Raw genomic sequence first — 71,849 nt, forward strand, 5'->3', positions numbered from 1 at the left:
GAGCGAAGATGCGAATCATCCATGATGCCTCGCCGTACTGAGCCAACTCTCGCCAGGCGGTCCATTTTTAAACCTTCACAACTTCTAAACAGTGTTTGAGCCTGCGAATCATCAAGACTCCTCGCAGAAAGCACACCAGAATACTTCGTCATTAAAGGCCCCAACTTGACTGAAGACGGAGAAGAAGGACCTGACTTGTCTAAAGTTGACGAAGAAAAATGAGTGCCAAAATACTCACCCAACCAACCATACACATAGTGGTAAGGGAGCACCGCAGCACGATCTTCAGTGCTTGCCAAGTTCGAAATAACATTCAAGCCGTCGTAAATATTGGCTAAAACTGGAATAGCAAGACTAAAAGATTCGCCTACAGCCATCTTGCTAGCAACTTTGAAGACTCCGGGACGAATGAAGTTGACATCATCCTTGGGGAAAACAAACTTACAGAGCCAACAAGCTAAGAGAGCGGCTAAGTAAGATTCTTCTAAGTGCTCTGACGCCACGCCACAATCCTCGAATGCCTTCAACTCAGCAGAAGTACGACGAACAGCTGGACCAATGACACCCGACGGGTCCGAGTCCCCCTTAGGCCTGGTTGTCTTGTTACGACCGCTTTTCTTCGAAGGCCTCTTGTACTTCATGGCATCCCAATACCAAAATTGGATCCATGAAGAGATCTTCACGCCTGACTTACCTGGGGCCTCTTGGAAAAGCTTATGGTATGCCCCAAACAAATAACGGCAGCTTGCAGGTAATCCTCGGTTGTTGCGATAAGAAAACTCTTCCACACTAGGAACAACCTCATCGTAAAATTGTCCCTGGATTGGCAAGCCTCCTATCTTATGGAAATCCCAAAGCGAGATCGACATCTCCCCTCGAGCCGTATGAAGTGTGTTGGTCGCTGAACACCAATGCTCGAAGAATGCACGAATGACGGAAGGATGTCGGTCATAACTGAACAGAGATGCATATACAGCATGATAAAGGCCCGTGTTGGTAAGCATATCTTTAGAACGGCTCAAGACATCTTCAAGCCATTCCCAATAAAACTCAACAAAGGCGGCTCCTCCAGTAGTCGACAAGGTGCTACTCCAAGCCATAGCTCCGCTACGGATACGATCGCCAAGAAGCTCAAACGAAACTGAATGATTGTCACGAACATGGTGCGAATGGTTCAAGATAAGACTCATCGATGTGCATGCCTTTTTCTTTGCATTCAGTCGAACAGAGTCTACCACATCCCAAGGTACTTCAGAAGACCACGACTTAATATGCATGGAATTGTCTTTTGCGGGAAGGGCAAGCGCCTTGGGGCCGGTAAGTGGCGCATAAAGCTTTAACGTCGTTCCACTATCCTGTGAATCGCCTTCCTTTGCAAGAATGGTGATAGTGTTGTTTTTAAAACACTTGAGAAACACCATGACTGCAACAAAAAAGTCAGCCACAAAACTTGAGCAGGGCGGCAAAGAAGGCAGCTACAGGGCGGTCCTTCAAAGCACGCTGCAGTGGCAGAGGAAACCAAAATGCTACGCAAACTCGCGGCGGAGCCCCGCTGCAGTCTCTTGCACAGCTCCACACGGCAGCACACCACCGAGGGAAAACTGTGATCAAAAGGCACTACACGGCAAAACTTCGTTGCAGTCTCTTGCACAGCCTCACACGGCAGCGCACCACCGAGGGAAAACTGTGATCAAAAGGCACTACACGGCAAAACTTCGTTGCAGCCTCTTGCACAGCCCCACACGGCAGCGCACCACCGAGGGAAAACTGTAATCAAAAGACACTACACGGCAAAACTTCGTTGCAGTCTCTTGTACAAGAACACCCACGTCCTGCTCACCCCGCCACTAACTGCAACCACGGGCAAAAGAACCTTTGTCAAAACAACAAGTACACCCATATTATATATATATATGGACACATTACATATATACGTATGTGTGTACGTGTGCACGGCTGGTGTGATGAGACAAATCAGCAATCTTCATATATGTGCGCGTGCGGTGATGGAACAAAAGCAAGGTCAGTGTGTGAACGTGTGTGTGTATATATACACATGACAAAGCCATGCAAACAAAGTCTGTGTGTATGTATGTATGTGAAATGAAAGTCAAAGTTTCTGTGTGTGTGTATAAGGCACAGCAACGAAATCCCATATATAAAACATATATGCGTACACAGTGATAATGACGGGACAAATCAACTTCCACACATGTACATATGCATGCAGAACGAAGGGACAACAACCTGCAATATATATATATATATCAAATCGTACATGCGCATGCAGAACGAAGAGACAACCACCTGTTATATATATGTACGCAAACCGTGATGGATAACCAGGTTCCATATATATATACATATATACACGAATGCGTGCACGACCCAGAAACATCAAAGTCAAGGAATATATATATATATATATATATATATATGAAGGCATGCAGCCCAGAGAATCAAAGCCATCCTCAGCTTAAAAAAGGCTCACCACAGAAAGGCTTCACCAGGGGATTTGCAGGCGACTACCCTCTTCTCTTCTCCTTCTTCTTCGTGCAGTCCCAGAGCGTGGTCGACAAGTACTCGGGAGCCGATGGGGGATGTCGAGGCCATGGATGAGCAAGACCTTGATCTGCTTTATTCCTTCAAAAGAACAGCTGCAGCAACATGTCTGAGTTCAACGGGCACAAAAAAAAAAAAAAAAAAAAAAAAAAAAAAAATGCAGTGCAGCGAGGGTGATGAAACGACTAGATGGAACATCCAACTTCCATGTATAAATATAAACAATATGCGCCCAGTGATGGTGACAGGACAATCAACGCCTATATATGTATACATATGAACGTGTACATGTCAAAATCGTGCTCGGTTTAAAATAAATACCTCACAAAGTAAAGGCTGCGTGAAGGAACTTACTGGATGACTGCTTTCTCTTCTCCCCGTCCAAAGCAACTCACCCTTGCGGTTTTGTCTAGCACCAAATTTAGAAGGCAACAAACACGGAGAACGCAGTGCGGCGAGGAAGCAGTGTGTGTAATCAACAGTAGCGCAGGATTACAAAACAAGGCAATCGGGATGCAAGATAGCAAGCAAATACAGTGGTTGTGCAATGGTTGTGCAGTGACGGTGCGATCCCATGTATAAGTATACATATGTATATATATGCAGAAGAGACTCAGAGGAGTAAAAGAAGTGCGGTGATTGTGCAAATAATGGTGACTGTCGCGAACAATGATCCGCGTGAAGAGAGGGGTACAGAGAAGAATGCAGTACAGTGACTGTCGCAAACAGTGATCCGCGTGAAGAGGAGTGCAGAGAATAATGCAGCACGGTGACTGTCGCAAACAGTGATCTGCGTGAAGATGAGTGCAGAGAATAATGCAGCACGGTGACTGTCGCAAACAGTGATCTGCGTGAAGATGAGTGTAGAGAATAATGCAGTACAGTAGCTGTGCAAACAGTGATCCGCGTGAAGAGAAGAGTGCAGAGCAGAATGTAGTATAGCAGCTGTTCAAACAGTGATCCGTGTGCAGAGAAGAACACATAGAAAAATGTTGCGGTGACTGTGCAAATAAAAAAATGGTACGGAGAAGAATACGATGCAACAAGGAAGACCCATGCTCTCCACTTCGCTTCCCCTTTGAAGAATCATGTTCCTAGTATCTTAAGTATATATAATAAAAAATAAAAAAATAAAAAGAAAAAATGATGAAAGGTGTTTGGTGCGTCAGGCAACACCCATCAAAACATATGTATACAAATAGTGAAATCTTGGTGCATGGCGCCATTTTGAAAAAAAAAAAAAAAAAAAAAAAAAAAAAAAAAAAAAAAAGGGAATTATATATCAGCATCATGCGGAGGGCAAAGAAAATAAAGGTTTCAAAATGGGCATCATTACTTGAAAAAAATAATTGTTGTGTGGGTGTATATACGTGCCATGCACATTATAAGTCCCAACACTCTAACTCCCACACGTTCGTCCGAGTAGATGCACGGAATAAAATAAGGCATGTCCATTAATATCTCCGAGAAATTACAAACAAAAAAAAAAAAAAAAAAAAAAAAAAAAAAAAGAGAAAGAAAGTAGAAAAAGCCTTCACGAATGTCACTTGTGTGAAGCCTCAGTACTTGGAGCCTTGGTACTCGGTGGAACCCTAAAGGAGGGAGGCACTGAAGATAGCTTATTCGGAGCCTCAATACTTGGTCGAATTCCAGATGACGAAGGCAAAAAGTGCCTCCGGAATACATCCACAAACTTCCGATGGTCACTTTGAATTCGACCTTCGGAGTCCGTCAGCTGATCAAGCTTCCTCTTCATGCTCGTCGAATAACTATTTGCAAGCACATGCAACTCTCTATTCTCACGCTTGAGCTGCCTAATCTCTTGACTAAGAGCCGCCACCTCGGCTGTCAATGATTCAACCTGGCGAGTTCGAGCAAGTAAGCGTTGGCCCATGTTGGAAACAGAGTTCGCACACTGGACACTGAGAGCCTGGGACTCTTGAACAGCTAACTCATCGGACCGTCGTGAAAGTATCCTATTATCTTTAGGAGTGATGAGGTTTCTAGCTACAACCGTAGCCGTGGTTGCATCCCTCATCACAGAGTCCTCAACTGTAAGAGGGCCATTAGAAGAAAAAAAAGACGGGCGCCATACATTACCCTGACGCGGTGCACCTGTGTCACTGCTAAGACTCAAATCTAAGCAAATGTTAAAAGGGGAAGCCATTTTCAAAAAAATACTAAAAGAAAAAGGTTGGATGAAGCAAAGAGTAGCAGAGATAATTTTTCACGGGCAGGCAATCTTCAAATTGTGCGTGTTGAATACAATTGACACCTCTTAAAAATGAGAGGCAGCACAACCATTCGTTCGTAAATCGAAGAGACACCACTCTCCGAATTTCAAAACCCGGATTTTCCTGCGTAAAGTCCGTCGACACTTTTCAGACACAATCTCAGCTTTCGGCTATCACGTGCAACTTTGTCAGATATCACTGACAAAGTTGAAAACGCGTGAGGTCCATTATGCCAACTACCGCACTTCTGCCGACAAGCGTGGGTGACAAGGCCACGCTCACCCTACCACTTGATGTTGAGAGCTCACCATATAATTCGACCCCATCCTATACCAAAACTCAGTTTTCCTCCTCCCTGAAAACACATCCAGCCTGACCCCTCTTCCTTGCCGAAGGCATCTGCAACCAAAACTCAGTTTTCTTCCTTCCTGAAAACACATCCAGCCTGACTCCTCTTCCTTGCCGAAGGCATTTTCAACCAAAACTCAGTCTTCTTCCTTCCTGAAAACACATCCAGCCTGACTCCTCTTCCTTACCGAAGGCATTTTCAACCAAAACTCAGTTTTCTTCCTCCCTGGAAGCGCCTCTTCAACCAAGCCACGCTAGAGCAAAGGTATCTCATATCACTAGGGTTGAGAGCAAGAGTATCTCATAGCATGCTTTCTCCCTATCCTTTTCTTTGTCCTCCCTCTTCACTGCGAAGACAAGGATAAAGAAAGCAATATGTCGGAACCTCCACTCAAGCTCCTGGTAAGGAACCGACTGATTGGAACCTTCCCTGATTGCTCACCTAGCCGTGCTCTCGAATACTCATCTTCGACATCTTCTGCTTCCTCTTCGTCTACCACGTCTGCCTGGAAAACAGATGATGCAGGTGAAGATGATGCAGATGAAGATGATGCATCGAAGCATATGGAGACAAGCGCGACGAATGCATGTGCTGATCGTCCACTACTTCTTCAAAAGCAAAAGTATCTCATATCACTGGGGTCGAAAGCAAAGGTATCTCATATCATGTTTTCCCCCCATCATTTCCCATGCCCTTGCTCTTGCCTGCAGAACAAGGAGAAGGGAAGCAATCAGTCGGAACCTGAAATTAAACGTCCGATCAAGAACTGATTGCCTGCAACCTTTGCCTGGTTACCTACATGGCGTTGCTCTCGAGTGCTCATCTTCAACTGCTGATATGTTTCGAATTCCTTCAGCAAATGCTTCAGGAGTGTGGATCTGTTGACATCGGCTCTTTGCACTGAAGCTGCCAAGCGTGAGTGAGTCGCTGAGAGGTGGTGCTCCGAAGAACCATTTAAAGGCAAATAGGTTGCACACAACTTCAGCTATGCAAGAGAAACAAGCAGAGAAGAATGCAACATAACAAGCTGGAACAAATCATGAAGCACGAAGCCCTTCCCTGCATAGCTGCATAATCCAGACGGACGAGTTCAAGTAAAGATCCAAACTGGACACCGTTGCTCTAACCAAAAGGCTCGAGAAGCTTTAACAACCTTTCGTTGGCACCGTCACCAAAGAGCAAAGTCTCGATAATCCTTAAAGATCAAGTCACCAACTGGAAGAAGAGCCCATCAATCTTGAAGATCATACTGTTGACCAAACTGCTCAGGGTTCATATGAAAAGGCTGCGAACTTCCTTGATCTTTCAAAGCATGCATGTCCTGAAACTGCTCGTGGTCACGTTTAAGTTCGAGATCAAGCTTTAACAACCCTGACTCAAGATCAAGTGTCCACCACCCTTGAGTCAAATCCAGTTCAAAATGAAGTATGTGGAAAGTCCTTTGGAGGAAACCAGAAAACTCCTTCAGCCTAGTTCAAGATCAAAGCTGTGGAAAGTCAACAAGCACAACAAAATACGTGTCGATTCATCCATCATCAAAGCCAAGGATCGTCTTCTACACGAAGCTCCTTGTAGTCCAATTTTATCCAAGATCAAGCCTCAACGGCCCTTGAAGAAACTTCAAACAAAATTCAAGAACAAGCCTTAACGGCACTTGAAGAAACTCCCAGACCGGTTCAAGATCAAGCCTCAGCGGCCCTTGGATCGACAACTGCATTAAGGGACTTCAAAACGCATCTTCTACATGTAACAAGCACATGTATACAACGCGTCTTGAAGTGGGGGCATTTGTAGACATTGAAATTTTGGTGGCATAAATGTTAGCGCTTGCATTAAGATTACATTTGTAAACATTGAAATTTTAGTGAAATAAATGTTGACCATTGTGTTAAAACTACAACCTTCATCCAAATTCACCTACAACCTCCATCCAAATTCACCTACAACCTCCACCCAAATTCACCTACAACAATCCATCCAAATTCACCTACAACCTCCACCCAAATTCACCTACAACAATCCATCCAAATTCACCTACAACCTCAACCCAAATTCACCTACAACAATCCACCAATTCACCTACAACATCCACCAAAACAAATGGATGGTGGTGGTTCATTCTCAAAGCCTATAAATAGGCTCCTCCATCAAAGAATCAGGTGAGGATTTTAGATACACTTTCTCTACTCCCAAATTGGAAGAGAAATCACACCACACCAAAGCCTTGAAGCCTCGAAACTCTGAAGCTCTCAAGCAAATCCCGAAGGATCAAGAAAGCCCTATCTGTTCTTCGTGAAATCCTCCTTCAAGATCAAGCTCCAACGCCCCTTGAAGAACTTCCACCCATTCAAGATCAAGCCCCGACGGCCCTTGAAGAAGGTGTTCATCATTCATCAACTGTTCGTCCAAGATCAAGCCTCGACGGCCCTTGGATCAACAACACTACATCTACACGTTTCAAAGATAGAATCAGAGGATAAATTTGTAGAAGAGATTGTAACCCCTAAATCATTAATACAAATATTATTTTGTACACGTGTTCTTGTCTCTTTCGTTTCAGGAATTTCCGTGTTTACAGTGATATAAAGAAATTCAGATGATGGGTTTCAATATGATATTGATTATCTCAAATATCTCTAAACTCAGCAACGTTCTTCTGGAACGTGAAGAATATAGGGCCTCTTTAATGGTTAAGATAGTACAAACCAAAATCATTCAATCATATTGGATGAGCCTGAGAGAGTTGTCAGATGTGTTTTCGTCCAAGAATAAAACTTATTCGTCTATATGAGTTGATGCCTTTTGAAAATCAGATATCTTCATGGATGTAATAGCATCTTCGGGATGTTCCACATTGGCAAAGTTAGACTCACGAAGGGAACGATGCCTGGCAATAGCCTTAAGGGTAGCTCTACATATGCATGACTAATGATCCGTTGATCCATAGCGGTAGCACATGTCCATTTTAGTGAAAGCCGATTGAACTGTAACTTTTCCCTTGTTCTTGAAGTTTAGGGCCTTAAGGGTAAGAGGTTGGCGCTTTTGGTTCAAATTTCCTCCCTTATGCTTGGCTCTGTTGAACTTGGTCCCATGGTTGGGCTTGCCGCCAATTGCCTTGGCTCTGCTAGAATTGGCATGCGCTTCAAGGGCAATGTTCAAGCCAGTGGGTCGCACTTGATGACTTTTCATCCATAGCTGGTTCTACTTTTTAGTGAGAAGTAAAACAGAGATCAAATCCAAAAATTTGGTGAACTTCTATGCCCTATATTGTTGCTGCAGGACAATATTAGTGGCATGGAAGGTCGAATGGGTCTTCTCCAGAAGATCTGATTTTGTTAAATCCAGTTTACAAAACTTAAGCAATTATCAGACTCTACAAACTTCAGAGTTGCATTTAATTACGGACTTAAAGTTTTGGAAACGTAGATGTTGCTAGTCGTGTCTTGCTTCAAGTAAGTAAATGTCTTTCTGGTGATTAAAACGGTCGGCTAAAGCAAACTAGAGGGTGTGTGGGTCCTCCTCAGTGAGGTACTCGATCTGCAGAGTATCATGGATGTTTCTTCGAATGAAGATTGCAATAGTTTTCTGAGCTTCATCAACGGGTTTGTCGTCGGTAGGTGCCTTGATGGTGACTCTAATACCTTTTGCAGTAAGATGGAGCTTCACGTCTTGAACCTACTTCAAGTAGTTTCTTCCAGAGACTTCCAAAGCGGTGAAATCGAGTTTGTTCAAGTTCCACATGTCCCAAAAAGCGGAGGCTACAACAAAACGTAGTTAGTTATATGGTAATCCATAGACATACATCGTAGAACATTCGAGTTCTATAGACATGTATTGGTTTAATTTAAGCATGAAAGCTACAGGTTTCATGTGATAAGTTTTGAATGAAAACTTCGGGTTTGAAAGGCACTAAATATGAAACTACAGGTTTAATTTAATTTTATGAACGATTAGTTCATAAAGGAGAGGTTCATGTAAGAACACAGAATGCAATATGCTGATTTAAGTGTAGTAGATTTGAGTTGCTTCGAGAACTCAAGTCAGAAAGCTTTGGGACTACGAAAGGATGTCAACGGTTCAAAGTATAAAAATAAATTATTGAATCGTTAATGTCTAAAAGTGATCTTCAGGTCAATAATTTTGGATTAATTATCATATTAATGGACTGCATGTCACTTTTAATTAATTCAAAAAATAGGGACCAAACGGGGTCGATCATGGAAGCAAAATAATGACAGACGGGTCATATTAGCTTCAGTTGGTGATAAACCAAGTGATAATTAAATTAGAATTAATTAGCATAAAACAAAGTACCTCAAAAAAATTTGGGCATGATTTATAACGTGGGTATGCCAAAAATTGGCATTCGGTTGAAAAAATGATGCCGCCCAGCAAAAAGTGGGCTGGCAACAAAGCGGGGATAGGCCGTGCAATTCAGCTGTTAGCTATTGGGCCTAGGGAAGGGCTGCAAGCCTCGGGCCGTGTGGTCTGGGTGAGCCCAGAAGCAAAAGCTGCTGGTTGGGCCTAAAGACCATGCACGGGGCAAGCCCAACCCAAGGCTAGCTTAAGGGTTGGTGCAGGGAAGCCTAGCCGAAGCTAGATTTCGGGTCTTTAGGTCGAGGCATGTCAAGCCCAGCATCAAAAGTTGCGAGTGAGTGGGCTAAAGGCTTGGCGCTTCTGTGCATGAGCAGCAAAGTCCAAATGGTTGCTGTCGTGTGTTTCAAGGTGTCAAAATGACACCATTCCATGATTTGCTCCATGCGGCTGGGCTGCTGGCCAGCGCAATGGTTCGGTGGTGATGCCAAGATGGTGCGACTGCCGTGTCGCATAATCCCAGATTTTTTGTTTCGATATCTTTAAGGTTTGAAAAATCCTAAATTGCTTCTAATTTATTTATATCCTCACCAATTCCACATAGCAAAATAATTGCGTAATGCTTGAAACATATATATATCGGAAGGAAAATATAAATATATAGGGCTCATGCATCATGGGGAATGTTTTCATGCTTCATGATCGTTTAAAATATCTTACTTTATTTTAAGTGTACCTGATTGGCACAAAACAAATAAAAGCCTTTGAATTTTGTAGAATAAAGCCTCCTTCTACGATCCTTCAGTTCCTTATCTTTTGGCAAGAGCATGCTGATAATGTGTTGTAGGCTTATTTGATTGAATTATTCTAAGGGAATAGAGAGGGGAAGGCCGGCAGCAATAAGAGAGAAAAGGAAGAGATTTAATTGTGAGGTGTGTGTTGTATCATCCCATTATGCCTTTATTTATAGTAGTATGATAGGTTAAATCCTTACCTTTATAGGATTACAACTCTAATAGGATTTTAACTACTAAAGGGAATATTCAAAGATATCCCTAGATATACTAGGGTTTACACAATCTCATTCCTATTCTAAATATGACTGCTACGAGTTTTAGTTTCTTACATATTTTGTGTTTTTTGTTTTATTTGCATTCTATTTATAAAAATTAAAAATTAAAAAAAAGAAAAAAAAACACATGAAACATCATCAATTTATTGTTTTATAAAACTTAGCTTAATATTGTATTTTTTGTTTTTCAATTTTCAAGTTTGTTCTAGAAACAACTTACGAAATGTATTTTATACTCGTTTTTATATAACAATAAACTGGTTTGTATCAACGGGACCTTACAACTGCCAAAAACAAATTAAAAAATTTGGGTGAATGGAAGTGAAATGAAAATGAAAGAAAAAAAACAGTTTTGGTGTGCGAGAAATAAGATTGTTTATCTAAACTACCTATTAATAGAACTCATTTTATCAACAAAAAAAAGGTAAAAAGACTATTTGGTCTTTTACCACACAAAAAAATAATGGACAATAATGTAATTTCACAAAATCAAATTTTATTATTTTTTATTTAAGAATGAGTATGATATTCATTGAAGATTGAAATACATACAGCTTGAGGATAAGGTGCTTACAATAGGCCTCAATAAAAACCTTGTTGGGGCTTTCAACCCGATCGAAAGGAAAAAGAGTGTCCCGCACCAAATTAACTACTAGTACTATCCTCTAATAATAAATCAGAAATTACATCAGGAAGTTTTTCAAACCAAGAAATCGGGTAATCAATAGTGAGACCAAACCTCGCAAGGCGATGGGCCACCTTATTCGTCTTTCTTCGACCAAAGGTGATTTTCCATTGCTTGAAGTCTTGCAGGAGCCACCTAGTATCGTCGAACATATGTCTATAATGACCACTATACGCTGCACCTGCATTTTGAATTGCAAAAATCACCAACAATGCATCCCCTTCCACCTGAACCTGCTCCGTGACCCATATGTGCAAGAATAAAGTTGCTGCTCTAGTAGTAGCTGCCTCTGCATAAAGCGCCAATCTCACATCTTCCTCCTTGTTCACCTATGCCGCCAGAAACCCTCTCTCCGAGTCACTTAATATTAGCCCACAGCCTCCAATCGACCCATGCCCATCCCATGATGTATCAAAATTACATTTTATCTAACCAGAAGCCGGAGACTGCCATTTATTTGTTCTTGCCAAGGAGTTATGTGGTTCCCCATTATTCTATTTTTTAAATTTAGCTAACCATGTTTGTGCTTTGATTTAGGTATCCAACGGATAAACCTCAACACCATTATGAAATCATTACGAACCTTCCACGTACTCCAAACAAGGACGAGCAACAACTCAAAGCTTTCCTTTGACACATTTTGCGCCATATACTCCAACCAACGTCCAAATCTCTCCTTACTTTGATGAAATAAACGGATTCCCTACAGACTTCCAAACTACACCGCTGGTGCTTTAGGACACATTAGTAGTGCATGTTCTACTGTCTCTGCCTCTTTATCACAAAAGCCACAAGTATCCTCCATAATCGCCCGTCTTTTCTTCATTTTCACTTTGGAAGGCAACGCATTCATATACCCACACCAGACACAAATTTTCACTTTCCCCGAGACTTTAGCTCGCCACAATGTTTTCCATAGGAATTTTGTGTCGACATTAATAACTGATCCCATAGGATTGTCACCACTCATTCCCGAACACGATTGAGCCACAAAGTACTCACTCTTAGTAGTAAACAAACCCTCAGGTTCCTTTGCCCAAATCAAAGAATCAGTGAGGTAAAATAAACTCAAGGGTATGCTTAATATCAAATATGCTTCCTCCTCTAAGAACCAACTACGAACTAAATTAGAGTTCCACCAAACCCCATCATCCTCCATCATCAATGATTTCACCGTAAGCTCTGGGTGCACCCCCACTGGTCTGGGGCTAAGAGCTTTGTAGAAATGTTCTTGTGGCAACCAACTATTCCCCCCCTTCCCCCCACACCTACCAAATATGAATTCGTAAACCATCCCCCACCCTTCATCGTGAACCTCAACAAATAATAGACTTAGATGCCGCCACATTACGCCAACAGTATGAGGAATTAGGTTTAACTGGAGCCTGTAAGAACTTAGAGGTAGGGTAATACAAGGCTTTAAAAATTCTTGCCATAAGAGAATTAGGTTGTTGTAATAATCTCTACCTTTGCTTCGCAAGCAAAGCAAGGTTGAACGCATATAAGTCTTTAAACCCCAATCCACCTTCACTTTTCGGCTTACACAACCGTTGTCATTTTACCCAATGTATTCTTCGTTTTCCTCCTTCTCTTCCCCACCAAAACTGCACCACCATTTGGTTTAGCTCATCATAAAAGGATTTCGGTAGCATGAATGTCTGCATCGTATACAATGGCACTGCCTGAGCAACTGCTTTTATCAAGATTTCTTTACCTGCGCTGCTCAACAACGAACCTCGCCAACCGTGCAATTTTTTCCATAACCAATCTTTAATATAAGCAAATGCATCTTTCTTGGACCTACAAATGAACATCGATAGGCCAAGATATATGTCGTGATACTCCACCTGTTCCATCCCTAGGTAGTCAGCCAACAATTGTGCATCCATCTCCATAAGATTCCTTCTAAACACAACACTACTTTTAGAAAGGTTGACCGTTTGCCCATACGCCCTTTCATATGTACGCAATAACTCATTCACCTACAAACACTCCTGCAAAGAACTCCTGGCAAAGATAAAGCTATCATCCGCAAATAGCAAATGATGAACACTTGGAGCTCCTTTACATACCTAAACCCCTTGAATTCGGCCTTGTGCTTCCCATGAATCAAATAAAGCTGATAAACCCTCCGCACGTAAGACAAATAGAAATGGTGATAACGGATCTCCTTGACGAATTCCCCGTTTCGTATATACTAACCCCACAGGCTCCCATTCAACTTGAACGAATAAGATACCATACACACACACACATCATTATCCATTGTATCCATTACTCCGCAAAACCCAACCTTCTCATAATTTGCTCCAAGAAACTCCATTCAATACGATCATAGGCTTTACTGATATCTAACTTCAACGCTGTAACCCCATTCCATCCATTATTCTTTCTATGCATATAATGTGCAATCTTCGAGGCTACCAAACAATTATCAAAGATTAGCCTTCCCAGTATAAAGGCACTTTGTGACGGTGAAATAATTTGTGGAAGAATGACCTTTAGTCGGTTAGTAAGAACCTTTGAGCACATCTTATAAATCACATTACAAAGACTAATCAGCCTATTATTTTTTATTAAAGTCTTACTTACAGGTGATGTTAAGATATTTATTATTAAAAAAAATATAAACAAAAATCTCCCACTCCCACCCACATTTTTTCTCTCCCTCTCTCATTCCCATTTAAAAATAAAAATAAAAAATGTTCATACACACAAAGAGTGTAGGCATGTGCTAGTATTCATTAAAATATGATATGTTGTTTAAGCCCAAAATGTCTTCAGCAAAGGGAACAAGATCACCCAAAATTTATGGAGTTGGGTTTGGGACAACGTTGCCCAAAACCTTGAAAATCATTGAGCTTCAAATGGCCATGTCCTGCATAGTTTCTTTAGCCTAAAATCTCACAAGTGATAGTCACTCAGTACTACGATCTAGTCTGGTTTGGTGGTATTCTTTTTCATTTGTAAGTGAGAGATATTAGGTTCAAATCTCATGAATGGCAAATTCGATACCAAATTAAGTTGCACATTGTGTGGCTTAGTTGAACTCTCCCTCCTTTTAGTATAAAATATACTGTTGTACTAAGAAAAAAATCTCAAAAGTTATAGAAAATTGAATTTCTTTCTATGTACAAAGATGCGAAGAGAATATAATTAGTTTCAGACTCATTATTCAAGATATACAAATTGAAGACATTTAACTTAGAAGGGGAAGGAAAAAAAACTCTTAAATTATAGTATTATGTGGCAATAGACTCACAATTAATAAAGATTTTCCATAAAATAATAACAGGTATTTGGGATGACTAAGAACGAACATGATCCTCTCCAAATTTTTTGGTGAGAATTTTGAGGATTCGTAAATCATGTATGTTCATCATACATCGTGCGATCAATTTTTGTCAGGTACTGTTTGTATTTAATTTTAAATAAAAATATTTAAAATAATTTATGACCACACGATGTACGATGAACGAATATGGTTCATAGATCCCCAGAATCCTCACAAAGAAGATTCGGCGAGGATCCAGATTCGGCTAAGGAGTAGAAAATACATAAACTGATGCCACGTAGCAATCGCAACTTAAAATAGCGGTTTGCATGTGGCTGTCTCATGTCTGTCTCCCGCTTTAAAGTCACCGTCCCACAATCCTGGTCAACCTTAACTCATTTTCTCCCTTCTTATACACGTCCTGTGTGACGTCATTTCTGATGCACTTCCAACACCTGCCACCCAGATTTACTAATATACCCCCTTCTCCCATGTTGTTATACAACCGACAGATATATGTAGGATGTTTCTTTGTTTTCATATGTTGTTTTCATATGCATAGAATTTGTTTTAGTTATAAGGAACACTTTGAATGCAGTCTCTAATTATCAATATTCTTTTACTGAAATCTTGTTGGTTTTAAAAGTTTGATCGAAATTCCTGAAATTAATGTGATAATGTATTTCTATGTAGGTTACTATATTTTTTAAATTAAAAATTGAAATTTATAGTTGTTTGTATTAATGAGATTTTAAATAAAAAAAACCCATAATTTGTGGATTAAAATTATTAATGTCACATCTCAGTCTTGACTCCGTCATAGCACGATATTGTTCGTTTTGGGCATCGGCCACACTCTCACGATTTTGTTTCTGAAACTTCCCAGTAGGTCACCCATCCTAGGATTGCTCTCGCCCGAACTCACTTAGCTTCGGAGTTCCGATGGAATCCGAAGCTAGTGAGTTCCCTAAAAACCTTGTGCTATAGGAGGTAGGCATGTACATATAAGGCACATCACCCCCTCTCTATTGGTCGATGTGGGATGTAACAATCCACCCCCCCTTAGGGGCCTGACGTCCTCATCAACATACTCGCACCGAACGGCAAAGTGGCTCTAATCCCATTCTGTCACATCCCAGTCTCGACTCCACTTCAGCACGATATTGTCCGCTTTAGGCCCCAGCCACGCCCTCAGGGTTTTGTTTTTGAGAACTCACACGAAAACTTCCCAGTGGGTCACCCATCCTAGGGTTGCTCTCACCCAAACTCGCTTAATTTCGGAGTTCCGATGGAATCCGAAACTAGTGAGTTCCTAAAAGGCCTCGTGCTATAAGAGGTGGGTATGTACATATAAAGCACATCACCCCCTCTCTGTTTGTCGATCTGGGATGTAACAATAAAAATATAAATTATACTCTCCAATATATTGTGTGTGTATAGATATATATATATATATGTATGTGTATAAACATGGGTACATTCATCTAAATTAACAAAAAAATTATTGTACCAAAATATGGGTACATTCTCCAAAACCACACAAAAAATAATAGATATTAGGCTTAATAACATTAGTAATTTTTTTTTATTAAACTTGGCATGTATACATTCTCAAATTAAGAAAAAGAATGTACTCATATAAGTTTAAAAGGTACATTTTACATACAACAAATTGGTATATTTAAGAATTGGCACATTTTAAGATTAAAAAAATGAAAAATTACATAAATGGGTACATATAAGATTAAAAAACTTGGAAACCTTTTTATAAAAAATTAAGGGGTACAAACTTATTCTAATATTTTTTTTTTTTTTTGGAAATGTTTTGAATTGAAGATTAGTTAGGAGTTCAATAAAGGTGTGAGATTAAAATCCTAAATCAATTATTAATTTTTATTTTAAAAATTAAGTAACTGATATGTAAATTCAGTATTGCATTAATGTTAGGGACTTTGATCAAAATCTGAAAACTTATGAGGTTTCAGTCAATGAACATTAGTAACTAGAGACCGGATACTAATTTTTCCTAGTTCTAATATTGACAATTAGAGATTTATATTTTTTTTTTTTTGAACAATCGATATTATCTATACTATGGGGAGGTGGGTTCAACCACACAATGGGCTAGCAATAATGTGGTTCAAATTTGCCTTTGGCGAGAATTGAACCTAAAACCTCTCACTTACTAGTGAAGAGGAATACCATTAGACTGTAGTACTAAATGGCTAAAGATTTATATTCTTATAATGCTTATTTTTAGCTACACTTATTGGAATTTGATTTTAATTATATTTTGCTTTCTGTTACTCAAAAGTTGCCACTTTATTCCTTGATACTCAAAGTTCGCTCCACTTTGCTATTTGGAACTCAATTTTGATTTCATTTTGCCCCCTCAAACTAAAAAGTCGTCTTTATAAAACTCAAATTTCGCTCTACATTGACTTAGATCTGTTAATTTCTTATGTGAGTTTGATTTGGATGCGCTAGGCTAATCAATTTCTTTTTTCTTCATCTCTTCAACTTCTTTTAAACTAAATATTCTCTGAGTATTGCATAATGAAGATTTATAGCCAAAATTATTGCACATGTGACATAGTCTTATTGGGTGTTGAGTCCCACATGTTTTAAGAGGTGGCCTATAAGTTTCAGGAAGAAGAGAGAGTTCACAAGTCAAAGCGAGACAATTTTGAGTTTCATAGAATCAAGTGGTATCTTTTGAGTTACACGTAGCAAATTTAAATAAAAATGGATAGCCTTCTATAATTTAGGGATTGTTTGATAACATTTCGTTTTCTATTTTTCACTTTTTTTTTTCAAATCTGAAAACTAAAATCTAATTTGGTAACCATTACTCTTTCTTGAGTTTTCACCTTTTTGTTTTCATTTTTTTAAATAATAACCAAAGAAGATTGTAGTTTTCAAAAAATACAAGCTGAAAAAGCAAAAATTAAAAACTAAAAATTGAAAACAAAAACCAAAAACATGCAAGCAACTCAAATTGGATTTAGGCGTTTCTTCTATAGTTTGGTGCTTGAAGTATTTTTCATTAACATAGCAAATGCCCACACATATTGTGTGTGAACAATTTTATTCCATTTTGATTTTTATTACGTAGTGTGATTAGTTTTTAAAATTCTAAAACAAATCAATTATGAAAGTTGGGACAGTGATGGCCAGTTTCTTTTAATGTGGGTATGTTCTTTATTTTTTTTATCTTATTTTATTTTAATTTTTAAATATGGCATGATATGCTCATTTGACTGTAGATTGGTGTAAAAATAACAAATTTATATTCATGTAATATTACTAAATTGCCCATGTTTTTATTTTTGTTCAGTTTTGGTGAGGGAGTTAGAATGGTAATTTTATAGAATTTTGATTAACTACTTTAGATTTTTTTATTTTTTATTTTTTATTTTTTTTTATAGAAACGATATGAAGTTGGATTTTATTAATAAAGTAGTTTAGATTAATACCTAGAAGCCTCTTGTAAATTGTTGTATTAGGGGCGGGTGGAATTTGATTCGCATTTTCCAAGTCAACCTAGTCGAATCACTATCCCCCCACGCCAACCTAAGGCTCACCTATTATCAACTAGGTATAAAATATCGATCATATTGGAAATATCGGTAGTCTAAAAACACGGAAATTTCGATGGAAATATTGGGATATTATCAATATCGATAAAAATTGAATAAAAACCACGGAAATTGTAAGAAAAACTTGGAAATTTTTATTAAAACTTTGTAGGATGTTTATTTAGTCAACTATTTATTAGTTTATCATAAAAAATTGGAAGGAAATGCATTGTATGATGGATTTAACTGATTTAAGTTGATTATATAGCGAGCTGACAAACATTGTGAGTGGAAAATATGTAGTAATTAATAAAAGAAGTTTAAACACACTATAATCATTTATATATAATGAATTAGTATAATATTTTACACTTTATACATTGCATGGTAAGATATATGAGTGACTTAGTACTACATAGAATTCCTATCAAGGTCTAAAATATCGATGATATCGGAAATATCGGTAGTCCAAAAACTCAAAATTTTCGATGAAAATATCGGGATAATATCAATATTTTATATTTTGATCTCAACCCAAACTTACCGGCAACCTCCTCCTCCAATCACGTGGCCGGTCACCCATCTGCCCGTTGCCCGCCTTTCACTCCTTTCCGGCTTTCCCTCACTCAAATAGTCAACTTCCCACCTGCCCCATCTGCCCCAAATACTGCAACTTCCAAATATATATACACTACCAACCGCTTGTTTTCTTCCATTCACACAACATTTTCCAAAATGGCCAAGCTCCTCCTCAGCCTCGCCGCTCTCTTCTTCCTCTTCGCCTTCTCCCGCGCTCACACCTCCTCCGATCTACCCGCCAACGAAATCAAAGCCCGCGATCCAGCCGACGTCAAGTTACCCGAATCCAATCCCAAGCGCAAAACCCCCACCACCACCACCATCCTCTTGCCTAGCGAGAAACCCGACACCGAGTCCGCAACCGGCGCCACCATCTTACCAAAGGAAGAGTCGACCATCGAGACCGTCCCGTTGACCGTCTTCAGCTTCCGCCCCGTCAACCGCCATTTCCCCAGGCGCCCCTTCCCGTTGTCTTTCCGTCACGGCCGCCCATGCGGCCACGGCCGCCGCCCCTGGACCCCGCGCTTTCACGGAGGCGAGCGCGAACATCGCGAGGGCGAGTCTGTTTCGTACGGCAACGATATGATCATGGCGTCCGGGGACAACATGGGATTCGATCCGGCGTTTCGCGGTGGAGAGCGACAGATCCCCGCTAGGTGGGTCAATTTCCGCCACGGTGGGCCTAGGTTCCCGTTCAGGCATGAGGAAGAAATGGAATTGGAGAGGCCGCATCACCACCACCGCCACCACCATGACCACGACCAAGACCGCCGCGAAGGATTCGAAGGAATGGAGAAGCCGTTTAGAGAGCACAAGCATGAGCATGAGGGCGGTTTGATGAGGAAGTTCCGCAAGTTCTTGAGCCACTTTTGAGCTTTGAAACCATTGATTGATCCCACATATCAATCTAATCTATCTTTTTATGCTTACTTCTAGTTTATGTAAAGAACTTTGCATCCATGAGAGATGTTGAATCGTGTTTATGTTCGTAAACTCATAATCGTATGTATGTATGTATGTATGTATTTGTTTGTGTTTGTGTTTGTATTTGTATTGAGTATGAGTAGATTGTGTTTATGTATTTGTACTTGATGAATTTGAATTTTGTTTGAGATTATTGGTTCTCTAAGTATATCGGAATTTTGCTTGAAACGATCGTCTTGCAAATAAAATAACAGGTGAGACAATGGGGGATAAGCTTCATCGTCGAGAGGGAAACAGCCCGGATCACCAGCTAAGGCCCCTAAATGACTGCTCGGTGATAAAGGAGGTAGTTCAAAATCAAATCCTGATGACACAACGACTAAATACTGAAAAGTGATCATTTTAGCGAGCGAATGATTTGTTTTCTTTCGGATTTGGATCCTCTTCGAGCCAACTGGTCAGGATTCTCCTGACCAGTATTCGTGAACCGTTGGATTTTTATCCAACGGCTATAATTATTATAGCTTTTAGAAGCTTCTTGTTTGTAGTCGTTGAATTTTTGTGGACATTCAACGGTCCACGAGAGGATCCAAATCCTCCCAAATATAAGCAATAGAATTGTCCTTTCTCTGTATAGTGCGAAAAAGAAAAAAAATTACGGAGCTGAGTAGTAGCTTTGGGAGAACAGAGAGGACGAGTTTACATTTAACCCTTTAGGAGTAGTTAGAACATGAAGCTGTTTTCTGGGCACCGCTCAATTCCGAGCATTGCAAGGGGGTTACAAGATGTGCAGCCCCGCTAACCATAAGGCATTTCTTGATCCCGTCACACCGTGGAGGTTGATCTTGCAGAGGCAGATTCCGGTAAAATTCAGGCCCAGGAGTAAACCGGCCTGCTGAACCTGCACGCTCCAGATGTCCTTCAACGTGATGCCCGTCACGATTGGGAAAGCGTTTTGGTTGCATTTTTCATCCGGATGGTCTCCAACATCTCCTGCTATCTTTACTCCCTTTCGTACTTTTTCCATGTACATGTCTGACACGGTGATGCTTCTTATAAACCCTCCACGACCGATGTTTGTTTTTATATTGATGCCAACTCCCATGTTGTAACGGTTTATGTGTTCTGCCAGGACATTCTCCACTCCACCAGAGGTTTCACTTCCGACTGCAATTCCAGCAAACTGGGATGATCCTCTAATCCGGCGGATGGTAATGTCAAAACTTGGGCGACCGTAAGCGATCCCATACTCATCCCATCCACTCTTTACAGCCACGAGATCCTCTCCAGTGGATATGTAGGAGTCCTCTATGCAGACATTAGAGCTTGAATCTGCACAAATGAATACAAACATATATATCATGAACACAAAGGCTTCCCACTTTAAATAGAGGAAGATAGACCGTTTGTGATTTCCACAACTAATCCTGTCATGGCATTATCTACAGAATTTATAGATAATTCGAATAGAGAAGTAATGACGCATGCCAATTCATGCAAGTTAATATACTAAATTTTCAACATTATGCGACCTCTCTTTAATCTAGCAGCAGTTATCTTTTTCCCAGAGAACAAGATGTGGCTTGCTTAGAAAATTCGCATGTACCAGGATCTACTCCATCGGTGTTGGGAGAGTCCGATGGAGCCAATATTGTGACATACCGGACAACAACGTTGCTGCAGAGGAGAAAGAATGCATCAGCCTAAAGTTAGAGCTCAACAACTTTACAATCCTTGCAGAAGGTGCATTAGGTCAGTACCAAGCGGCACTATACGGGAAGTTAAGGAAAACAGGATGCAGAAGAGTTGAGCTTGAATTAAGACTTAGCTAGTTGGCCATCAATCGTTCCATTCTTACCTGAAAAAGGAATAATGCAGTAGATATAAGGTATCTATAAAACGAGAACTAGAAGCTGAGTCAACTCCCACGAACTCCATCTCCATGGATAAAGCTTATATACCTTCCTCCAGGGAGCTCCCTCCCTCTTCCATAAGATGGCAACGGAGCAATCAACGGCCAATTCCTAGTATCCTAAAGCATCTATTCATGAAGAGAGTTAGATAGGACTAAATAACAGCTGCCTCACTAAGACTGTTCTCATGCCAGATAGGACCAACGTGGGTCAGATAGGACCAAATACATTAGTCATTCTATGTTTTTTTAAGAGGTGCATTGCGAATGTCATGGTCCGTCATTGAATTATACCCTAAATTCCAATCTAAAAATAAAAACCCCGAATTTTCTCGGTTTACAAGATCCATAGGCTAAAAAAAAATGTCGCTGAATCTTGTAAAATTTGGACAGTGGATCGACTTCACTACGAAGAAGTTCCGGGGGTTACAAAGGAAACTTGGAGCGGACTTTTGGGCTTATATAAATTTTGGACTTCTGGGGCTATAAATTTAGGTGCACAGGACTACGTGCTCGTTTGTCTTCTTTCCCGCCAAGTATCCCCTATAACCTTTTTCCCCGCCTAAGTTTCCCCTTCCCCTAGGGCCACTTTCTCTCTCTTCCCTCCCCTTCCCGTCATCCCTCACTTGGCTCTCTCCAAGGTATGAGCAGCTTTCATTTAATTTCAATTTTGTTTTTAATTCGACTTTTTGTTTGGTTGCCGAGAAAGCTCGAGGAAAATTCAGTCTCGACGAACATCTTTGTGATGCTTACTGTCAACTATAATGTGAATTTTGTTTCTTTATGATCCTGGGTTTTTAAATTTGAGCCCTTTTTTCGTTCTTGTTGAAATGTTAATTTTGTATAATTTCATTGTTGGGGTTAGGGAATTAGGGGAATCGATTATTTCACCGGCTTATTTTTGAATTGTAGTTTCTCTGAATTTTGAGAAATCGTCCCTTGACATTTTCTCGACAACCAAACAGAGAATTAGGGTTTCCATCTAATAGCTTTGAAGCAATTACGTGTTGTTAGAATTTCGATCCAATTAACCTAGAAATGCAGAAATTTCAACTCATCCAATACGTGACACTTAAATTTATGATTTTATATAGATACTTCGATTTATGCTTTATGGGTGTGTCACTAAAATGCTATAAATTTGTACAATTTTCCAGTGCTATCAGGTTAGGGTTTAGTAGTTACATGTTAATCTATGAATTTGGGACAATTGACAATGTTAATTGGGCATGGAACGCAGGTAAATCTACTCAAACATGATCGGAGACCAAGTTTCCAAAGGCAGCGACGGCATAATGATTGTAGAATATGAACAGAAGCAAGGCAATGTTGTTCCTGATGGATTTAATTCTCATTATCTCAAAGTTTACTATGGTAAACCCTTTTTTAATTTTATTATTCTATTCAAATGTTATTAGGATTACCACTTCAGCTTGTTGAATCAGTTTGATTGATAGTTATAAAGTAACCAATGAGTTAGAACTTAGAACTAGATATTAGCAACTGATTTCTTTAATCTGTGTAACAAGATATCAGTAATCTTCCCCTCAAAGAAAGTGTTATTTGTGGCAGGAAAACTCTTTCCATATGCAGATATTTTTAAATGGATGTCCTATGGAAATGGTAAGCCATATATCTTAATCAACCAGGTCCCTGATCTGCACACTGAACATTGTCCCTACTGTGAATGTGTAATCTGACTGCTGATTTGCAGATGGGAAGCATCCTGCGTGTGACCAGTCTTACTTTAGCCGGAGAGAGTTCTCTTTCACACAGGAAAATGATGTCTATCTGCGGTTCCAGTCCTTCAACTCTGTGCCTGAGCTTGAAAGTTCTGTCAAAGAAAAGTGTCCAGTCAAAATAGATATTGGGCCTGTGTACAGTGTTGATGTAAGTTTTCTTGTTTCTAAACCAAATGTGATGTGGCTTGAACTTTTTCAGTGTATGTACAATAATGCCGCTCTTCCCACCCAACTATTTCGTAATGGCAATATTGACTAAAATTATTCATTGAATCATGCAAATAAAAAAAAGGAAAAACTTTAGAAATGTAATTAAACAGTGCATAATTATAGATCGGAGACAATTTCAATCCATGGTTTCTTTGTTGATTTTAATTTACCTATGATTGGGTGTGTGATTACCTTTTACCACCATATCTCTCATTTCAGTTCTAACCTTTTGTATTTGCAGCCTGCAAAGAGGCACGCATATGCTCAGAGTGGCGATAATGTTTTCACCCCAGTGGAGAGGGAACTGATTTTCGATATAGTAAGCTAATCAACCACTTAAACTTTGAAAATTGTCAATATCATAATCTAACTGAACTTTATACTGTTACTGTTGTATAACATGTTTGACTGGGTTTTCTCCAACAGGATATGTCTGACTACAATGATGTGAGGTACTGCTGTTCAGGAGCTGACGTTTGCTTGGAGTGCTGGCCACTTATGACAATTGCTATTAAAGTGATTGATACAGCCCTTAGAGGTAGGAACTTTGTTAATTGTCATCTGATGTATGTGTGGTTGCAATTTTGTAAATCTATTTTCTGCAGATGACTTTGGTTTCAGTCACATTCTCTGGGTATATAGTGGTAGACGTGGAGTTCATTGCTGGGTTTGTGATGGGAAAGCAAGAAGGTAATTCTCTGAACAGCTGTAATCTATACTTCCATTTCTTAGGTTCTTAAGATATGTCATGAAACTCCAATTATGATCATTTTTCTGCAGGCTCACAAATGAACAGAGAGCAGCTATTGCTGACTATTTTTGTGTCTATAAGGTGGATCACTGTTTAAAGTACATTTGGGTTTTGAGAGATCTTATATGGTATACATTTTTGTGAAGGGTTTTGATTCTATATTATTGTTCAGTGAAATGAAAACAGTCAGAAAAAGGTTTCTTTTCCCGGTCTTGCTCTCCATCTGTTCCTTGCGTAAGTTGTCGCATGCATTATTGACTTTCTAATACTGAACCATTTGTTGCTTCCACTAAGACCTAGTCATTCCTGCAGGAGATCTTATACTGGAGTTCTTACAGAGTTCTTTAAGAAATTGCTTTTGAGTCAAAAGATATTTTCAACTGAGGAGAGATATGAAAAGATCTTAGATATGATTCCCGATCCTGATCAATGTATTCGATGTTTCTTTTCATCGCCTATGCATCTCTATGCCCTATCCTGGAATCTCTATGCCCTATCCTGGAATGATGGTCGAGTTATAGTACTTTATTTATCCTTCCAGCTATTACTTCTGAGCTTCATGGAAGGTGGCAAGAGAAGAGACAAACCCCCGGTTCAAAAGAAGACATTAATGTTGTTCGATGGGAGCAGCTAAATACTATGTTGCAATCTGGAAAATCTAAGGTACAAAGTAGCAGATGTTTGTGAGTCTAAGTCCTAAAGTACATTGTCCTGTGGCAATAGTTCTAGTCTTTTTTTATAGGATTTTGATGTTTTAAATTGTAGTTTAACCTCTTCTGTACTTAATTTCTCTTGATATCATTTATTGTTTAAGGTGCAAGGTCTGCGTAGGTGGGTTGAAGAGATTGTGTTCTCTTTTACCTACCCTAGTCTTGACATGGAGGTTTGCACAACATCCCCACTTTCTTTTACTGCCTCCTTTTATTCAATAACTAGTGACTAGTTTTTAGTATATACATCCTTCTCTGATCCTACACTGGATACTATGTAATGAGTATAAACGATCTACTTCAGAAATATATGCTGAAATATTCTCTCTTGCAATGTATCTGTATATGGCAGGTTTCGAAACACATGAACCATTTGTTAAAGGCACCTTTCTGTGTACACCCAAAAACAGGTTAGTCCCCGGGGCACTCTTTCATTTTTTGGGTGGTATCGGATATGGTTAGTTGTATTTCTTGAATTTTTTCAGGCATTCAACCACTTTTTATGCTTCCCCCAATTAATAATTACTATGCATCTGGATATTCTTAATGATGCTCTATTTTATTATTTTGTTTCAGGTCGTGTTTGTATTCCAATTGATCCAAATCATTGTGAGGACTTTGATCCTGCTGCAGTACCAACCTTTCCACTGTAAGTATCTGCTACATGTACACTTTCCTTCTCTGCTTGCATATTTTCTTGTGGCCATATGTTCTTGTGGGAGATTCTGTTCTGTTTTTTTTGTCAAACTTTTCACAAATTCAACATGTAACATAGTAGATTTGAAATAATGTTATACTTTCAAACATCTGCATTTCTAGGTTGTTGTACGTGTTCAAAACCTCTTTAAACAATTTTCCCCTATTAATATGTTCAATTGATTCCACTTCTCCGTTTTATGAATGCATATATTTCTAATTGTATCTTTTGTTTGTATTATCACTTAAGTATCTTTACATCTGCAATCCAGCTATTTTCATCCTATGGACATGTTGCAACCTAGGTGCCTAGCACCACGTGCATATAACATTGTTGGTCTAATCATTTCGGCAACACCCTCCTTGCTATTTCAATCTTCATGAATGATTGATCCAGATATTGAAAAATAGCCTGGTTTAGGGTGTTGGGAAATATGAGTTCTAGTTCAATTTTAATCTTAATTGAGCAACGAATTTTTGGCTATATAACATTCCATACTCATAAAATTATGATTTCTGTTCTACTGCACGATTCATTAGCTAGCTGCCTTCTTTATGCATACTTGCTAAGGCTGTCAAGTTAATGTGCAACATTTCCAAGCATCCAAAAGGATGTTGTACATGCCTTTTATTTTGTAAATGCCATATGAGCTGCTTTTTTATTGCTATGCAATTCATTGTCTTTTAGTTTTTGGATTCTTACATGATTATTTTGAATGCAGCTTTTAGAACAACTCAGCATTGGCGGTTTGAGAGCAGAAGGTGATAATGGTGCGTCAAGTAACACCGCTTATCTTTCATTTTATTTGACATCGCATCTGATTTAGCATAGGGGTTCATACCTCTCAGAAACATTGGGCAGTTGGGTGATTGCATCATGTATGATTAGTGAGTAGGAAAATGTTCACTGCAGGTGAACCTGCACTAAAATGGAAAATGTTTTCTTTTATGATTGATGGTATCATGTATCTTTTCCTGAATCACAGAATGGGACAGAACGTCACTCGGGAAATCAATCAGGTTTTTCAGATCGTCGTTTTTGCTGCCTCTGCTAAAATCTTGCAAGGTACATAACATTCTATTAGAGTTCTCCTTTTATTGAAAAAAAAATGACCTATAAATCAGAATCACCTTATAATGCTGCCATTCTCTTTGCTTTCTTGAGAATTAGTCTGAACTGTACCTCTGTCAAGCGAAACTGGTGTTATCCCCATTTCTTTACTTGAATGAGCTACTTCTTTAGAGTAGAATACAGCATTCAACTAAGTCGTAAAGTTTAATTTTTCGGCATTAGTTCTAATGTGTGTGTATGAATATGCTTTTTTTATTGCAGGAGGAGATGGAAAGTTCCTATAACGCTAAACTGCAGCAGTCGAAGAACTCCTTTAATTGGTAAAACTGTTTGCTGCTATCAATTTATGTTGTGAATGTCCAACTTTCATGGATCTAGTTGATGTTGAAATTATAATTTCAAAAGACAATTAGGATTTTAACAAAGAAGAGCGCTACTCAGTGTAAATTTCGTGTTTATAAGCCGTCAATAACATTTCATTTTAATCAATATAGATATCCGCGTTATCAATGCAAGATCTGTTCTATGACATAATTATTTATGATTTCAACTTCCATTTGTATAATTTTGAAGTAAACAGTATTGGTACTGGAATTGGTAAAATGGATTATGACGCCGCAGGGAAGTGGTATGTGTTGTCTCGTTCTTGAAAGGATGATGAGTGAATGGAAGACATAACGTTCGCATGGTTTCTTTTAATCTTCAATAGCAAGCAATAGGCACAAGCGCACAAGGAGGAGGACGACTAGGACCACAACCAAAACGAAGGAATTAGAGATAAGGCTTTGCTCCTTCTTTCACCTACGTGGCTCACCATCCATCACCTCTTACATAAGAATTTTGACTACGAAAGTAAATAATATCTCCATCTAACAGTTATATGCTTATTGGATATCATTACAACATAGATGATCGTCAAATGATATAATAGTACTCAATACTTGTAAGTACTGTAATAAATTGTGCAAGAAACTTTGAAATCCAAATATTTTGACGGGTCCAAAATTTGACATGTATATAGAATTTTGAAGAGTCGTTATAATTTAGGTGTCAAATTGTTATTTGTGGGAATGATTGTTTTTAGGTAATAAGGAGCCAAGCAGTGATCCTTTTGTTTATGCATGGAGAGTTACACTAGTAGGAAATGATCTTTAAAATTCATTAATCGTCTAATTGATAGGTAAACGTACATAATTAACAACTCAAGGTCCCTTAGGCCCGTTCGCCATCTCTCATCCCGATCCTCTATGACACCCGGACCCCAATTACATAACAAAACCTCTCCAAATATAGCCACCAAAAGAACCCATAAGGATAACCACCCATAGTTTAAAACAAGAAAAACATATTCAGATAGCTCATCTTGTAATAAACTACCAATTTACACTTAAAAACTCTAAATACTAAAGCTACACAAAAACAAGACATATAAGTAGTACTGCTTAGATACCATCAAATGTATTAAAAGTTTACCTTTGTTTTTTAAGATAATTTTTCACTGTTTTTAATTTGATTTACATGCCACCATAAGACCATCTCCAACCCTGGGCTAAAAGCCAAATTACCCCCCAAATTACCCCCCCCCCCAAACACTCTCCAATCCATGCTAAAATTTTAGGCTAAATGCCAAATGCTATTTCTGGGCCAAATACCCCCCCAGCTTTCCCCCAGGGCTAAATGCGAAATGTTTATCGGAATTTAAATTTTTTTAGATTAAAATGTTCATAAAATTAATTTACAATAATCTACATATTTTTTTTTTTTTTTTAAATTGATTTAAGAAAAAAATTTAGGCTAATTTCATTCTTTAATAATTCCGGGCTAAAATTTTAGGGTAGAAGGGTTGGAGCAGAAAAGATGTTTCTGGGCTAAAAGCTAAATTTTCCGGGCTAAAAAATTTGGCTTTTAGCCCAAGAGTTGGAGATGGTCTAAGAGTGGTTGGAAGGGGGCCATACATGTGACATGTAGGCAAACTAACAGAGTATTTAATGAAAAATAATGACACCACATTGATGAGCGAATTTATTGATAGAGGATGAACTGATGAGCTTTAAACATGAAGGACCAAACTGATGACTCGATAAAACATAAGACACGGGTTGTGACAAAAATCCGTTGATAAAATTAAGGGAAAATTAATCTAAAAACCAGATTTCCCAAATCAAAATCCTCTTTCTAAATAGCAAGAACTTCCCAAATCAACTCTGGATCAAATGAAGGCATTTTGGCAAGTGAACACCCCTCAAATTCCGACTTCTCTCCCATACCCAACTCCGCCATCCCCATTTGAAACTCTGTTGACACAGACGGCGGCGGGTTCTCAATCCTCCAAACCCCGTCCTCAGACACGGAGGGCGTGGGCGTTAATGACACCATTTCGTGACCAAAACCTTCGCCATCGACCAAAGGCGACGATGAGGACGACGGCGAGGATACCATCTTCACAACCTTCCCGTTCTCAGGGAAACTCCCATCACCACCAACTGAAGAGCTGCTCTTCTTCACGTTCTTCTTTGCTCTTTCTCTCTTCACCTTCTGACAAATAGCTTGGATTTTCGCATCCACGGAGTTTTTCACAGCGTTCAGTCTAGACCAGTCGCCAAAACCCAAATTGTTCGGGTCCTTGAGATTGGGGAAATTCAACTTCGCGTACTCACCGCGGAGCTTGTAGGCCGCCCGGTCGTAAGCGTAGGCGGCGGCTTCCGCGGTGTCGTAGGTGCCGAGCCAGACTCTCATTCTGTTCTGAGGGAGTCTGATCTCGGCGACCCATTTGCCCCAATGCCTCTGCCGTACTCCCCTGTAGAGCTTCTTCTTGCATGGAGCCATGTAAGTAGTCGAAGAACAAACCGAACTCTGAAATGGGTTCGTCGCAAAAGAGCGCGAGGCCGTGGTGTTTACTTTTGCTCGGCCTTCGTCGCAGAACTTCTGGAGGAGGTCTCTCTGGCGGAGGTAAACTGATGAGCCCAGCGGCTCAGATACAGAACTGCCGCTGGTGGTGGTTGTTACGGCGGCGGCGAGTGTTTGAGGGCAGTGAGAGAAAATCGAGTCCAGGGTGTTTGTGGAGCTTGTTAGTATGAGATTTGAGAGAGAAGATCGGATGTCAATGGCGTCTGTGAACCCAAAAGCAAGGTTGTTTTCATGCATTATGTCCATGACTTTCTGGGAAAATAAACAAAATTGAAACAGAGTGTTCTGAAATATTATCAATGTGTAGGAAACAGGGCACTGCAAATAAGTCCCTTTCCTAAAAGTTCAGAACAAAAAACGAAATTTTTGAGATGGAGAACAAGGAAAATGATCCGACAAAAATATATGGATCAGAAAATATCAAAGATGAGAGCTCAAAGGGAGAAGCTTTTGGGTCTGTGAGAGAGGAGGAGTGAGATTTGTTTTGTTGGTGGAGTTTGGGGCAAGACTTGTGAATTTACCATGCTGAAAGGATGAATGGTGTTGCTATTTATAGCTGCAGCGTGTAATGTTTTGCTGGGATTTTTAACAGGAAATTTCGTCCACAGAAATGATTAGGAGACTCAAAAGTAGACTTTTATGACTCTTTATAACATCATCATGTTTTTTACGTAATATTTTATAATATTAACTTATAAATTAATATTAAACTGTGAGTTGATAAAGAGTATATAAAGCACTTTGAGAGAGCCTCCTAATCGTTTCTCTGTCCAATTTTACTCTCAACCCACTTTTTGAATATGACTATATTGCCTTTTGCGTGGAAAGTGAGCCAAATTTCTGTTAAGAAATTTTTGTTCTTTCTTTACTTTTGGTTTAATTCATTTGTTGAGGGATGAAGAATAATATTTTTTAATAATAAGGATGGAGTGATAGTTGAAGAATATTTGTTGAGTTGAAGAAGAAGAGCTTCTTTGTATATTTTCTTACTTTCATTTCCCTATACAATCACAAAATTATGTATTGAATATTAATTATTGTCGATTTGGTATACATTATTAGCTCATTAATTAACAACTTAAATTCTTTTAGCAATGGTCTAACATTGTATCAATGTCATGTACGCAAAAAATGAGACTACAAATATGCACATGAAGAAAAGTGTTAAGTTGATCTCATCACTTAAAAGCCTTAAAAGCTTGACAGTAGCGAGTACATGAGGCCAAAAATGGCTTTCGAACCCGGCATAGTTTCTCCTCATAACCTTTCTCTAGTGGTTTAGTTCATTTGCTCGGTTGAAGAATAAGAGTTCCCTTCCTTATTTCTTTGTTTTCACTTTCTTGTGCATTCCCAAATTTCTCTTTTGAGCATGTTTAGCTTAAAATACAATTGGCTTGGACCTTAACATATTAAGCTTTTGGGATTCAACAACCGTTAAAAATTTTAAAATTTACTTTTTTATTAGAGGCAGCACATAATTTGTCTAGACACCTATTCATATATCAAAAAGTTGCTAACACGAAATATGAGATTGTTAGCTTTATTCATGAAGAATTGTGATAACTTGATTCACATCGTTTTAGTATAATTCTCACAATGGTGAGTCATAACCCATGGTCATTGAGTTTTATTTGTATTGAATTTGCTTAGGAAGGAATGAAAATTGAAAATTGAAAAGACAAACGAAAGGCTATCAAACACACAAGTGCAAAAATTATGGCAAGGGAGAAGGGATAAAGGGTGATATTGTAATTGCAAGCAGGATCTAGAACTCCCAAAAGGTGTAATTGAACTGTATCTGCAAATGCAACGTTGTGGGGAAAGTGAGTGAGTTGTTTGTTATACCGACGGTGGTTTCACTTTCACTCACTCACTCACTCACTCGGTTTGGTCCCCTCTTTCTCTTCAAAAGCTAATTTATCGATTTATTATTATACACAGTTCAGACAATCAGCTCTTCTATTAAAGTCCACACCTTCAATAACTTTTTTCTGCCACGCGTCTTCTGTCTTCTCCCTCCCAATCCCAATCCAACTGCACAAAGATTTCGCCTTTCCATCATCAATGCTAAATATATTGCTGATTGATGATCACCCCTTTTCATATAAAGCTTAATCATATCTGTCAATATTCAAAGCTGGATCGGCTAACTAGGAAAAGATTCTTACCTTAAGCGATTACTAGGGTTTGTAGTTTGATCCCATTCCCTTCAAACGAGTTGCGCATACCAGGAAGGATTTACTACACTTTAAAATATCACTACTGTAACAATTTTGAACCATTAATATAACATTCTATATGTTAGGAAGTTTGATTCATTTCCAATCTTTCTAACATTAACTATAAGAGTGTGGAGCTTGATCCACTTGATCATCACTTCAAATGAATAGTTGTGTATGTGAAGATCGATGAATGACTTACTTACACCTCGTGATACCATTTGACGTTTTGGATTAATAGTAGGATAATGTCAAATAGGGAAGTTTGATCCAATTCCTAAGCTTCTAATACTAAGCAATAATTAGGGTTTGGAATTGATCCTTTCACTTCTAACAAGTTGTGCATGTGGAGAAGTCTCTCTCTTGCATGTGTGCCCTGCTTAGCTTGCAGCTAGGTTTGAAACAGAATATATATATATATATATATATATATATATATATATATATATATATATATATATTAGTTTTACGATTGTCTACATTAATATAGTTATTAATTGTTGATGTATGTAAAATTTACAGTAAAGTTTGCATGTATCGAATTATTGGCGTTATTAGTACACACGTTAACAACTACTTTAGAATATCTCATCAAGAATATCCGAACACCATCCTAGTTATCTATTTTTTATCAGATATTAGACAATATGGGTATAAGGAGTAAAGTCTACTTCATTACTTTTTTTACATGATAAGCTCAATCAGTCGTCTTCAATCTTTGCTTTTTCCTTCTCACAAGATTAGTTTAATCTAACCTGATGTGGATTCCTAACTACATTCTCTGACATGAAGGTTTTGTGCACTAAGAAAATTGTACTTATCCTAATTTCGAAAAGGTATGTTTGTAAAGAGCTTCTCAATAGCACCCAAAAAACCCACTTCGATAGAATTATTACACAATTTCTAGAGAATGTCAGTTAATATTCAATAGTATTATATATATAGCAGGCTTTTCAGCCAAAATGATCTTTGAGATTGTCATAACTCCAAGTTTTGGTCTCTGAGATTGGCATAACTTATAGCTTTGATCCCTGAGATTTGAATCGATAGAAGTGGTCCATGAGTTTGTCCATCATCAATCATTTTAGTCTTTCCATAAAAAAATGTTTAGTAAATAAGGATTAAATGGCAAAGATACTCTCCATTTTTATCAAATCATTTTAGCCCCTTGTTTATTAAATTGAGGTATTTTGTCATTTTGATTCTTATTTAACAAAATTGTCATGGAATGACCAAAATAATTGATGGTGGACAAACTCAGTAACCACTTTTATTGATATCAAATCTCAGAGACCAAAGTAAGAGTTATGCAAATCTCATGGACCATTTTAACTAAAAAAACCTATATATAGTATGATCATTAGGGCATGAAATCATAAGAAAGTAAAGTACCATAAAATTGTTAACTTGAATAATGGTTGGACCTTTTTATTTTGGGATGTGCTATCTACACACATTGTTTTACTTCTCACACACCCCTTGATGATTTATGTCCATTGATCTTCTTCAATTCATCCCATCTGAAGACCGAAAATTAAAAATGTGTGTGAGAAGTAAAATGGGGTGTGTAGATATCACACCCCTTTATTTTAATTGCCAACATTGATACTTTCAATGTCTTAATCAGCAAAATTAGGTTCAAATTTTGTTGATCCTTAAAAGTTGTTACATAAATTGAGGTTTACAAAATTTGAGGGGTAATTTCTAAGTTGATAGAAGAAAAAGGGGGGTAAAAAATAAATGTTGGAAGGTAGGTATAGATTTTAGGGAACTTTAACGAAAAGCTCCTGGTACTGTTCACTTTAACGAAAAACAACATTTTTACACTAAAAAGTCAATCATGATACTATTCACTTTACCCTTGTCCTTATCATTAAAACTCAAAGTTTTCAAGTTCTTTTCATTAGTTTTTCTTAGATTTTATAGGAAATCTTGTGGTGCAGCTGAAAGTCTGCAAAATCCACTCAGAGATTGGGTTGTCTTGTAAGTAAACCTAACATTTCCGTACACCTTTTCAATTTACTGTATTCTCAATCAACCCTAATGGGAATCTTTATGTGTCATTGCAAATTGAATTGATTTATGCATATGACTATACCTTTGTTTCACAAATTTGTACAAACAAACTTTTTGAATGTGTAGCCCTTAGGAGTTGGGAACTACAACATGGAAGATGATAACTCATTTTCTTATCTTCATGTCTACCCATAGCAAATAAAAGGGAAACAAAAGTTGGTCATATGTCTATTAATTGACTTAGTGACTAGAAGTACAAAGAACAATGGGTTTCCTTATCAATGAATTTCACTTTCAAAGTATATGTGGTTATCAAAATTCCATCATATAAGAGTCACAACAAGTTTTATATGCATAAACAGGTGATAATTACCTAACGACGTAATTTTTCCTTAAAATTGAGACAAAAAAAAGTCACTAGACCAAATGGGGACGTCATTTGATCTAGTGACAGTTAGTTAAAAACATTCTAAGCTCCCATTTTATAAATCAATTGTTGTAAATTAAGAATTAAACATTGATTGTAAATTCAAGAAAGAAAAGTATTACAAAATAGTGATTGTGTATGGGCCTGAAATAACAGTGTGGGCCGAGAATGGGTTACCGAGTTAAAAAGCCATAATCCTCGATAGTAATATGCAGGCCAATGGACTTTCAAACCAAGAGAAGACTATTTCTACCAAGTCCTTATAGGATTAGGATTGTGAAAAGATTAAGTTTAAGCGTGGCTCGGTCGAGTCCTCAATAAAAAATTGCCATAGATCAGAATATGCTTTGGCTAGGTGCGAATTATTAATTCATCCTAATCAGATAAAGATGAATTAATTGCATAAAGGGACTAGATTCAGAATCTTGATTTGAATCAAAGACGTTAAGACTGGATAAAGGTGAGTTTATGCTAAGGAAGGGATTAAAGAGGTAAAGAGAGAATATTCAGGTAAACGCCGATGCACAAACAATCCTAACATGCCTCTACCTCCGCATACATGTTTACTATGAGGTCCCTCCTATAAATAGAAGAGGTTTTGCAACATGGAAAACTCATTTAACTCAATATACAGCTCAAATGCTTTACGCGAAACCCTTCTCACACCCTGAGAAAAACATTAATTATCCTTACTCTCATGTCAACACAGTTTCAGTTTGGATAAGTAAACAACATTGTGTTGAACCAGCGACACCTTCAGTTTGGGTAAGTAAACAGCACTTAAGCCATAGAATCAAGCAACATATGAGCACCTTTAGTTTGGACAAGCAACCAACAGTGCTTCTAGGTTGGTTGGTTATCTATCCAAATCTCGATAGGTGAATAATTCTTAATTTTTTGCCCAAAGATGTCACTTCATTAACTTCCCAGCAAAGTGAAGTGTTCTATAACTGGTTACTCTTAGGTGCATTTTGTAGTTCGGCATTCAAACGACTGAATCATGTTCACCATAAGGACATTCATCTCTTTTGTGTACCTTTGCTCTTACACCCTGATACCAATTCGGCGCACCTATATTCTCACAAATTTATTCGAGTTAGCCAAACCTGGTGCAGGAGATCTTGAAATTTGCAGTGAATTAGGCAACCTTGTCTTCAAGTGCCAAAATCTAATAAGGTCGATACACATTCCTTCCTCGGCTGTAGTCACTTAAGTGCAGAAGTCACCAGCGCACTTGACATAACCACTACCACATCTATTCTACTCTCTCAAACGAGCTTGGTTGAGAGTTGGCATGTCCGCATTTACAGAGATGACATAGTTAACTTATAGCTAATCGGCATGCTTGCCATGTAAGTTTTGTAATTGCTAGAATCAACAAATTGATAAAGGCAACTTGTATAAGCATGTAATATTACTGCCACATAACCAAAGCCTAATGAGTCATCTTCTTCCAATAATATTAACGAGAGAGAGATTTTTCGGTTCCAAAGGGAGGCAAAGCCCATGACAAATAACAATCAACGACTGACTGAATGATTTCTTAATTCTTCAAAATTTCATATGGACATTTTGGAATAATAAGAAAAGGTAGGTATATCATTACAGGTTGTGTTGTTCACATATGTTTTTTTTTTACTTTTGACACATTTTATATTAATTTTTTAAAATTTATTCGATCCGACGATCAAAATAAAATAAATATGAGAAACGTAAAACGGTAAAAGAGAGGGTGTGGATACACCACACCATCGTCACCTCATAAAGGGCATTAAAAACGTAAAGGTATTATTGAAAAGGTGATGGAGGGTTGTCGGTTGTCGGTTGTCCTTTTGAAGTTAAAAGCTCGTGAAACTACACCACCTCCCATCTTCTTCAATGGCCCCAAAGTTGAAAAGGAAGAAAATAAAAAATAAAATAAAAAAGCTTATCTATTTGCATGTGAACCAAAATCTAACTAATCCTCACAAGTCAAATCCCAAATAGTACTTCTACTTATTCGATTTCTCGATCTTTCATGTTGATTTAGGCAAGAAAAACATAACAAATTGTAATATAAAGACTACCGTGTCATGTTACCTTATTAATTACCTTATAATAAAGTTTGTCACTCCAATGAATTAAGTAATTTAAATAGGCAAAATTAGTCATTTTTCTCTGCATAAAATATTTTACATAAAAGAAATATGGAGTCCGGTTTGCCTACTCATGGTATGTAGGCAACATTGACTACTTTGAGAGAGTAAGCAAATTTTGTAAACACAATTGTTTATAAGATTGGAGCTAATTTTTACCTACATGGCTCATCAAAATAAATTTACCTACTCAATTACCTATGTTATTCAAAATGCTCTAAAGAGATCTTTCTGTCTTCGTCTTTCACATTTTTAAAGGTTCCCCCTCCAACCCCAAAAAGTTTACCTATTTTTTTTGTGTGTTATTAACCAAATGAAGGTGTGTTACACATGCGGGGAAAACCTAACATGCATATAGTGATAATTATCTTTCAACTCATTCGATTGTAGGGTTTGAAATTTGTGACCACAATTGATTGAGTTTTCAAATTTTGTTCTTCCTTTTCATTCTAAATCTTTTAAATAATATCTTTATTGCAAAATGTGTTTTAGTTAACTTAAGTAGAGTGATGTGCTTTTTTCTTTGTACACAAATTTGAATATTTCATCTTTGTAGTTTAGATAAATTTAGTGCATGAAATAATTTCACGAGGATTCTCTTAAAACTTAATACTTAGGCCAACATTGTTGTAAACATGATTGAATCACGGAGTATAGTGTTTTGTTACCGAACATAAGCTCATAGGCAGATTAATGTATTTCAATTATCATGTAAAAATCACATGCATCAACGGTTGATAGTCACTCATGTATTACGTAAATAACAGATTATAACGCTTGTATACATTAACCAAAGAATGAATAGAAGGATTGGCGAGTGACATGAATCATAAGAAGGATTTAATTAGAACCCTGCGGAATTAAATGATTATTTTCGTAATGTAAAACTCTAGATTGAACATCACGTCAGAGGTCAATTTGGTCGACTGCGATTTGACTTTGCTCATCAGAGGGGCATAAGAAAGTGATTCACGGACAATACTAGGGGCAATTGTAGAACTCGAACGTCAAAAAGTTGTATTTTGGCAGTATGCGGACTTGGTCGTAAAGCAATCAGGCGACGCCGACTCTATCACAACTGGTTCCCTGTCTCCTGAGGTCGAAACGTCACAACTACGGCCCTACAATTTACTGTCACTGCTTTACGTGTCAGACTGCCATTTCTCTGCCGGAAAAAAGAAGAAGAAGAAGAAATCCTCAGAGTCTCGTGAATTCATAAGCGCAGCAACCACGACGACGACGCCGTTTCCTTCCCGCCTATTCACATACTTGAGTCAAACCTTTTATACTTTTAAGGTTATCGTGACGTCATATGAAGATGATTGGTTTAGAGCACCGTCATTTTTATGTATTAATTTCATGTAAATCCTTCTACTTGTGGACCTTGTATGATTGGGGTTTCAAGCTTCAGATTGAAACACACATGTTGTCTTAAGTGTAATTTATGGATAATTTGTACTTTCTTAATCTTATTATCCAATTGTTCCACTTGTAATTTGGGAAAGAAATCCGTTAGCTAGGACTAGGTATCGAAGAAGAATTGATGATGAGTCAAGATTAAAATAAAATTTAAATTCAATTTTATTCCATGTAGCTAAAAAGAAAAATAAAATCTCTAAAGAGAAGCATTACATGACAATGAGAGATGCTGCTATAAAGTATAAAGTGCATCAGCAGACCTAATATTTTCTGTTTAAATATGAGGTTTGAAATACAATTGAAGACATATATATATATATAAATACTTATTGTTATCACTCCATTTTATGGGTCTACCATGATGGCATTAATTCAAATTGGGATAATGGTTTCACAATAAATGGTTTTTTTTTTTTTAAATTTCTCATACACAGAAACACCAATGAATTGCTCAATATATTATGCCAATATTGTGTCATGCGAAGAAGATGAAATATACCAAGTTATCTTACAAGTTACGAACACCTTGGGCATCAATGGCTTGCATGGGCCCTAAATTGTTCCAAATCTTTGACATATTCCAGATATAAATGATCACATGTTAAGGCCAATTTAATGAGAGTACAAATAAAAATAGTTCTTCAACTTCTGCACTGTTTCACTGTTAACATACACTTTGATTGGCTCCTAATTTCACTTTCTTTGATTCCTTGAATAATTCTAGCAATCGTTGTGTTAGCAATAGTCGCTCGCGCTCAACCGTTGATGTTTTGCATGATTCACTTATATTAACGACTCATCATGATCCATGCGCTAGTAAACGACTATCGTTATTAGGAGCATAATTAGATGCTCGCGCGCTCAACCCTTGTATTGTATGATCCACTTTCATTGACAATTGGTAGTCATCTATGCGCACGTAAACAACTGTTGTTAGAAACATATAATTAGGTGCTTGTGCTCAATTGTTGACGCATTGTACGTATGACCAGCTTAATTACATTAGCAGTTGAAAGTCATTATCATCCACATGCGCATGTAAAAGACTTTCATTAGCATTATAATCAGTTGTTGCTAGCTAGCTAACCTCATCTAGATGAACGATAATTGAGTCAAAGATCTTCATGTTAGACGACATCTGATATCGTATGATTCACTAGTGAGAACAAACCAGTGTCTTGTCATGTTCCAACCTTCATGGGATGAGCTGGCCTGGATTGTCGGTTTGGTAATCCACTCAATTATTTGTTTATCTATTTTTTTTTTCAATTTTATTTCTATGATCGTATGTTGTGGACCTGGTCGGTTTGACAATTGCTATTTGTAAAATGTTTTAAGCTGAGTATTCAGAGCCCCCCACCCAACCTCCCAGAAAATGAAGAACAACTATGAACATTTAAATGTGCCTACAATCAGACCTATCTGGAGGCCGAAGCTGTGGACTTTTAGGGCTTCTCAATTATTTAGCACTTGAATGATTTGGAGAGATAACAACAATATTCCAAGATTCTGGACCTTAATCCATTCTCCTGTTTTAGCGTTTACACATTAAAGAGCTCAAATTGCTACTTGTTCTAATCACAATAAACCCCTCAAATTAGGGTAATTAAGTTGACTAATATAAAAGACCATTAGTGTGGCCTACTTCACCGCTGTAATCTTGAAAAAGACCAAGTCATTTTCTTTGAGAGCATCAACAAGAAGCCTGCTGGATTCAACCTTCAACCATATTGTAGACCAAAGTCAAATTAAGCTAACTTGGATTCAACCCTCTACCATACAGAGACCAAGTCAAAAGCTAAATTGGGTTTAGAAGTGTTTAAGCTAGAGTTGGGACGTGGCCCAAGTTTTTGGGACCTTCATCCTCTCAAAGAATCTCTTAATCTCGTACAACCATTCAAGAAAGTCTTCTATATGCAAGTGTTTGGACCCAAAATATTGGGTTTGGGCCGAGTATAGTTGTGGGCTTGACACAAAGCAGAGAACTTCAGCCCATGTCATGTTTCTGAAACTTTTTAGTTTAGTCCAAGATAGGATGGTCGAATCCTAATAGGTGAAGGACTCTTCGGGAGTCAGGTTGGAATGGTTTGGCTAAGTTCTAATGTGAGTGAAACTGTTTCAAGGATCAAGATGAACATTGATAGGATTCGTAATATTCCAAGAATCAAGGTTCATGGTTGATCAAGATCATGAGTGAATCGAATACAAAAAATGGAATAGATTTAGAGTCCTAGATCTAGTTGGAGTGGCCAAGTCCTGAGAATGGTGTGATATTGGATCAAGGAATGCTGAAAAGGTATAATCCAGGTGGGACTCTACTTCGGCATGAAGTGATTAGCACGAAAAATCACTTCTATAAATAAAAGAGGTTCTGCAACATTCAACGAACCTTCAACTCAACACACAAAACTACCCTACGCAAATTCTCGCTCTATACAAAACCCTCTCAAACCTTTGAGAAAACACTAACTTCTCTAACTTCGTCAACACACTTTCAGTTTGGATTAACAGCACTATGTTGACAGCCGGCGACATCTTTAGTTTGGATTAACAACACTAGAGCTGTAAAGTCAGGTGACGGAGAAGCACCTTCAGTTTGTAATAACAACACTGCTTCAAGTTTAGCTGACTATCTATCCAAGTCTCTTTCGACAAGGAGTCCTTGAATCCTTGTTGAAAGAGGTCATCTCGTTAGCATTCTTGGCGAAATGAGGTGTTCCTAGTTACTCAGTGTTCAACACATTGAAAGCCAAACCTTATTTGAACTTCATAGTGACTAGCAGTCTTGTCTTCAGGCTCTATAACTCAGAGGCGGAGACATATTCCTTCCTTGGCCGTGATCACTTATATATAGAAGTTAACAGTGCGTTCAACACCATCACATCACTAGTACAAAAAAGACTTTGCGCGACGTAGGACCGTCGTCGCGCAAAGTCAAAAATACGTCGCCCAAAAAATAGCCAAACGTACCTTCGTCGCGCAAGAATCGTCCCGCGAAGGCAGTGAAGGAAGGGTTTGCGCGACGCAATGCCTACCTACGTCGCGCAAAGTAGTTTTGCGCGACGTAGGTCCTGCGTCGCGCAAAGATACGTCGCGCAAAGTAGCTTTGCGCGACGTAGGACCTGCGTCGCGCAAAGCTACTTTGCACGACGCAGTGCCTACCTACGTCGCGCAAAGCTACTTTGCGCGACGTAGGTAGGCACTGCGTCGCGCAAACCTTTTTTTTTTTTTTTTCATTTATATTTTTTTATTTAATTTTTAATAAATATTATAATTAAATTCTAAACAATAATTAATAAACCAAGAAAAAGTAATTAATTATAGAATATATGAAAATGTACGTTTGTCTGAACAAAAAAAATAAAAAACTGCAAGTCTTCTAAGTTTAATACATCATGCTACTCGGTATCGTTTGGGCGAAATGGCTGGGAAGTCGAAGGTGGAGCAACATTAGGTGCTAGCATCGTCGGGATTTGGAGGCCGGACATCGGTAAGGCCTGAACAATCATATTCATCCTCTTGTCCTGGGCCCTAATATGGTCACCCTGGGCCGCAACCTGACCTCTTAGGGTTATCACTTCCTCCAAGGAATTGACCTCTCATGTGGACAATTTGGAAGAAGAAGCACCCGTTTCACGAACCCCCGCCTTCCCCGTACACCGAACAACCTTACCATGACGACGACCGAACTTCTGATCCTGGACCTCAGTCACGATCTGAACATCTGCATCCTTGGGTACAATGACGTCCTCAATCGGGGTCTCTGGGGGAAGCTGCGATGTTGCTTCTTGGAGAATAGCAATTAAACCGTGGCAGTATGTGTATTTTGTGAGCAAAAATGATAGATTTTTTCACTGATTTGTTCCACCTCATGAAAGGTTTAGAATAAACTTTACATGGGATATGTGGGTTATAATGCAACTGCTCAAAAGTATAGTATTTAAATGGTTGGGTCCTGCACTGCTTAAGTCTTTTCAAGTAAAATTCTCATCTAAGGTAATACCGTAATAGCTCGAGGCAATGGGTTAAGCAGTCAGGCATATCATATATAAGTATGTGCATCAAATGTTTTCTAGTTTCAATCCCCTGTGAAAAGTTAACACTTCCTACAAATCTGGAAAAGCCATATGCAAGGCTCATTCTTCAGAACAAGAATACAGGTTTTTCACAACTATCTAAAAGAACAAGATTTTGAAGAATACATCTAACATGCATGAATACTATATGTAAGTCAATGCCAATTAAATAAGCAAAAGGAAAATTTCTGTTATGCAGAATAAAAATTAACAACATAAAATAAGATATAATAAGGAAATCTTTTACGAGAATAAAATGTTACAAGTTCTTACGTTCTGCAATAAACTAGCCAAAGAACAAAGTGCGATATTATGTCCTTGTTGACGACCTCAGATGCCTGAGGATGCCTCATATTTGTCTTCCATAGTTCTATTGCCTGTAAAATGCCAAAATGTTAATTTTCTAAAAGGGTGCAATAACGGAAATGAAAAGAATTTCAACCTGGAACTACGGTTTTACCAAACTAACAATTATATGAATCAAACTAACAATTATATATACTTCCCAATATACCATTTCGAATAGCAAACTCCCCAGAGCAATCATTTTCATAGACTAAAAAGCCAAAACCCATTTCGAATACCAAACTCCCCAGAGCAATCAAACTAACAATTATATGTACAATCGTGGTACACAACAGGTTTGACACCAGGATCTTTCAAAATCACTATAGCAGGTGTAGATTTTACCTCAAACCTGTTGGAAAGCATATAAGTTCCTATGAAATCAAAGATGCATAATTTTCGGTACCCAATTTATAGTAATAGTTCAAGTTTAAACTCACAATAGTAGTGTTTGTGTTATTTTAGACTCAAGTCACATAATATTTTGAAAATCTGGAGAACCTGGAGAACAGTACTCTTTCAAGAATTAAACCAAAAGGACAATTCCTCTTCTTACCATAGCACGAATGCAAAAGAAGCATGACTCCAATAATTTTTAGCAGTTTGGCGTATGAATGGAGCAGCACGCACCCCTGTTTTTGAGAAGAAAATGACTTTTACCTGTGAACCAGAAGAACAAAACCATTATCCAAGCGACAGGTCGAAAGTATTAACAATAGATAGCAGCATGTTGCGAAGGCATCTATTTATACGTTGATCAATTAAAATGCATTAGCAAAATATTGAATCTGCAAGTTCCTTGTGAAGACTAACTTTTGCTAGAAACTTTTGCCCTTGAAAATTGAAGTATGCATTCATATCATTTTCAGGTATGTTAAAAGGTGACAGAAAATAAAGAGCAGAAAAGCGAAAAAAGGAAAGGTGAATTAATAACACGCGTAAATCAGCTAAGCAAAAATAAAATCATATGAGAAACCAGATTGGAATCATTGGATAACCTTATACTGGATCAACCTTGAGTTATCTTTTGAACAAATGCGTGACTGAATGCGTGACTGAATACGAGGCAAACCAAGTACGGTTGTTGCAAACCAATGCGTGATTGAATCAACTGAAACTAAACAAAAAGGTACTGTTATCTAAAATGAAAGAGTGCATTACAAAGCTTAGATAGGTTGGCAGTTGACCAAACCCAGTGAAGCTTAAGAACTAAAACCCAGATTTGCATCAGACCAACTAAATTCAGTAAATTAATTAAATCAATTCATCCTTAATTTTGCATCAGACCAACTAAATTCAGTAAGCAGACCAACATTTGCATCAGAAACCCTTACCTTGATTTTGGGAGTTGATTCCCGTCGGTTTCGATCGTGTGGCTGCCCGTCGTTTAGAACGAGAGGGAAGAGATAGGTATACGGGAAAGAGAGAGGGAAGACAGGTCTGGGTTCAAGATTTGGGGATCAAGGTTGCGAAGAGGAGAGATAGAGGAGATGAGGACTATGGGAAGGGGAGATACGGGAAAGATAGAGGAGATGAAGTCAACAGGGTTCCCAAACGGGAAAGATGGAGCCAGAGGGAAAGATAGAGGAGATGAGGACTATGGGAAGAGGATATGCGTCTACTGGAAGAGAGATGAATACGGTAAAGATGGAAGGGTTCAAGGTTTTCAACTGGAAAGAAAGAGGTGAACGGGTTCAAGGTTCCCAAAATTAGAAAATTGAAAAAAAAAGCGCCTAACTTTCACTATTTACCTCCAAAATTTTCAACTGGCGCGACGTGGGAATACAATTTGACGTCGCGGAAAGTGGTTTTGCGCGACGATTACATTAAAGCGTCGCGCAAAGTAATTTGTTTTTTTTTTAAAATTATTAAAAAATTTATCACACACGCCAAGTCCATCACTCTTCAGCATCCAACCGTCAAACTTGTTTGTATATGCTTCGAGATCGCATACGCCAAAAATGGCAAAAAACAAATATGCAGATATCAAGTAACGGGACAAAAAATTTTGACGGTTATAAAGGAAAAATCACGATTTAACAGTAGTTTTAACTCCGATTTTAATGATTTTTTTACAGCTACACTCCTGGATCCTATATGAATACAATGAACTAATTCGATCATCAATTTAAAGTATTAATAGAAGTGGATACCACAAAATCTTATGTTATACTTAATAAAAGTATAAATAAACTCTAAGTGTTAGTGAATCTATCGTTTTGATGGGAAACGCATTGTACGAAACTAATTTGAACGATCCAACCGTCAAACTTGTTTGTATATGCTTCGAGATCGCATACGCCAAAAATGGCAAAAACAAGCATGCAGAGATCAAGTAACGGGACAACAAATTTCGACGGTTATAAAGAAAAAATCACGATTTAACGGTAGTTTTAACTCAGAGTTTGATGATTTTTTACAGCTACACTCCTGGATCCTATATGAATACAATGAACTAATTCGATCGTCAATTTAAAGTATTAACACAAGTGGATACCACAAAATCTTATATTATACTTAATGAAAGTATAAATAAACTTTAAGTTTGATTGCGCGACGCACATTCCTAATGTCACATAAAGTCTCTTTGCACGACGCACATACGTCACGCAAAGATGTGCCTACGTCACGCAAACAATTCTTTTGGTATTTCCTTCAGTTTGATCATCAACTCCAAACATTCTAGCCTCCCAAACAGATCAAATGAAAAGAAAAAAAAGTTGGTGACTTTGCGCGACGCATGCCCACCTACGTCGTGCAAAACAACTTTGCGCGACGTAGGTGGGCATGCGTCGCGCAAAGGTGGGAAAAAGCGGTAAATTCTTAGGGTTTGGCGCCAAAATTTTGCGCGACGAAGGACTACGTCGCGCAAAGCCGTTTTGCGCGACGTTATTTTATGTGTCGCACAAGTTTTCGTCGCGCAAACATGTTTTTGTACTAGTGCATTCATTCTACTCACCGACCAAGCTCGGTCAATGAATTGGCACACCCGCATTCACTAAAGGACACAATTAGCTCATTAGCTATTTGGCATGCACGCTATGTAGGCTAATTAGTTTTTAAGGTCAACAATAAGTCACTATTGGAATAGGGTCATGTCGAAAAAGTGCTCATCAATGTTGTTACTTTTGTTACTATTATTTTGGTTGTTTCATTGAACTCGTTCAGGCTCTGCAAATTCCTCCTTCGAATTTCCTTCACTACCCTCTTGAACATGCCTAGGCTTGGGTGCTCCATGTGCCACGGACTGGCTAGTCATCATAATGACGATATGGATGTAAACCATCAACTAGGTTGTCAACGTTTAGGCAAGTTGAGAAACCTGAGCAACAAGAGCATTGAAATCTGATTGGGTAACATGTTCAACCCTACGGCCATCGTCGGCAGGGTTCTAATCACAACCACCACTATTGGCTATTGAGAATATTGCTCTTATACCACTTGAAACGTTGTGACAGAAGATTATTCAACGATAATCTTAAATAAGAAAACTAGAACCTTCCAGAAAGTATGACAAAACCTCAAAAGCTTATTGAAGGATAATTGATAAGATAACAAACATAATGCCTAAAGGAGTCCAACCAGAAAGTATTTATAGTCAAACCCTAGGAGTCCAAAAGGAAGGAAAACTAATGAAAATGGCTTGAAAACTTTGAGTTTTAACGATAAGGACGAAATAAAAGGTAAAGTGAATAGTACCATGATTGACTTTTTAGTGTAAAAATATGGTTTTTCGTTAAAATGAACAGTACTATGAGCTTTTCGTTAAAGTTCCCGTCCAAAAGTTAACCAAATAACAAAATATCGAAACATCCTTAAAACTTAAAACCGTAATAAAAACACTATAAACAATGGATTTCAGCTGAAAATTCTCATACATCGTGAAAACTTGGTGAGTTTGATACACATCGCCATTCTCTTTGAAATAACGAGTAATCGACCCAAATCAATCATTGGAGCCTAAATCTATAAAGCTTTATTTTTGTTGTCCGATTTGCACTTTTTAATTTGATTTTCAATTCATTCTGCCATTTGATCTACGTAAAAAAATAGAATTAAGATGATGAAGGCTAATATTTAGGTTTTAAGTCTTTGATGTTAGTTCAAGTGATGATGACAAGTGAGTTAAACAAAAATAAACCAAGTCAAAATTCGATTCCGTTTTAATGTAACATAAAAAAAAATAAAAAAATAAAGTTGTTAGGGTTGAGGGTTCCACCTGAAGATGGAACTTCATATTAAAAGTTAAACTATATATATATATATGAAGAATTTTTTGGATGAAATAAATTATTGGACACTCGTATCTTCTTCAACTCCATATGAATTTGAGGCCGCTGCTTTTTTGGAGCATTTTTGTTGGCCCATTTCTCGGCGAGGGCAGCAACCATCATTTGGTGCCCATCCAAGATCCCTTGATAAAGTCGGTCTTGGGGGACCAGAAAAATGTTGTGAACTCCCCAAATCCAAAAAAAGTTGGTGATAATTAAGTAATGAGAGGACGATTTTCGTGTGGTAGTAATTGAGATCCCATTCAAATTTCGGAGAATTCGTTCATATTCTAGCGGCTGAGCAGTCTCAAGCTCCACCCCGTTACGCTCTCTGAAAAAACTAGGACGACAATCCAAAGAAAATGGTGTGATATAAGTTCCTCATGTTGAGGGTGAGACGGAAAATTAAGGGATCGTGTCTTTCAATTCTTCGACACGTTGTAGGGCATGCATGCTCTCGCTCATCGAAACAAATTTGACTCAATTACGGGAGAGTTGTTACTTGCATGCAAAGTTAAGAAGAATTAGTATATGAGTTAATAATAATAAATTTGTAAACAGAAACGAGATGTGTTACTAGTAGAGCACATATGCACATTGTCTTGCTCCTTCCCCAACAATGTGGTTAATAAGCACATTGTTTTGTGAGAATCTAAGATTGTATTTAAAGAGCACCTTAATATTCCTCTGTACAAAGAAAACAAATTTAAAATTTGGATTTTTAGTTGATATACACTAATTTTTTTTATTTGGATTTCTAAACGAAAAAACCTAGAAGTTCATAGGGAAAAACAATAATTAGAATTTGGTGCTTACCACTCTCATAATTTCAGAATTTCACAGTAAACTTAAATCTTCTACGTATTTCTTACCATGTTGCATCTACTCTTCTTCATTTATTCTTTCTCTAGATGTATGTCTCTTCTATGACGAACATAAATAAAAGAATAATTCTATTCATAATAAATTATACCGTATAATGTGACAAGTGATTATCATGAACACATTAATTAGTGTTTTTTTTTTTCCAACTGCCATATCAATTAGTGTTTTATTGAAATTTTCTCGTTGAATATTGAAGTTTTCCCATTGGATACATCATATATCACATCATATGGCATAAAAATATAAGTGACACACCCCGTCCCGAAGGAGGGCATGCTGGCCGTCACTTGAGAGTGACGTAACCATTTACACAGTTCGGAAGCTTTAAAGATATAATTACTAAGATGTAACACCCAAGGGTGAATCCTACTTTTGTGAATTCTCAAGATGTCCAAGACCGCAACCTAGGCTCTGATACCAACTGACACACCCCGAATAATGCGCGTGCCTCAAAGGGCATTTTTGTAAAATCCTTTATTAAACTTTCAAAACTCTTAAAATCATGGACGGGCTGTCACAATAAGGCTATTTACCTAAAGGTCATTTAAAAATCTTTAATTAGCCATATATCAATGATCATTTTTTTTTTGTAGACATAATCAGTGAAATATGTATACTAATGCATAGGTCAATGAAGCATGCTGCATAGGTTTAAGTTAGTTAGAAAATAACTATTTTACTCTTTTCTCTTCACTCTATTCTTTTCCTTATCTCTTCACCTCTCTTGTCCTTATTTAATCTCTTCTAACATGGCTTTTTCTCCATTCTCTCTTCACTCTCTCCCATTCTTCTCTCCTCCCTTCTCTCTGCCGTTCTCTATAATAATATGTCCTCCATCATATTATTATCACTTCTTCTGCAACCTAAATCTTCATAGAATTAATTAAGCAAATTAGCAACATCACTAAGGGCTGCTATTTTCTCGGTTTTATCTGCAAATCTTGGAGCCATGTGGGAACTCTTGCTTTTGAGAGTTCCAATGTCGTTGCTTATGACTCAATGAACCTTCATGTAACTAGTTTTAAACTGCTTCGACAATCTCCAAACGAGATGTCATCCTAAGTGGAATGTCATACAATCAAATTTGAAAGTAGGAAGAAGTTTAAACCAATATGCCAATCCTATGTGGATTGACATATAAATTTTCTACTGCCAAATTTGACATATGAGAAAATGTGTTGTCAAATAATTTTTAACTATTTTATTATGTGGATCCCCTTAATGCACCGATTATAGATCTTGAATTTTTTTTAAATGATTTCTCTTTAAAAATGCGTCTTACAAATATCATTTAGAGGTATTTGTCAATTTGCCTCCCGAACTTGTAAGGATTAACCAATTTCCCCCTAAAATGTAATTTTAGCCAATATTCCCCTTCAACTCTCATAATTAGTCGATTTCCATCTCGTTGTAAAATTTTCATGGGTAAAAGACTATTTACTACCCTCATGTTTTGTGGTTTTCAACATTTAGTACATTAAGTTTTTTTCGTCTCAGATTCATAGCTATAGTGTAAATTTTGGGACAGTCTCATACATCCGTTAGTCAAACTGTTAAATTTACTGTTAATTGTGATGTGGCGCCATGACTGGGCGCCACGTGTCATCCACGTTTTTTTTTCTTCTTTTCTTCTCTCTTCTGCAATTTTTTTTTCTTCCTCCTTCTCCTTCTTCCTTCCTCCTTCCTCCTCCTTCTTCTTCTTCTTCCTCTGCATTTGGGGAAGTTTTTTTTTTTTCTTTTTTCCTTTTTCTTCTTTCTTCTTCTTCCTCCTTCTTCTTCTTTCTTCTTCTTTCTTCTTCTTCTTCTTCTTCTTCTTCCTCCGACTGCAACCTTTTTTTTTTCCTTCCTCCTTCTTCTCCTTCTTTCTTCCTCCTTCTTCCTTCCCCTTCTTCCTTCTTCTTCCTTCTCCTTCTTCTTCCTCAAATCTGGGGAAGATGAAGGTTTTTTTTTTTTCTCTTTTGAGGAAGATGAAGAAGAAGGAAGAAGGAAGAAGGAAGAAGGAGAAGAAGGGGAAGGAAGAAGGAGAAGAAGAAGGAGGAAGAAGAAGAAGGAAGAAAAAAAAAAGTTGCAGTCGAAGGAAGAAGAAGAAAAAAAATAAATAAAAAAAATAAAAACCTTCATCTTCCCTAGATTCGGAGGAAGAAGGAAGAAGGAGAAGAAGGAGGAAGCAAAAAAAAAAAAAAAAAAACCTTCATCTTCCCCAGATTCGGAGGAAGAAGAAAAAGAATAAGAAGAAGGAAGGGGAAGGAAGAAGGAAGGAAGAAGGAGAAAGAAGAAAAAAAAAATAAAAAAAATAAAAAAAACGTTGATGACACGTGGCGCCCAATCATGGCGCCACGTCACAATTAACGGCAGATTTAATAGTTTGACTAATGGATGTATGAGACTGTCCCAAAATTTACACTTTAGGTATGAATCTGAGATGAAAAAAACTTGATGTATTAAATGTTGAAAACCACAAAACATGAGGGTAGTAAACAATCTTTTACCCAATTTTGATAATTTCCATCCATTATTCCTATTCATATGTCACGCGTTATCACGTGACCACAATAGAAAATTATTTTCTCCCTACCTTCTCCTTCCTTTTCTCCACCCACGTGCGATCTACAACATATTTCTCCACAGCAGTAGCTTGACCTAATTCAACACCCAGGTGTTATCCGTCATTTGAGTTTAAGAAATGTATGTCGAAATTGAAAGAAAAAGATTGGATTTTTGTGAAGAAAATCACAAAAGTGAGAAATTTGACAACCTCTAAAAGGCCCAAATGAAGGATGGAAGAGCTAAAGAGATAGAAGGGATTAAAAAAGACGTCTTGACGAATGTTAGAAGGTCCCAGATATCGATTCGGCTCGACTCATCTCCGCAACCAGGTACAAACTCCTCCCTGAATGGGGCTATGGTTGCGTCGCCACCGTCATAGTCGTCAACCAAACATCCCCCACCCCATCAACACAGACAACTCTGACAACAAGCTCGTTCTTCTCTCTACTCCGCCTCCTGCGGCAACTAGAACTTCAACATACCGACCTATCCACGCCTTTGACTAAATAACATGAAACTGAATTATAGGTTTGGAAATTAGATGAGAAACATAGGGTAATATTGGGTTTGAAAGGTCAAACAAAGAAGAAACATACAAAAATGCTGGTTTGAGAGTGAGAAGAAAAGGAAGAAGAATGTATGGAGAAATTCACATTATTGCCCTTTAAAAGGTTATCATGTGAATAGCTTGTGGAATGTAGGGATAAAAGTGTCCAACCACTCTTTCTTTTTAGCCTCCTTCTCTCTTCCCTCTTTCTATCTGTGTTATTGTACCTCTTCTCGGCTCACTCTCCAAGCTTTCACACATTTATTCTATGTTAGCCATTTTCTTTCTGTCTTTGTAATCTTAAAAATGTAGGAATAACATTATTCAAATGCTTACGAAAAAAAAATTACACCTTTAATGAAAGCAAGACTGCAAGACATTACCCTAAAAGAAACCCATTTAGGAATGTACCAATAATTTCCGGTTAAGTATTCAAACGAAGAATTGCAGACTTCAAGCATTAAAATTCTTACATGTTCAGGCAATTATGACTCAGATAAACCGAACAGCAAGCACTTGACTCTTTGATCTTCAAATGAGCAAAAGCAAACACACAAAATGGGCAGAATCAACATTAACCCATGAATGCAGACTTCAAGAATTGCAGACTTCAAGCATTGCAGAATTGACAGCGAGGAGGCCGATGATGAGGTCCGGGCTGCCGGTTATGCCGATGCAGAGGGTGGTGCTGTTGAGGCGCTCGAGGGTGAGCTAGCGCTTGCAAACGAGGGAGCAGGCATCATGGTTGGGCTTGGATTCAAGCCTTCAGAAGACCTCAACGATCAGCTCGCAAGGAGACACATGTTGATCCTATCATGGCCTTGCATTGCACCGTAGAGGTATACTTACACAGACACATAGAGAGAGAAAGAGGAGGCTAGCAAAAATAAAGAGTGTGGTTGGACATTTTTATCCTTATACTTATCTGAGTTTAACATAAGTTTGTTTTTTGGGTTAATTTTGCTAATAATCTTCATCATAAGGGTTTAAATCCTATGTTTTTTTTACCACATGGGCAATTCTCCGAATACCTTATCACTACGGGGACTATTAATCCGATTTGGCCTAAAATTTTTGAAAATTAACGGCATGGTGGAAATTGACTAATTATGAGAGTTTATGGGAGAAATCGGCCACAAAAATTAAAGTTGAGAGGGAAATTGGCCAATCATTTATAACAAAAAAAGATATGGACCAGAGGAACAAAAAATCTGACATTACCACAACAGTAATCAAATTAACATTTGATATTTCCATTAAAAATGCTCGTAACAGATATAATATTTAAGCAAACATAACTAGTGTAGAATTACTCCATGTAAAATTAAAAAATAAATAAAAATAAAATGGTTATCAAATAGTTTTCACCGTTCAAACTTTGTAGTCTCCTCTCACTACTTTGTAGTCTCCGCTCTGATTACCTTCGTTGACGTCAAGCGTGTCACCGTTCAAACTTTAAACCCATTTTTTTATTCTCAAAGAAAAATATGTTCATCTTTGATGCACGCTCAACCATTGCTCGATGAGAAGCCGCATAGCTTGTGCAACCATTGCTTCAACCAAGCTTATGCAAGACAATCATAGAGAACCTCCATATTCTTCTTCTTCTGGGTAAGCAATCTGAGTCTTTCTTCATATGCCCTTCACACATGTTTTCGTTTATGGGTTTTCTTTTTCTTTCTGAATAAGAAAGCTTAATGATTTCATTTCTTGGTTTTTAATGGAAGAATAGGGTCTGGTTATAGTGTAAAGAAGTAGGTTTTGTAAGATTATGAGTACAAAATATGTGATAGAACCGGTCATAGTGTTTGATATTGATATGGAAAAGTCTTGATTAAAGCTATTTGGTTGTCCTCAATGTTTTAGGATAACAGAATTGTGTGAAGTTCAATTGGTTTGGGAAAAGAACTTATTGTTGGAACTCTATAAGGTTTCATAATTCTTTATGGCTTCATCATCAGGATCGAATAATGCAGGTATGTAAAAAATTTGTTCTTGAGTGTATTTAATAAAAGGCTTATATAATTTGTGATTCAATTGGATGAATTCAAGTTCCTCGGATAAGAAGTTGCAAACTTGTTCTTACAGGTTTGTCTCAGATTATGGAGAAGAATTTTGTTCTGTTGGTTGGGATTTTATTGTTGTAGATTGTAGTTCATTGCTCTGGTGCTGATTTGAAGGTAAATAATGAGAACTTATATTTTTGGAGTGAATTTAGTTGTTCTGTGGTCTATATTTATTTGTTAGAGGTTTTGAATGTAGGTAGAATCCGGTGTGACAACTGATTTGGACCGCAAAAGTTTGTTAGCATCGGATAATTCAAATGGTTCCATTGATAACATTGTTGGGTCTAATTCAGTTTTGAATGCTAACAATGTTCAAAAGGTGAAGAAAGACGGAGATCAGGTGGTTGGATCAAATGAGGGTATTAGGGATAAGAAGAGCAATTCAAGTAAGGAAATAGGTGTGAAAGAATCTGATAATGTGGCAAAGAGTGGTGAAGGGTTGATAGGAGCATATTTATGCAACTTAGTTAGCTTGTTTCTTGGCATTTACTTAGTTTAATTCTAGTTATTTTAGTACTTTAAGCTATTTTCGTGTGTTTGTAGGTTCAAATAACAAAGTTGGCAACAAAGTGCTATTTGGAGCATTTTGGAGCATTTTTGGTCCAAGATTGGATAGTGCAAGCATGGAGACATGAGGATGGACATTTTTGAAGATTAGAAGGCTAGAAATCAGCATGTGTGTGTGCAAGTGTGTTGACCTACAACTACAAACATCAATCCACTACACCCATTACATCCACTCATTACCAAACACTCACTCATTTCACCCAACACATCCCCTCATTACAACCACCCAACACATTCACCTACCACTACATCCACTCATTTCACCCAACACATCTACTCATTACAATCACCCAACACATTCACCTACCACTACATCCACTTATTTTACCTAACACATCCATTCACCTACCACTACATCCAGTCATTTCACCCAACACATCCACTCATTTCAACCACCCAACACATTCACCTACCACTACATCCACTTATTACCACCACCCACTACATCCTCTCCCTTGCCTATAAATATATCCATCCAAAGACACATTGAGGGGGGACAGTTTAGGGAGAAGGGAGGAAGACACATTCTGCCGCAAGGCAGAGTCTTTTCTTCTTAACCAATCTACACAATTCTCCACTCTTTGCCGCATTCAATACAACCTTCATCCAAACACATCCATTCCTCCATACAAACAAACCTTCAAACACATACCAACACCTTGTGCTGTAGCAAATGAAGGGAAGGAAAATGCTTGGACATGCTTGCTGTCTAACTTGGATCGTTGGAGCGTTTAGGTGTTTTCTTTCTTTTGTTTCCAATGTTTAAATTCATTTTCTTTTGGTTTGTTGTGAATATGAGTGGCTAAACCCCTATTGGCTAGGGGTGATTTCAAAGCCATGATTATGTGTGCAATATAATTTGATAAATTCTAGTTATGAACTCTTGAATCGTGAATGCAGTTGGCTTAACTATTTGATTGATAACTTATTTGTATTTGTTAATTAAGGGTCGACACTTAATTAGCATGCATAAATCCGTTGCTAGAATATAAGGAAGTTTAACATAATCGTTACAAACTTATATTCACATGTAGTGAAGGTCGCTTATAAACGATCGCGTTAAGTTCAATTCCTAGCATGAGTGACATGATGTCATAGTTGCAAGTGCTTTGTCAATGCTTATGATTTTCATTAAACATAATGATCTTTTATTGTATCTCTATTATGATGTCATGTAGGGAACTTTAAAAGAATGTTTTTGGTTGTCGAATGATGTCATCCAATCCAATAAAACAAGGAAAATCTGAGAGTTAACTAGTGATGTCACGGTTAATTTGGAGCATTGTCGTTCATAATTCAATGAAGTAGTAACTGGAAATCGAGTTATTTGCATACATGTCATGTGTGGAGAAAAAGCCTCTAGCTATCCCATCCATCATCTTATTTCTCAAATTTGTTTTACAATCTGTCTAGTTTTTCATACTTGTTTGTTTGTTTCAACTTCGTCCAAAACTCAATCCCCCTTTACTTTAGTGTGTCTAATTAGTTAGAATCTGTTTTAATTTGTGTTTTTAAATGTTTTGATTCAAGTAAAAGTCAATTTTCGTCCAAACATTCCTAGTGTCTAGTTTAAGTTTATTTAGTTGTTCTAAGCTGGTTTGAGTATTTTAAGTTTGCTTTGAGTCTTGTGAGTCTTGTTAAGTATTTTTAAGTTTAGTTTTATGTTTTTGAGTCAGTTTAGAGGTTATTAGCAAGCCCTCATAATCCCTGGTCCAGAACGATCCCTACTTATACTTATACTACAGTTGTCAAAAGAGGGTTAAATTTGTGTGTTAAGATAATTTTCGCATCAAGTGTCGAGCAAAGGATCTAAATTAGAGGGCAAGGACAAGAAACAAAAGCAGAGTGATGGGTTGGAATCAAAGGAAGTGCCTAAGGAGGTGGATAATGGTGCAAATACGGTCTTTGTGAACCTCATAGGGAAGGAGGGGACGTGGAGTGAGGAATGTGATACATCTAATATATGTACTGATGAGGGCAACCAGTTGGTTGCGTGTTTGAAAGTTCTCGGAAATGGTATGTTTTACATTTTGTATTCATGGTAGTTCTGTGCATATTTCTTGTTTATACTATCCATCCTTGGTGTTTTCCTTATTTCTTGGACTAATGGATTGTTCTCATTCAACTAAATTATCAGTCTGGTTAAGAATTTTGTCATGCAATAAATATTCAGATATGTTCTTTATGTGTTTTCAGATCATTATTCATTTAGCATACTGAAATATAGTTTTTTAATTGTATTTTTTATAGTTAAGTTTGTATTGTTTTGCATTGATCATACTTGACTTATTGTAGGTTATCATTTTTCAAATTCTCACCATCTTTCACTTTTAATTAAGAACATGGCCAAAGGCCCTCTCTTGGTTACCATTGTAACTCCTGATTTTGTGCAACTGGACGAAACAAAAATTCAACTTGAAGAGAAAGAAAACAGAAAAGTAAGTGTAAAGAACACTAAAGAGTTGGTCGATCACAAAATATGTTTATTTATTTATTTTTTATTTTTTATGATTTCTTAATTGAAGCTAGTATATTTTCACTATGATGCAAATTCTTCATATCGTCCTGTTTTACTTTAGACTATGATGTCTAATACTTGTATAAATAAATTGTGCGATTGCTTTTGCAAAATAGTTGAAAAGGGATCCCTAGGGCTATAGAGAATCAATTTCTTAATTCTTTTAACAAAAATGCAGCCTAATGTTAATATTCATCATCACATCACACCTGGTTGATAATGCTTCCCTGCTTGAAAGACTTCATAGAAGATTCAATTTGTCCTTGTATTCTAATTGGCAAATGAGAATTTTTTTTTTTCCGCAAGGAAACTTGGTTCCTTTGATACATAGAGTGTCATAAGTTCTTAAACTTTCCAGATGCATACAGCTACTATGAATTGGCTAAATCTTTACACCTATACCCCACGTGGGTAGTATGTCTATCCAAAAAGTACCTTGTAGTAACGAAATCCCATGCAATATCAGTATTGCAGATTCACCGAGTAAGCAATACTTTAATAAGAATCCCACTACACAATAGATTGGTTGATTCAAAAGTCTGTTTCTTATATTGATAGCAAATGTCCTTGCCAAGTTGGCTTGAACACATGATTGGCATTATGTAACTCATTTTGTTTTTGCATTGAAAAAATCTAGGCGGTTTTCTATGGATGTTATAAGCGTAATGCTTGTCACCATGCTAAAAGTGGATTTTGATCTATATAATTTGGGTTCTGCCGGTTTTGGTTTCTGTTGGAAAGGGAGGGGCTGGCAGTTCAATTGTCCTAAAAGCTAGAAATGGTCGATGCAACCTTGATTTGAAGGACCTAATCACAAACAGTTCCAGGAAGAAGCCTGAGAATTCTTCAAACTTCGCCTACACAAACTTCCCAAAACAAAAACCTACGATTGCAATTCTGTTCTTTGCTTCAGCAATGATATTAGCATCGGCTTGGATGTGCATCAGCTTTAGAAATAGGCGGGTCTCTGGCAGTGGGTTGAAATATCAAAAGCTAGATAAGGACCTACCAATTTCCAATGGAAAAAACCGGGTGTTGCATGTTAACGATGTATGGGATAATAACTGGGACGATAATTGGGATGATGAGGAGGCACCTCACACACCCTTGATGCCGATTACTCCTAGTCTTTCTGGCAAGGGCCTCGCCTCACGACGGTTGAACAAGGAAGCGTGAAAAAATTAGTCAGTTAGGTTGACAAAGAGATTATAGATACATGTTCCTATTTTTGTTGATTTGTTTGTCATTGACAGACAATTATTTGATTTTTCATTTCCCAAGCAGGTGTAAAAATAGGAAAAAGGTTTTCCCCACTTATTTATAGGAGGTTATGTGCTGACTTGTACACCAAAAGCTTTTTGGGTGTCTTTGGTGAAGTTTTTCTTTGGGCATTTTGGCATAAAAGTCCTTAATCTTTGCATTACTTCATTGTAGGACGCCATTTAAAACTTGAATTCCCTTTTCTAGGGCAAGTGTGGGTTGCTTGTTGGCTAGGCTACGCCTCTCTTGTACCCAAGTTTGAATTTCCTTTTCCTTAGATTAAAGTAGTTTTGAATATCACTTTGGCTTGTCACTGACCTTACTCACACAAACCTCGTTTTTTGGTTAATTCGGTCTTGTGGATGCAAATTTCTTCCTCCTTGTTCTTGGACAAAATTGCATCTACAAAACAAACAACACTTTAGGTTAAGGCCAAGAGCTTCACGCGCCCACAATGATTTTGGGGGGGGGGGTTAGTCAAAGAACCTCCGATGTTGAAGTTAGAATTTTGAGGGAAACTTTTTTGGAGAATTTAGAGAATTTAGCAAGAGTGCAGAACGTAGGTTTTGAAGAAAATGAGTGCATTTATATAGGGGTGTGGCCGGCCCCTTTAGGAGGAGGAGGACCGGCCACTTGGATGGTTTTTTGGGTGAGATTCATGATTTGTTGCTAATTAATAAATTAACTAGGTAATAAATCAATTAATTAGCTAATTAATATATTTAGAAATGAATGATTTAGGGGTTACCTTGTGGAGAAGATTTTATGAGGATGGATGAAATAGGTTTTGAATAAATACTTATTTTGGGCACTTTTAACTTGATTGAGGGATGATTGCCCACTTCTTGCGGGTAGAAATCTTGGTGTGCCTCGAGGGTAATCTTGTTTTTTTTTATCCAAAATCCATGTGTCGCCTCTATATTTTTCTTGATTATTTTTAGCTCCACAAATGCCCCCGCACCTACTAAGCTGTACGCAGGAAAGGGCAGCAGGTGTAGAGGTGTAGAGTTCTCCAGCTTTGATGCAAATTCTCACTTGGACTTAGAATTAGATTCTTCTAGGAAATGGAAATAAAACGCATCCAAAGCCTATTTAAGCCTACCTTAAGTAGGGGATTAAATCAACTTCGGAGGGCAATTATATGTCCCTACAAGAAAGAGAGAAAACTAGAGGATATTTGGTAGCTTGCCCATGCAAAGAATCTTCTTTCATTGATTTCTTTGTCTTTTTCGTTCTGTACCGATGTAAGAAAAACTTAATTCTTCTTGTCTTCTTCTTTGGTAGTTCTGCCAAGGGGCAACCGTCAGGGTGGTGTGGCACATCGGCTGACAGGGGCTAGGAATCGACTTGGCATGGGCTAAGGAGGTGGTGTGGTAGAGGCCATTGCTTATGCTGCTCGACTTGACTAAAGCTAAGGATTGGCTCGACATGGGCCAAGGAAGTGGCGTGGCATGGGCCACGGTTTGGGCAGCTTGCTAAAGATGAGGAAACTGCTTGAGTTTGATTTCTCAGCTACCGTAGATGGAGCAATCAAGGATGGAGTTACTAAAGATGAAGTGTCGGATGGGCGAAATGTTGAGTGAAAAGTGGTTGCTGCCCCCTGACCATTCGCTGCCTAGTTAGTTTTCAAGCATTCGATCTTTTGAGCTATGTGGCCTTCTCACACTAAAGAGCTTACCCAAATGGGTGTCGGGGAATCAGTTTACCTATCGCACTTGAAAGCAATTAGTTTACCCTCTCGCACTGGAGAACTATTGGTGTACCTTCTCGCACTGGAGATCAATTAGTTTATCATCTCGCACTGAATAACTTACCAGATGGGTGTCGGCAGATTGGTATACCCTCTCGCACTGGAAAGCATGGAAGTCGTTGTCGTGAATGCAGCTGAGGAAGGCTGGACTGCTGGAAAACTAAAATAATCCACACCCTGCGAGGTCTTGTTTGGCGAACTGTTTGAGACTTTGAACTGCTTTTGGAACCCACGTAAGGGTATAAGCGCAGTAAGCTGCTCCCAAAATTATTATGCCATCATTAGGTGTTTTGTCGTGCGCCCTTTTAAGGCTTGGTTAGCGCTAGCCACAGGGCAAGATCGGCACGGCTAAGAACTGTGGTGTAAGATTGGCACAGTTATAAGCCATGGTGATAGATCAATGGCTACCGGGTGCCGTGAAGTAAGTAGGCACGGCTGTTAAAATAGAGTTGGGTTGGCTTGGGCCAGGTTGTGCATAGTAGGAGGAATTGAACCACTAAGTCTGTGATGCTCGATTACTGGTGATGTGCTGCTTCAGTATTAAATCGTCTTAAGTGTTGAGAACAAGGCATGCCCCTAGTTCTTGGTAGTTAGGCTAATGTGTCATTCTGGTACTGGTTTTCCCTTGGCATGCCATTAGGCTGAGCTGCTACCTTTGTCAAAACAAAAGTAATCTTTGTATTCGACAATCTATGTGGGATAGTCCCGTCTGTTCGATCTTGTCATTGAAAGATGACCCGCTATGTTGGTCATGTCTCATCGAAGCATCTCGTTAATAGCTTCGTTACGCGGGAAATCGTGCAATCGTTCAGTTATGAGCCTTTTAACTTTTTCCTGAATTGTTTTTGTTGAGTAGCGGAGCTCTCAGTTGCCCCAGGTCGTGACCTACTGGTTTAGGCTGTTTTTCCATATGTTCGGCTCGTTTATGTCGCAGCTATGGTATATATGGTATGTTCCTAGCAGGTAAGTGAGTAACTCGCAGGCTGCTGGTTGAACTTGAGCTGGATTAAGTGACTGTTTCTTTCAGTCCGTTGTGCTGCCTACTTCGATGTGAAGTGGATGATGCTCCTTGCGGGCATTGCCACAAATGAACACTTCGCCTGGAAGGTCGCTCATGTTGATTATCGGAGGGTGGCCCTAACTGTGAGTGTATGTAGGCCTAGTCGAGAGTGCACGCTCATCTGTGCACTAAAACGAGAGTATACGCTATCTCAGGGGCCTAATCGGGATGCTCGGTTCGTGGTTGGTCAAGTGGTTGCTTGCCAGGACACTGCTGTAGAGGTTCATCGTCTGCTATTGTCCTTCTTTGGGACACCTCGTCTGAGGCACACTTCATCTCGGTACACTGCAAGAGTTGATTCACCAAGGTCATCTGTTGTGCGATGGCGTTTATCAACTCTATGACTTGTTGGGACAAGTGTTGTTCGCCATGTAGGATGTAATGGCTTGGATGGTAGGTTTCTCCATATGTGGTAGACTCCAGGCGCGAGATTTGAGTTGGGAAATGTCAAATCCGAGGATAAATGTGGTGAAAATGCCTCTGGTTCAATTGTAGGCCCTGAATTTTGAAGCCGGGACGGTTGAATAAGTCTTGGACTGATTTGGATTGCTTGGAAAGCCATGAGAGCAGACTAGGCCACAAAAGTGGGCTGCTGAGCATGTGGCGCACATGGGTGTGGGACTAAGCTCTGCTTAGCAATGCGTTGGGTTCTCGTCGGGCTTAAGTGGCTCAGGTTAGCTCGCCTTGGGCTTGGGCCCGTGTGGGCTTTAATGGCATGGTTTAAGCAGTGATTGTGGTGCCGTGAGCCTTGCCAAGGGTGGCTGTCGTGGTGGTCGCCACAGTGGTGCCTCGTGGAGTTGGTGCCACTCCAATTATCGTTGTGTTGAGCCTTGTAAATCGTCGCGGTCCCAATCCTCAAACGTTGGAATTTTCGTTTGTTGAGCTTTCCGAATCTCTTGCCATTGTTCCTTTCTTTTACATTTTATCAAAGAATTGTTAGAAAAAATTCCAAGAATAAGAACGTACGAAAAATCTACAAATGATCAAGAAAACGAAAAACCTTGAATGTGAGAGTCTTTTACGAGCGTTTGATCAAGACTCTCAATGAAAGCACCAATTTGTGGATGCAAATTTCTTCCTCCTTGTTCTTGGACAAAATTGCACCTATAAAACAAACAACACCTTAGGTCAAGGCCAAGAGCCTCACACGCTCACGATGAATGTTGGGGGGGCTTTAGCCAAATAACCTCTAATGCCAAAGTTAGAACTTTTAGGGAAAAATGTTTGGACAATTTAGAGAATTTAGCAAGAGTGTAGAACTTAGGTTTTGGAGAAAATGAGTGTGTTTATATAGGGGTGGTCGGCCCCTTTGAAAGGAGGAGGACCGGCCACTTGGATGGTTTTTTGGGTGAAATTCATAATTTACCTTGTGGAGAAGATTTGATGAGGATAGATGAAATAGGTTTTGAATAAATACCTATTTTGGGCACTTTTGACTTGATTGAGGGATGATTACCTACTGCTTGCGCGTAGAAATCCCAGTATGCCTCGAAGGTAATCTTATTTTTTTAACCCAAAAATTCACGTATCGCCTCTATATTTTTCTTGATTATTTTTTTATCCATAAGTCTAACTCCTACTATCCCAATCATGTGACACTCCTATCGAAGATTTACTCGTGGATTTACTCGGGTTCGAGACTTGGGAGCAGCCTCTCCATAAATGGGGGTAAGGCTAGCCGACATTCACCTCTCCCAGACCCTGCGTAAAGCGGGAGCCTTGTGCACTGGGTACGACCTTTTTATCTTTTTGGTAGTTAACCTTGTTATGAACCGCTCATCTTGTATTGGACTTGATTAAGATCTTGAATGGGACTGTTGGGCTACTCTATGACCTCTTGTTCAACCTCAGAGTTTGTTGGGTTGGGCTGGGAAATTCCTTTATTTAATCTCAATAGGCAGTCCAATAAGGTGAAGAAATAAATATGTGGACTATATAAAAGAAATACTTGGAATAAGATGCCAAATTTCTTCTTCACATTGCAGTTTGTGTCGTAGGGTATGCTAGATGGATCTTGTTTGCTTCTCCTTTATTTTCCTTCATACTTACGTATTAAGAACACTATTTTTCTTTCACTTTCCAATCAAATGTAGATACATTTTTTCTTCTTTTTACAAACGATTTCAAAATAAATTAAGGCCCCATTTGGTATTAGTAATTTTTTTTCATCTGAAATTGCTTCACTCTAAAGTTAAGCAATAAAAAGGTGTGTTAAAACTAAATATTTTGCTTATTTTAAAAGTAATAGCCTCAAGACACTGAATCTGAAAAACAACTTGTAGGTTCGTTTTAAAAGCTGCTATCATAAAAAGCAAAGCTTTTAAGAAATATTTTAAATTTTTGTTCTACCCTCATTAGTTTTAAAAAATGACATCATTTATCTTTTTAAATACATTTCATACCCCGAGGAACAAAAACAACGCCACCACGTACTGCTACAACCATTATATCACCACCATTGTTGTTGCTACCACAATTGTCACCAGTGCTACCCCAACTGCCATCACTACCACCACCATTGTTGCTTCACTGTGGCCAGCATAACCACAATCTCCCCCACTGCCGTTGTCGCCGTCCTTACCACCATTGTTATATATGCACCTCAACCACCACACCTCACTATTGACACCACCACCATATCACACCATTTCTGCTGCCATCACCACCACTAGCCTTACAACACTGCCAACATGACCACCACCATCATTGCCACTAATGTCGCCGCCACCATCACCACAATCGCCACCATTTTTGCTGCCACCACTGTTACCTTTACACCTTACTATTGACACCACCATCATACCGCTACCATTGATGCTACTATTACCACCATTACTACTGCCACCACTATGTCAACACCACCCACACCCGCAATACTATATCCATTTTTGTCATTATTAATAATCATATCACTTACCTAAAAATTTCTTACCTTAAAATTCACCAAACGTTTTTACACTGCTTTTCATACTTACAACACTTCTAAAAGTACAGTTTATCTAAAACTCAACTGCTTTATTTTACAACTGATTATTCTTAAAGCATACTAAAAGAGGTTTTTAAAAGACATAACAATCCCAAACTGGCCTTAAGTCATTAAGCTTGACTCAAATAGTGCCGATGGTTGGAAAATGAATTAGGATGAGACTAGCTCAACAAATCAGTTTCCTTCTATTGTAAAAGAAAAAGAAGACTAGTATGGACATAAATGCACATCTACAAGAAATAGGAACATGCATCTTACTTAACCACCATGTCTACCTTCTATACCCCCTTATTATTTGTGTCCTTTAAATATCTTCAATTCATTCGATTTGATGGTCAAAATTTGAAAGGGTTATGTGAAAAGTAAAAATAATGTATGAATAGCAACACCCTAGTTAAAACGAGTCAATATAATTGAAATATCATGTTCTTTTTGTTTGCAAAGGAACTGAATTAGAGATTTTTTTTTTGTCCCACATAAACTATATTGTCTATATATCAAATTTTGATAAAAATAAAATTTGAACTCGAGAATAATAAAACAGTCACATTACCATGACGAACCAATAATAAACTATATCACATTTTTTTATGCAACGATGTCAACCCAAATATTGCTTGTGAATTAGTTGACTCCTTGTGATTTGTTGGGACAAAAGTAGTTGATGGAGATTTAATCAAAACTATATTTTTTACATGTGAAAATCTAGTGCCCTCTTTTGTCCTTCAATCATAAATGAATTTTTTTTAATTTAGTTAAAAAATAAACTAAGAAAATGTGGCTTAGTAGTAAGGGTGCGGACTACGGCTTCTCAATAAACAAAGAAAATATGGGAGGTCCCATTGAGGGTCCAAGATGGAGAGTTTGCTTGACTAGAGTCACGGGCATGGTGAAATTCCCCGTAGCCTCTTCAGACTCAACGGGGGTGAATAAACGTGACTTGCCATCAGTTGTCCCCCTTTTAAGAAAGGAAAAAAATAAATACTCAGTTATACATTTATAAAAAAAATAAACAAAATTGTTATAAACTTTGTATTTAAGTGTGATTGTGTAAATCCTATATTAGATTTAATACTAGTTATTCTTCCTTATTAGGACTTGTATTCCTTGGAGGAGAAGGATTCTTCCTTCCCTTCCTACTATAAATAAAGGCAATGCGTAGAGGGAATAACATATCTTCTACACAACCCTACAAACACATCTCTCTCTATATTTTATTTGTGTCGCTGGCCCCTTCTCCCTATCAGTTAAATATAGGCCGCAACATGTTATCAGTGCGCTCCTACTGTTGAACGTCTAACATAAAAGTTTTCTGTATCAAACCAGTTCATCAATATCATCACGCAATCAGGTTTTTCCCAAACAACGGTTTTTATCTCGATATTTTTGCAGCCCTAATAGCATGAACATTCACCTAATGCATGACCCAATTTTACGTTTTTCAAATTTTAGATTCTACATAAATTGTGCATGCATTATGTTTGTACCATACTTGACCAATCCCGAAACTACTGAGCACCGGTCAACGTTATACCATCAAGGACCCAGAAGAGCTTCCCTTCAACCAGGAGGCCAATCACAATGTGACATGTGTCGACATCAGAAGCCAATCACAGCTCGACACGTGTCAACATCAGAAGCCAATCACAACATGACACGTGTCAATGTTAGAACAAAACTAGAAACTCTCCTCTATAAATAGGGATCATTCTCCCACAATAATCTCTAATGTCATTTTGTACTAAACTATTCACTAGAACTCACAAAATGAGAGCTTGAACCTATGTATTTGTGTAAACCCTTCACAATTAATGAGAACTCCTCTACTCCGTGGACGTAGCCGATCTGGGTGAACCACGTACATCTTGTGTTTGCTTCCTTGTCCCTATTCATTTACGTACTTATCTTCACTAGTGATCGAAGCAACCAAGCGAAGGTCACAAACCTGACACTTTCTGTTGTACCAAAGTCCTCGTTGATTTTGTGCATCAACATTTGGCGCCGTCTGTGGGAAATCGACACTTATTCCCACTCTCTTCAACTTTGTCAAGCTGGTTTCCACCACTCATACACTTTCTTTTGGCCAAACATCTCTCTCCAACATGGGGAGCGAAAGAAGCCATAGCACACAGAATGACACCCCCATTGGACCTAGTATGAAGCAACGAAAGCAGGAAGGAAATAGAGTTACTCTTCAAGCTAAAGTCGATGAGTTAGAAGCTCAGAACAACAAGATAGTGATAAGGAACGAGGTCCTCCAGGAGCAGTATGAAAAACTTTTCGAGATGCTTCACGAGGCTAGGCATGCTCAAGCACACAAGCTCGTCGCCCATGCTGAGGTCAACAATCATCTGAATGCCCCCCAACACGGAGGGTCACCGATATCCAACACGGACATCCTTGATAGGGATCGAGCTACACATCAATGTGATAATCCACATGAGACCTCTCTCAACCCAGCTGCTTCAACCCGAAGCAGAAGGAGTAGAGGAAAGCACCTCCTCACAGAAGGAGTGGAAGGATCAAAAGCCGTCTATCACGATTGTCGAGACTTCCTAAAGCAACGTCGGGAGAATCCCATCCACATAAGCTCGAAGATCAATGACCCAAGAGTTTCTGAAAGACTCGGTCCTCTCCCACGACCCAGGCCAGCAGTTAATCTAGGGAATGGGCAATAAGTCCCAGAAGAACATGAAGGTACAGGGGACTCGGAAATGTTCCGACATACTCACTCTAGAAGTCAGTGTGACGAGTCCAAGGAAAAATCATGCTATCTTAATCAAACTTTCCTACTTCCAAGAGGCGATGGGGACTTACGGAAGAAAACTTCAGTGATGCACGACTCCACTCAGGACCCCCTCGTCATACAGCTCCTGGAGGAAGTAAACAAGTTGAAGGCTGAACGTCAAGCCGAGATACCTGACTGGAACCAACCCAGGCCTGGCCCCCTCACAAAAAGGATCCCCAACACCCCCCCTCCAAGCGAAGACAAAGCAGAAGCTTGACTTACAACTCTATACTGGAAGGGAAGACCCGATTGAACACCTTAACCTCTTTGAGTCCACCATGGTATACCGGAGACACACCGATGAAGAACGGTGCCTTCTCTTCCCCTCCACCCTCTCTGGCGGAGCTTTAAACTGGTATTGCCGTCTTCCACCCGAGACGGTAGACTCATTTGAAGAGTTGAGGAAGTTGTTTGTCTCTCAACACATCTTCCAGACCGATCACTTGCATTCCGCAGATGACTTGTACACTATTCGCCAGAAGCCGGACGAGTCATTACGAAAGTATGCTGGCCGCTTCAGCCATGAGTATTCTCGTTGCGCTGAGGCAGATGACAAGACCGCCCTCAAGGCCTTCACGGCAGGCTTACGTGACTGTTTCTTCAAGTACATGATCAATGCCAACACTTGGAAGACTTACTCTGAGGTGATGGCACAAGCTTACAACCATGCCTCCGCCGAGGTAAGGACATATCAAGGGAAACCCTCTACAGTCACCCCTTATCAGCAAGTAGGGAGTGGAGGCCAGATCCAACCGAATGAGAATACCTCAACCTTCCAAACGGTAGCAGCATACCCCCTGCCTCATTTAATGCTTCGCCAACTCATCAGACCATTTGGAAAGTAGTCTATTATCTTTGGGAGTGAGAAGGTTCCTGGCCACCACCGCAGCGATCATATCATTCTTCATCACAGAATCCCCAACGGTAAGAGGACCAGTAGGGGATATGAAGGATGGGCACCATATGTTGTCTAGAGAAGGCGTGGCTGTCTCTTCTCCAAGGTTCAAGTCAAAACGACGGTCGGAGGGGCCAGACATTTTCAAAGGTGTTGAAGAGGGAAGAGGTCAGACAAATCAAGATCTTAGAAGTGCAAGAAGGGAGCTTCTACTGGTGGAGATTCAAGTGTGCTGTGGAACTTAATGACAACCTCTATAAAAATCTGCACTTGACGGAGCTTCAGGAATCGAAGAGGCGTTTGCTTTCTCAAAAACTGAGCTGCTCAGAGACCACGATGGCCGATCTCAGAAAACGAAGAATCAACTGCTTTTTCGTCCTCGTCAGCACCTGTCACATGCACACTCAGCTTTGCGGAAATTACGGGCAATCTGTCGAAGATTTCTGGTGAAGTAGAAAGCACGTGAATCTTACTGTTCAATCACAACTCTCCACACACACCATCAACTCCTTGGGTACCACATATAACTTTGCCAAAGATCTCTGACAAAGTTTAGGCACGAGAATTTCGAAGTTCCAGCTACCCTACTATTACCCACATGGTAAAGGAACAGAACCACTGCTTGACAACTGGAAAGTCCCTATGTGTGTCGACCTCCGTGTTTTGTGGCAAGACAGGCTGGCAAGAACGTCCAACCGTTACTCACATTCGAGAAAAGACTCCCAACATAATTACTTTCTCAAAAACCGAAGCGGCACCGCTTTCCGAATCTCGAGAGCCAGATCCCGTACGGGATTGCTTGTTCGAAAACCGAAGAGGCACATCTCTCAGAACTTCGAGAGCCAGATTTCCTTAGATAAAACTTGTCTGTAATCTTCAAACGCAACATCAGCTTTCCAGATACCACATACCACTTTTTCAAAGTGCTCTGACAAAGTTAAAACACGTGAAGCTGGCAGCTCCCACTACATTGCTGTGACCAAGAAGGGTAAAGGAATAGCATTACTACTTGTTATTGGGAAATCCCTATATACATCGACCTCCCTCCTCAACGGACAGGCAAACCTGCAAAAATGCTCAACCCTTTCTCGCATTCGAGAATGCACCCTCAACATAACCTCTCGAAATACTCAGCTTTATTTCCCCCCGATAATACCTCAGCAAATAAGCCACACCAAGAACAAGAGTATCTCATATCATCAGGGTCGAAAGCAAGAGTATCCCATATCATGCTTTCTCCATGTCCTTGTCTTCGTCATTGTCCACACCTGCAGGACAAATAGAAAGAGAGCAGTCAGTCGGAACCTGAAATCAAACTTCCAATCTGGAACTGATTGCCTGAGACCTTTGCATGGTTGCTTACTTAGCATTGCTCTCGAGAACTCATCCTCAACTGCTGTCAAGGTCATGAATTCCACCGGCACATACCTCATGACAGTTGATCAGATATTGGCTCTTTACACTGAAGCTGCCAAGCGTGGATGAGTCACTATGAAGGAATGTTCTGAAGGACCATTTAAATGCAAAGGTTGCACACCACTTCTGCCATGCAAAAGATTGAAGCAGAAGGTTCAACGGTGAGCTGAAACAGATCACTACAGCACGACACCTTTCCATACCACATTCATTATTCCGACAACAGCAAAAGTATCCCATATCATCAAGGTCGAACGTACTCTAGATTTGATGGACTTGTTTTGACCCTCAAATTCTTGAGTCGGCCTTATACTCTGAAGGGAACCAGAAAACCCTCCAGCACAGTTCAAGAATAAGCCTGTGGAAAGTTACTTCTTCAAAAGCAAAAGTATCTCATATCATCTCTTCTCCATTTGCTTCTCCTTATCCTGGCAGCTGAATGAGAGACAAGGAGAAAGAGAACAATCAACCGGAAGCCAAAGTCGAACCTCCGATCCTGGGTTGCTTGCTTGGAAGTTTGACTGCTTACCTTGTCTGTCACCTCTTTCGGCAGATCTCCTAGCTCGGCGACTTGGGGGACTCCTACTATAGAGTTTGTATCGCACTTGACCAAGCCCGAAACTACAAGTAAGCTTCAAGTGAAATTGATACATTACCTTGTACATCTTCATCGGTTAAAGATACCACCCATGGATGGAGGAAAAGTACTTCCAGAGAAGATGCCACATCTACATATGAGATAGATAAGGCACATGAAAATGATACCACACTTCAGTACTTAGAAGTTTCGTGATTACTCAATGGCTTGGATCTTGCAAGTCCCCAACCGAGGAGCTTCCCTCACTCGGGAACTTAGGGGAGCACTGTTTGTACCATACTTGACCAATCCCGAAACTACTGAGCACCGGTCAACGTTATACCATCAAGGACCCGGAGGCCAATCACAATGCGACACGTGTCGACATCAGAAGCCAATCACAGCTCGACACGTGTCAACATCAGAAGCCAATCACAACACGACACGTGTCAATGTTAGAACAAAACTAGAAACTCTCCTCTATAAATAGGGATCATTCTCCCACAATAATCTCTAATGTCATTTTGTACTAAACTATTCACTAGAACTCACAAAATGAGAGCTTGAACCTATGTATTTGTGTAAACCCTTCACAATTAATGAGAACTCCTCTACTCCGTGGACGTAGCCGATCTGGGTGAACCACGTACATCTTGTGTTTGCTTCCCTGTCCCTATTCATTTACGTACTTATCTTCACTAGTGATCGAAGCAACCAAGCGAAGGTCACAAACCTGACACTTTCTGTTGTACCAAAGTCCTCGCTGATTTTGTACATCAACACATTATATCCATAATTGTTGAATTATGTGAATTGATATTGCCATGAATTGCACCAAATATCTGCTCATGCATTAAAATATATGTTGAATATGCATTGAATTAACCTAGAAATCAGAAAGAAAAAAAAAGAAAAAAAAAGAATATATATATATATATATATATATTAGGGTTTTCGTGATACCCTAACACAGTCAGCTTTATGCTGCATTGTCGTGCAAGCCGCCAGCACCAGGCCAGTAGCCTACGTCGGCTTGGCAAGCCTAGCCTAGCCATGAGTCACAAGGTTACAAGCCCAAAGAACCAAATGGTGCGTTCAGGGACCATCGTCCCTAACCCAAACCTTCAGCCTGAAGCCAAGGTCTTCCCTGTCAAGTTTTTCGACGAAACCATGACCAACAATCGTGTGATTAGGATGAAACTCATTATTTTCACCAACAATCTTCGAAATTCTTTTTTGTGGGATTCACTCGAATCCTTTCAGTTCTCATACCCACAACGTTGAGTTTTTACCTTCGTTGCCAAAATCTTGGTTCTCCGATGAACCAAGGCTTGCCTTGACCACGGAAAACCGCTTGAAGTGGCACTATTGACCATCTTCAGCGAATCCCCACACCCAACGCCGTTGGGGTGGCCTTAAGATCCAACCCGAGCCCTAACAGGCCTCGGTTTCCTTTGGTCCATATCGCACAACACCCTTCTATTAGGCTATTTGTGCTTATAGCCTTGACCCATATCACTAGCCCTTTGGGTTTTGGTGATTACCAACCCGAGAATCAGTTGAGCCCTTTTGGGCTCCTGCCTTCTCTTATGCACCACGTCATATATGATCACAGCCTACCAAGGTTGTGACGTTCCTATATGCTGCGACACGCTGGATCACGTCCCCCGGAGCACCTGTGCTACGAAGTAGCGGATCTGTGCCCTATACGGACCTTCTTGGATCTAGCCCAGAAACTTGGGTCTGCTTTTTCAATCCCTTCTCTAATCTTGGGCCTACAGCCGAGCCGAGCCCAACCTGGCCCAATTTTTGGGCCTGGGCCACACAGTCTCTGTTTGCTCAACCCATACGTGGGTTTTGGTCCATGTTTTTGGGACCTCGAGCTTAATTGTTTAGTTTTATAGACAATTTAGGTTTTATAATTTTTCACCCACACTTTAATTTTGGCCCGAAGTCCAAATAATTAATTCAATTATAATTCTAGACCTGAAGATCTATTTACATATTTTCTTGTTGCATATTTGTGTATATATATTTGTGCTTGTCTCCAGGAACATATGAAGCTGAAGTTCATATTTTTTTTCAAAACCTGAAGTTTCTAAGAAACATGCCTTGTTTGAAAACCTAAAGTTTTTCCTTAAAAACATCACCCATGAAAACCCAAAGTTTTTTTTTCATGAAAATTTAAACCAATACATGTCTGTTAGAACCTGAATGTTCTACTCCAATGTGAATGGATTGATTTTTCTCCATTACACTAACCACATCTTGTCCATTTATTTTAAGATAAAAGCATGTCAAATTTGAACAAACTCGACTTCACCGTTTTAGAGATCTCTAGAAGGAACTACCTCAAATGGGTCCAAGATGTGAAGCTTCACCTCACATCAAAGAATTTGCATCCCGCAATTGAAGAACATATGAACAATCCAGTTGGCGAAGCTGAGAAAGCCACTGCCATGATCTTCATCCAAAGATACATTCATGATACACTGCAAACCAAGTACCTTGCTAAGGTAGATCCACAAGCACTTTGGGTCATTTTGGCTGATCCCTTTGATCACCAAAAGAACATTTTCTTCACTGAAGCAAGACATGACTGGTAACATTTGCGCTTCCAAAACTTTAAGTTTGTGAATGAATATAATTATGAAGTTTGTCGAATCTGATCACTTCTCAAATTCTGTAACAAGACTTTGATCGAAGATGATCTCCTAGAGAAGACCTATTCGACCTTCTCTGCTACTAATATTGTCATGCAGCAACAATATAGGGCTCAAAAGTTCGCTAAGTTTTCAGATTTGATCTCTGTTTTACTTCTCGCTGAAAAGCAAAATCAGCTGTTGATGAAAAATCATAAAGCTAAACCAACTGGGGTGATTGTTATGCCTGAAGCACATTATCGCACATACCAACGCCCAAAAAAACTAACATAGGCATGGTAAGGGAGGCCCAAAGCCACCTCGTCAAGGTCAACAAAGCTAAGGCCCATCTAAGGGAGGTAATCGAGCCTATAAACGCCCTAAACTCGCTCTCAAGGCCTCAAACTTCAAGAATAAGGGCAAAACACCTGAAACCATGGATGCAAACATGGGCTATTGTTGTGGTTCAAAGGACCACTGGTCCCGTGTTTACCGTGCTCCCCAAAAGGTTGTAGCTGAATATCATTCTCGTCGAAAGAAGTTTGAATCAAACTTTATGCAAGTGGATGAACCGGAGAGTACCAAGATAGAGGTTTCTAACTTTCAGGAGGCTATTACATCTATGGAAGACTAGAATCTTAGACACAAACTATTTTCTAGTTGAAATTTAGAATAATGGGGCCGAATTCCACATAGTGGATGAACCCCCCTTATTTTTTGGTTTAAGCTTGAACAATTTTTCTTTATATTTGGATTATTTATTGGTGATTTATTTTTTGGATATTAAGTTTTTTTAATTACCATCCTTGAATACTTAAATTATTTTGAATGGATATTTGTTTTTAGAACTTTTTTGCATTTGTCCG

The 71,849-nt window shown here is 38.7% G+C and overlaps 4 protein-coding genes, 1 long non-coding RNA gene and 1 pseudogene across 9 annotated transcripts; 3 read left to right on the plus strand and 3 right to left on the minus strand.

Annotated features, from left to right (window-relative positions):
- The first annotated feature begins 18,730 nt into the window (after window positions 1–18,730).
- On the plus strand, window positions 18,731–19,764 carry LOC103404356 (uncharacterized). The gene has a single exon (XM_008343259.4). It carries the CDS (start codon window positions 18,804–18,806, stop codon window positions 19,518–19,520), a length of 717 nt encoding a protein of 238 aa, XP_008341481.1. The 5' UTR covers window positions 18,731–18,803; the 3' UTR covers window positions 19,521–19,764.
- Window positions 19,765–20,284: 520 nt separating this feature from the next.
- LOC114819285 (probable polygalacturonase) lies at window positions 20,285–21,515 on the minus strand (annotated as a pseudogene).
- A 470-nt stretch (window positions 21,516–21,985) lies between these two features.
- LOC114821217 (uncharacterized) lies at window positions 21,986–27,175 on the plus strand. 3 transcript variants are annotated; one of them, XM_070811558.1, is made up of 16 exons: window positions 21,986–22,124; window positions 22,724–22,857; window positions 23,056–23,106; window positions 23,198–23,371; window positions 23,669–23,754; window positions 23,862–23,973; window positions 24,041–24,125; window positions 24,373–24,420; window positions 24,499–24,617; window positions 24,728–24,849; window positions 25,001–25,069; window positions 25,249–25,306; window positions 25,473–25,545; window positions 26,315–26,363; window positions 26,579–26,658; window positions 26,926–27,175. In XM_070811558.1, the coding sequence occupies exons 2-14, from the start codon at window positions 22,740–22,742 to the stop codon at window positions 26,319–26,321; spliced, it is 1,122 nt and encodes a 373-aa protein (XP_070667659.1). In that variant the 5' UTR covers window positions 21,986–22,124; window positions 22,724–22,739; the 3' UTR covers window positions 26,322–26,363; window positions 26,579–26,658; window positions 26,926–27,175. The 3 variants fall into 3 exon arrangements, with proteins under 3 accessions (XP_070667659.1, XP_070667660.1, XP_070667661.1); XM_070811559.1 differs by lacking the exons at window positions 25,001–25,069; window positions 26,579–26,658; window positions 26,926–27,175 and having other exon boundaries at window positions 24,499–24,849; XM_070811560.1 differs by lacking the exons at window positions 24,373–24,420; window positions 25,001–25,069; window positions 26,579–26,658; window positions 26,926–27,175 and having other exon boundaries at window positions 24,499–24,849.
- A 1,498-nt stretch (window positions 27,176–28,673) lies between these two features.
- Window positions 28,674–30,086, minus strand: LOC103404377 (ethylene-responsive transcription factor ERF061). The gene has a single exon (XM_008343280.4). It carries the CDS (start codon window positions 29,815–29,817, stop codon window positions 28,840–28,842), a length of 978 nt encoding a protein of 325 aa, XP_008341502.1. The 5' UTR covers window positions 29,818–30,086; the 3' UTR covers window positions 28,674–28,839.
- A 10,997-nt stretch (window positions 30,087–41,083) lies between these two features.
- On the minus strand, window positions 41,084–43,905 carry LOC114821227 (uncharacterized). Of its 3 annotated transcripts, XR_011575210.1 has the most exons (5): window positions 43,543–43,905; window positions 43,207–43,319; window positions 42,765–42,868; window positions 42,137–42,240; window positions 41,084–41,571 (listed from the first exon to the last, which is right to left on the minus strand). It is a non-coding gene; the product is annotated as an uncharacterized lncRNA (long non-coding RNA). The 3 variants fall into 3 exon arrangements; XR_003768674.2 differs by having other exon boundaries at window positions 41,084–42,240; XR_003768675.2 differs by having other exon boundaries at window positions 41,084–42,240; window positions 43,207–43,325.
- A 7,138-nt stretch (window positions 43,906–51,043) lies between these two features.
- Window positions 51,044–56,785, plus strand: LOC114820914 (uncharacterized). The gene is made up of 7 exons (XM_029092247.1): window positions 51,044–51,202; window positions 52,420–52,434; window positions 52,606–52,638; window positions 52,721–52,910; window positions 54,886–55,107; window positions 55,387–55,529; window positions 56,351–56,785. The coding sequence occupies exons 1-7, from the start codon at window positions 51,044–51,046 to the stop codon at window positions 56,783–56,785; spliced, it is 1,197 nt and encodes a 398-aa protein (XP_028948080.1).
- The last annotated feature ends 15,064 nt before the right edge of the window (window positions 56,786–71,849 follow it).

This window comes from Malus domestica, chromosome 14, assembly GCF_042453785.1.
Source record: "Malus domestica chromosome 14, GDT2T_hap1".
Lineage (NCBI taxonomy): Eukaryota > Viridiplantae > Streptophyta > Magnoliopsida > Rosales > Rosaceae > Malus > Malus domestica.

Excerpts from the sequence above, each read along its gene's own strand:
- LOC103404377 (XM_008343280.4), bottom strand. The coding sequence starts at position 29,817 with ATGGACATAATGCATGAAAACAACCTTGCTTTTGGGTTCACAGACGCC.
- LOC114820914 (XM_029092247.1), top strand. The coding sequence starts at position 51,044 with ATGCAGACTTCAAGAATTGCAGACTTCAAGCATTGCAGAATTGACAGC. Across the intron at positions 52,639-52,720 it reads GCTCTGGTGCTGATTTGAAG|GTAGAATCCGGTGTGACAAC; the intron begins GTAAATAATGAG and ends TTTTGAATGTAG. Across the intron at positions 55,530-56,350 it reads AAGAGAAAGAAAACAGAAAA|GGAGGGGCTGGCAGTTCAAT; the intron begins GTAAGTGTAAAG and ends TCTGTTGGAAAG.
- LOC103404356 (XM_008343259.4), top strand. The coding sequence starts at position 18,804 with ATGGCCAAGCTCCTCCTCAGCCTCGCCGCTCTCTTCTTCCTCTTCGCC.
- LOC114821217 (XM_070811558.1), top strand. The coding sequence starts at position 22,740 with ATGATCGGAGACCAAGTTTCCAAAGGCAGCGACGGCATAATGATTGTA. Across the intron at positions 24,126-24,372 it reads TGTGATGGGAAAGCAAGAAG|TCAGAAAAAGGTTTCTTTTC; the intron begins GTAATTCTCTGA and ends AAATGAAAACAG. Across the intron at positions 24,850-25,000 it reads TGCAATCTGGAAAATCTAAG|GTGCAAGGTCTGCGTAGGTG; the intron begins GTACAAAGTAGC and ends TTATTGTTTAAG.